We start from the raw sequence: 72089 nt of genomic DNA on the forward strand, positions 1-72089 counted from the left end.
GGCAGTGGGAAAGTTGGAGAAACTCTCTCCATTTTATAAGCAAACAATACAAGCTCAGTGTCTGTTGACTGCTCCAACACACTATATGGCTCAAATCTCAAGAAAGGCCTTTTATCAGCGTGATGGACTTCAGGCTGTTCCTTTTAAAGTCTGCGCTTAAAATTCATCTCACTATCTATAGAGTAGGTTTATGGCGCCTTAATGCATTAATATCACGATAATATGATTCGATTTTATTGGACATTAGGGTTGCTTTATGTGGATGAATTTGCTTTATACGACCTCATCAAAAATAAAGACCATTGCGGCATTTGGGTCAGAGAGTTTGAACTATATATATATATATATATATATATATATATATATATATGGCGAATTCAGGTTGATTGGGACACTTTTTGCCATTGAGATGACTGGAAAAAAGTGTCCCAATCAACCCGAATTATTTTTTATAATTAAATATATAATATAATTATTATTATTATTATTATTATTATTTAATTTTTGTCATCGGTTTACAATTGCCGCGCTTGTTTGCCCATCATACATGACAGCATGAATGTCACCTACTAAATTAGCTCCTGCCCTCCATTATTAACAAGGGTAGTAAGGCAAGGGTGACATCTTACTTCGCGACACCCAAAGGAAGTTTTAATAAATCTCCCTCTATTTAACTGCGTTTTCCCTCAGACTCCTCCGGGCGAATATAGAGGCCGTGTCAAGATTGCGTTTGTGTGCCAGTGCTTAGGACCAGCTGCTCTCAAAAACAGACAAGCCCTTGTCAATTACCCGCTGACGAGCAGGTCTGGGATCGCCCGAGGCCAGCAGTGTTTCAGTCCCGCAATTAGTGTCCATTTCTGGCCAGACCTCCTCGTAGCGCGCAGACAAATGGCAAAACATCGCAAAGAAAACTTAATGGAGCCCATGTTTATGCCAAGCACTAAGGCGACGACAAATTATGGCTAAAAATGGCATGCATGCAACAAAATGCAAGTTTTATGAAACTAAAAAAGGCATGATGTATAGTTATATAGGTGTGTTTCTCGAGCGCTTTGTGGTGTGTGTGTGTCACTGAACAGCTGGTGGCACCCGAGCCTGTCTCGGCCTGTGGCCTTTGGCCTGGTGGGGGATGGACCTTCGGACAGGGCGGTCAGCAGCTTTAACACCCCGCCGCTAGTGTGGGTCAGAGAGGCCAAGGCTCTAACAGGACAAGCACAGAGCCGAGCCAGCGGAAGCCCAGCCGAACAAAACGACTCCAGCCCGGCCGGCCCGGGGAATCATTAGCGGGCGCGTTTGTTTAACTAATTAGCAAGCTGGGCAGCCAGGGGGAGACTTGTAGGACAAGCCATTTACTCAGGGGAAGATCTAGAGTTCAAAGTACAGGAGGGGGACACGGCCTGTGTAATGCACTGAAGTTCAAGAACAGAGCAAACAGCACACGGGCAACCCGTTCAACATGGAGGCGAAGAAGAAGAAGAAGAAGAGGAGGGGTCCCGCGTTAAATATGGGAAAGTTTGGGGAACGGGTCGACGGGTCAAGAAAAGTCAACAAGAGAGCAGTGTTAATGACAGACGGAATTTAATATCAAAAATACATAAATCTTCAACTGAGGTCAGCAGCACAATGCACACAATGGGACCGAGTGTTCAAGTCAACACTGATTTGTTGTTCTAGAAAGAATGGATTGATCCGAGCTGTTAACATTTAACACACAAAAAAAGCTTGCGTTAGAATTTACAAGGTTGTTGGAGAAAAAACACACTCTAAAAAATGCTCAAAAAAACAAACAAACAAAGCAAAAACAATTTTGGGTCAAATATGGACAAACTCAAACGTGTGGTTAAAAATGTAATTTAAAATTTAACCCAGAGGCTGGGTTTGTCCATATTTGACCCAAATTTGGGTTGAAACAACCCAGAATTTCTTAGAGTGAAAGGTTGTGAATTTGAGCACCGAGGGTTTTATTCAATAACTTTCTAAACGTGCACCAACGTTATTACAATGTGACCGCAGCAGATTATGTCAGTTTAACCGGCCACAGGATTGCGTAAACAGGTGGTGCCGAAATTTTGTACGAATTTTATGAGGTGGCTAATTCGTAGGCCTACGAATTTGTATGATTTTTGTTAAATCGTACATTGGCCTATTTACATTTTTATTCGTAGGAATGACCTGGCCCTGACCCCGCCCCTAAACCTACCCATCACTGGAGTTTAGACAAATCGTACTCACTCGTACGATTGGTCGTGAGATAGCGTTGGATTCCTCACCTGAGCGTGATGTTGGGCTCGGCTTGAGTTATTCTGTGCTAGGACAAACTTCTCTGACCACACAGTGAGGTTAAAGCACAATCACTGATGGAAACTCTGCGTGACCTTGGGCTCTGCCCCCCCTCCTAACCCTTGTTAGTCCCCAGAAACGCCACATTCCATAACTCTTCATAAAAACCATTATTAGGGAAATCCGTTCTTTTTGACAATTTAATAGTGCAAACCAATCATGTTGGTGACACCAGGCATTCATCTGGCATCAGAGACAAAGAGCTTCAGGCCTGTTCGCCATGCCGTCGGGAGTCTGCGCTATTTTCAGAACGCATCCACAATGCACGCATTGTAGCTGCATAATCGTTATGTTTAGGAAACCAATCATAAGTATATGAGAGTTTTTTTTTAATATTTTTAATTCTCGGATTGCAGCGCAGGCCAAGTTAAGCATGACTACCAGTCACGTCCTGGTTTTTATTATTTTAAGGTCACGAACAAAAGCAGTTTTAATGCAAGCTCATTAAAAAGGGCAAGGTTTTGTTCTTCGCACATTGGTTGTGATTTTTTTTTTTTTTTTTTTTTTTACTGAATCAATTTAGCAGATTCAAGGCAATTTTGCAACATTCTCCAGAGGGACTAACGAGACAGAAAAAAAAATGTTTCCTCGGAGGATTCACCTTTAGGAGCGCCTCAATAAAAGAGACACGAGCTCCAAGCACCAGCCTATAATTTTTAATATATATGCAATAAATGTTCAATTTGTTTTTTGCAATGACGGGAAATAATTTCGTCATATTTTAAAGCCATTATTACATCCGTACTCCCACTCGAGCTCCTTGTGTTTGATTAAGTCATGGCGAGATTGTAGCTGATAGTTAATAACGATACTGTTATGGTCCTCTTGACATTAAATCCTCCACGGGCCAGTTATAAAAGTGCTCTTTGTGTGCAGACCTCTGCCTCGGATTATTTGCCTCAACCTGTCAATAACTCATTTTTAATTTGATGTCTCTATTTAGCTTTGGAAAACGCCTCATAAAATACGAAGTTCATCCAAAACAGTGAACACATTAGGTTAAACGGTTCATATTCGCATGGAGAATCATTACCAATATCTGAATAATTAACACGGCTTGCTAGATCTTCTGTGAAACTGGCATCTTTGTCATGTTTTAATTTCTGCTTGTTTATTGCATTGCTGTTGAATTGTTCGGCTGTTTTGTGCAATAATTCCAGACAGTCCACAGTTTAGGGGACTTGTTTCATATGCAGGGCTTATTTCAGCAAGACATTTACTGTAAAGATTTGCCACTGGAGCCAGGTGTTATCTGTTTATTTGTGTGCTGTTATTTATGTGTGCTTTAGTGTACCTTCTGAATTTATTGTTATAGTCCGATAATTGCCATTGTAGGCTATATTAGTGTATATCTCAGTGAGATGTCCATGACAAAAACGTACGAAATTTAAAAATACCATTTCACTTGATTAAAGCGTATGATGTCATAACACACACATTTATGTAGGAGGACAAGGATTATAATAAGGAAAATGAAACACAAAAACGAGAGAATGTCTGTAGCCTAAATGCAACACGATGTCCTCGCATATCTATAGCACGAGTTCATGCTTTTATTTGCCTCTTTATACGCAGAAGTAAACGTGCGAGCACGCAAAATGTACCTGTTGGGTGTGTATATTTCGTATCATATTCATAAAAAAAGGGTGTATCGGATGTAAATAGCATGCAAAATTAAAGCATGAACTCGTGTTATAGATATGCAATACATATGGCAACTGTTCGGCAAAAAAAGAAAAGAAAAAAGAAGAAAAAAAACCTTCTCATTCATTTTCGCAAAAAAAGAAAAAAGAAAAGAAAACGTATCTCGTTTATAAATATTGTTTTGGAAATGATAACATTATTTGTCCCATTATTCCACACCCGTTTGAGCGCAACTTTAAGGACAATAGATCAGGTCATCCTGAAATATGCGAAACGCCTCGGCGATTTGCGGCGACCGTCATGATCCCTCAACTCAACGGAACAGGTCAAATCAGAGTAAAGAACGCTCTTCCAGTGTGTCTATTTACTTGTATTTCTAATACAAATGGTCAAAGATCAAATATCTTCCCTCCTAAATTAATGTAAAAAAAAAAAAAGAAAAGAAAAGAAAGAGCCTGTGTTATAGCCTGCAGAGACCGTGAACGTTTAAGAAGTTTAAAAACGCCAGAACGCTTTTAGAAATTCCAAAACACAGCCGATTATTATATTATTATTATTTTAATTTGTAATACGAATGAGAATAAAGTAGGCCTATTTAAAGACATTCCAATCTCGCGCGCTCATATTTGTGGCAGTTATGCGATGTTTCTTTTGATCAATAATTTCTTTTAGACGTCGATTTTCTGCTTCCCTTTTTTTTCTTTTGTCCTTTCTCCTCGCTTGTCCAGAATCGGGTTTGTTTGGCTCTATTTCTGATGCTGTTTGTTTAATTCCTTTATTTGGTGTTCGATACACAGCTGCGGAGAGAATACAGTCCTCTTCCCCGATAACAAGCGCATTACTTTGACGAGACTCTTTGATTTCTCTGGCTTTACACAGTCTTTGACTCGGAGCTGTCAGTCCGGCTCTTTTGTTCAGCTCGAGTTTCTATGCAGCCCATCGTCCGGTGTGATGGATCCGTTTCGAAACAGGGAAAGGTTAAGGGTGGAAAAGTGAAAGGGTTTCCCTGGTAATTTCTTCGGTTTTACGAAAATGCGTTATTTGGTCGCTTTTTTTTTTTTTTTAGAGGCAAAGCTGCAAAATTGTATGCATGCACTTATTTCTTCATTAAAACCGCGTGGACTTGAGATAAACTGGAAATATATTGTCCAAGTTCAAATGTTCTCAAAATGGGTCACTTAAAGAAATCTATATTTAATTTAAAACGATATTGCCTATAGCTACTCGGTTTATTTGTAGGCTGATAAACAGCTCGTCTAAAAACGCATTCACGTGTTGCTCTGCAGAATAACCCGAAATGTTCTGCGCACTGCATTCAGATGCAAAGTAAAGCATCCCACTATAGTCTGACTGATTTGTTTTTGCGTTTTTAATTCTTGTTCTGTTCTTCCATTTTGCGCCGCTCACCGCAAGATATCTATACAAATTCCGTATGAAAATGAGCTGCCGTTAAAGACTGCGATTCCTCTGAGAATAAGCGCTGTTTGCAGCTGCTCCGACACGTAGGATGATCTCAGAGGACAAAACACTGCAAAACCCACTAACATTCAGCATTGCACAAAATATCCAACAGATTGCACTTCACATAAAAGAGAATTTAAGAATCCGAGAGCTGAAGAAGGTATACACCTAAAACGTTACTCACAGTGCCGTAATGCGCTTTCCGTTAGGGATCCTGTCATATCCTAACAGTAGAGTTTGTCTTGTCTTTTTCTGGGAGATTCACTTTAACAAGTGGAAAGTTTGTGTCCTTCTGCGCCATTTTATACATGATGAGCCGTCAGTAATGGGATTATTAAACAAAAACGGTTTCAGGCGCTGGCGTTAACCTTTTTTAATGCCTAATTAGGTTTTGCAAAGAAATAATTAGATTTTGCATCGCTTACATTGCCTATATTTTCAACTGACGTAGAAACAATTTCATCATTATTCGACCCTCTTGTCGATCAGCTTAACAATATACATTTAGCGTGACTGTATACAAGATGATTTAAAAATATGCTGTGATCAAATATTGTACATAAATTAATTATGTTGCACATTTGCCCGCATCTCTGCCGCGCTGTAATGAAGAGAGCGCCCTCTGTGTGTCAAGAGCACGCATCGCACATTTATACTCATTCTTATCCTCAACCGTGAAAAGTAGGAACACAGAAATAAAAAATAGCCTACAGTTGACGACACAATTGCTTGTGGACAATTTACCTGCTTTTTATTTAGAAGTCATGACTGATCATGATAAACTTTAGTCAGGAAATAAAGAGCATTAGTTCAGGCCGGCTCCCGTTTACTGATCAACAGGACCATACGAACTTCTCCAGTTTCACATCAGCCCGTCAAATATTCATTAAAGTGTAAGTGGAGCTGTCAGATCCTAAGGTGATGAAGACTTTTATTTTCATCCGAGAACATTGCGTTTTTGTGTGTGGTGTTAAACCACTGGTTCCTCCAGAAGTCCTCCTCAGCTGAGGCTGCCGGGTGTATTATCTTCATGCATTCATATCATAATAAGCATAGAAGCAAACAGGGCGTGTCGGAAAATGAAAAGACGACGAGAAGGAAAGGAAGAGAGACAGCAATAAATATAATTTATCCTCCGTTATTTCTATGTTTTTGTTTGTACACATTTCTAGGATGACTGCAGTTTTACATGATAAAAGCAAGGTTTTCGCTTGACTGCAGTGTTATGGTAGGCTATGAAGAATTGCGCATGACTGTCACATACGGGTGAGTGTCGTTTAAATGAAAAAAGTATCGCCATTTTGAATGGTGAAGGGCAATGATATTTTTGAAACTAATTTGTCTTAATGAGGTGGTCGGCTACTATATAGGACATCTTTCTCAAACCTACGCGCGCGTCACGTAAAACGATAGGCTAGCCCGACTAATACTATGACGTACAATGTAGGCTAAACTAATGTACTGTACTGTAGGCTCTATTATAGGCTAGACATTATATAGGCTACTTAACACACACACACACACACACACACACACACACACACACACACACACACACACACACACACACACACACACACACACACACTGATATTTGTATTTATTGCATATTTAAGTAACACAATTTCAGTGGAAGGGTTCGTGAAAACAGCCTAAAATAAAGCAATCAGTGTGAATATTTAATTGTTTTTCCACAAACCTAATAAAATAAATAAAGATATAAATTATTTTATGATAAATAAATATATTGCCTAACAAAAGAAATCTGGGTTTTATAGTGCCCTTTGCTTTTTCCCTTTCTTCTTTTGTCATCTTTCTTCAAAGGTGGTTCATCTCCATTAGTTTATATTATAGTTCATCTCCATTAGTTTCTGCAGTATAGTTGAGCTGAATGTTGGAGAATAAAGTTGAGCTTGTCCACGCTTCAACACAGTCATTTCCAGAGGGGTGTCAGGACGTCTTTAAATGGACATTATGAAAGTGCTTTTCTTATTAATAGGTCTACCTGCGTCTTCAAAAAGTGAATTAGCATCAATGTGTAAGTCTCTTCATTCTCTTCCGTTAAGGCAGTTTCCCTGTCATCATCACATGTATTGTACATCAACTTTATTGAATAAAATATTAAACTCATTATTTTTAAAGATGAAAGTCATAGCTATTGTCACATTATCATAATTAAATCGGTTCATTTTTTAAGAAGGGGTGAATTTTATATAATCTAATTTGGTTTAAGCTCATGTTGTAATTGTTGCTCTTCTAACATGAAAACTGGCGATTCATTAAGAATCACCACATGTCTTTAATTGACACTGTTCAAACAGAATATGGCTTGATTATTTTGAGCTGTAAAGTATCAATCTAAATTGCATGATTCCACAGGAGTACCAACCGATATAAAATACAGTATTGTGGATTTATCTCATATTGTACGTTGTGTTTACAGAGAGTGTGTGAGTATCAGGACAGAGAGGAGGAACCGATCCATTACTTACACAGAGAGCTCGGAGAAAACTGATGGATCAGATGAAGTCCATCTTTTCAAATCAGAGTAAATAACCCCACTCTCCAAAGCTCAAAGACACACTATAAGAACATCTTTATTCCTGAAAACCGGTAAGTCTGAAAGCTGTAGTAAACTGTAAATGGTTTTACACATCAGTGCAAGTTCTTACAGTAAAATAATGGGTTTGATTTCCAGGGAATGCATCAACTCGTAAAATGTATACAATGCAATGAAATGGAAGTTGCTCAGGATAAAAGCATCTGCAGAATGCATAAATGTAATGCAATGCTGAATACATATAGGCTTTATATATTTTATGTCAATTTGGTTGTAATGTCAGAGCATCTGTAATGTGAGGACTGTAGCCGACAGTAAAGTTCTGTAATATTCATCATTCTGTGATCAAACATGTGTCTTATGGCGCGTTTCCACCGAGCGGTACAGTACGGTACGGTACGGGTCGGTACCCTTTTATTTGCGTTTCCACTGCCAAAAGTTGAGAATGGTACCAAAAAGCCGAACCGTACCGTACCACTTTTTGGGTACCCTTCCGTTGGGGTACCTAGCACAGTGGTACGGTACTAAAAGGTGGAGCTAGACTCACTGCAGGACGTTGATTGGTTGACAGAGAATCGTCACTTGCGCGTGCTACGAGGGGAATGACAACATAAGAAGCGCCATGTTTCAATATACAGTTTAATATAATACTACTGTTACTGTGTCACGAAATGTAATTTTAAGAGTTTTTCAGGCGAGAATGTAGTTGTTTAAAGCTCAAATCTGTGGTTTATTTATAAAGATGATTTGTTTTTTCCCGGTTGTGAGATCCATGCGATCAGCGGGCGCTCGGCGCTCATGTTTCCCGGCTGGATGAGCCTTTCCTCGGCTAAGTTAGTTCTTCTGACGTTCGCCGATGACTCCGACGGTAGTGGTTAAACATGAGATATAATTCGTCTTGTGTAGACCTAACGGGCGATCTTTGGTCTCGTGAATATATAATTCGTTCCCTGTCAATCGTTTTGGCCGAGGGCTAAGTTTAGTTTCATATTATAGGCTATTTGTATTTAACTTTACTGTTGTAATGTTAGACTAGAGCGCAGCATTTGGACATTTGACTGAATTGTTTGCTTTATTTCTTATTGTATAGCTTCTTGTACCTTTTACTTAAACTTTTATATTGGCTATTATTGATAAAACTGAAATTTTACAAAAAGAAATATGGTTTCTTGACATTTTCTTATTACAAGATTATCAGTGATGTTTATTGCAACATTTGTACAAATGCATATATTGCCTGTAATATGTGTAATTTTTTTTTATTATTTAAACGAAAAGAGGTAACGTTAGGGTTGTGTTTTAAATTTCGTTTTGTTATAACGTTAAATAGAATAACGTATAACGTGCAGTCAATATGCGTTGTGCATGAACCACATTTGTGTCCCTATAATGTTTAATTTATTTAAATGAAAACGAAAAGAGGCAGAGTAGTGTTTTATAACATATTTCGTTTTATTGTTGCTTAAAATGTACATACAGAGTAACAGAGATAACCGGAGTAGCAGAGCGAGCTGAGTGACCTTTTAAGAACGCGCTGTACCATTTGCATGTAGGAGTCGCACATGGCAAGTACAAACTTTGCGTAGCCTACTTAATATTGAGAAAAGCCTAATGTCGGCGCTTGTCTTCTTGTGACAAACATGTCGAGGAGCAAGAACAAGATCTGCTGTATATGTCATCCATTGTAGTTTACTGTTCTTCTTCGCGCGAAAATGACGTCGATCGAAACACCACGCCCATCAAGTAAGGGTACTGTTGGCAGTGGAAACGCTAGCCAGATCATGGTTAACAGACCCGAACCGTACCGTACTGTACCGTACCGTACTGTACTGCTCAGTGGAAACGAGCCATTAGTGTGTTTCCTAGAACTGTAGGTGTCTACCCTGAGAATATTTGGAAAGTCTGCTACACCCTTTATAGAAACATTCCCTTAAAATGTACATATTCATATATTTATTTAGTTTTTAAGTTACAGAGCTTAAAGATATACTGCATAGCAAGCATGACCCGTATACAGAGTTCAGTAGTGTTAATGCACAGACACACACTGTAGGCCACACACTGACTGCAGAGACTTATCGTGATGTTGCATTTATAATGATGCACATTTTGTGTAATAACATTGCAAATATAGTAATACTAGTCATTTCTGCGCTTGTGGGGACATTGTTTGGTCCCCATGAGGAAAACAGCTAATAAATCATTTTATAAATCAAGTTTTTTTGAAAATGTAAATCTACAGAACGTTTTGTATGATAGGTAGGTTTAGGGGTTGGGTTAGTGTGTGTGTGTGTGTGTGTGTGTGTGTGATGGGTGTGTCATTGAATTTTATTTTTGATAATACACACCGTTTCACGCCCATACCTTTAACAGGCTTTTTTTGATCACTAAAAATGCACATCGGTACTTCCTGCTCCTCAATTAACAGTAAATCATAAAATTGCATACAATCATAAAATCGCATTTGAGTTCAGCAGATGACTTGAGGAACCTTTAATTAAGGGAAAATACTTAATGACAGCCTTAATGTTCCTTTTCCTTTCATAAATCAGTCAGTACGCTGCCATTGGATGTTACATTTGTATTATATATTACATTCACACTTTTCACACCATTCACAGACTCCAAGGCGTAAGACAATGTTTGAAGGCACCATCTAACAGGGAACGTTCTGGCAAGGTTTTCTCAAAGTTATGAACAAACGTTATTCCAGTAACTTTAATAGAATATCCGTTCAAAGTTATCTGGTCTTTAATAATGTTCTCAAAACATTGGCACAAAAACATTATAATATTTATATATCGTTAAACTAAAATGTTTTGTTAGACAACTGTCCAACATTTTTTAAATGTTACTCTGTTTTTCTGTAGGCAGAAGTCCACTGGAAGATTCAGAATGAGATGTAAAGCTCAAATAAACGGGGATATCTGTGTGAAGGTAACAGAGAAAAAGCAGACATTGTTCATTTACATACAAAGGGCTGTTTATAGGGAAAGTTAATCGGTTTATGAGCAGTTGCGATTGAGTGTTTCTGATGTCTATTGTGGACATAAACACAATAAAATCTACATCGACACAAAATGTCTTTCATTGCAGGAGTTTGTTGAAGTTTATTGTTGATTCGTTTCTACTGTAAATTTAAAGAAGTGACCCAAAACAAAAAAGAATTGATGAGAATACACAAACCAGGAGCCATAAATATTCTTACACATTAAACAGAGGAAAGGAAACCCTTAACCCTTAATTTGATAGTTTTGTTGGTTGTTTCTGAGAAACACTGGAAGGTTTCTTCAAAGGTCTAAAACACAGGTCTGATCTTCATGCTGATGGATTTCACCAGTTCCAGGTCTACTAAATATCTCCATTAGCATAATGAGAATTATCTTCTCCCCAAATATTCCCAAATTATATAAATTTCTACGGCCAATAGAAAATCACACTGCTGTCCATTCTCCTCTGAATCTCGTGTGTCATTCTCTGTTAATGGTCTTCACCCAGACAGGAACGTCACTGCTGGAGAGATGGAGTAAATCCCACTGGCCTGCTTTTTAAAGATCAGAACAGTCAGCCATGTCTTCTTCTTCATGACTGCACCTGCTCAGCAGAACAACAGAGAGAATAACCACCAAAAACAGTATCTTCTACACGATACAGAGAGAGAAGGAGATCACACTGAAAACCCTCTCTAGACATCTAGAGTTGTTGATGAACTTACTGCCAGCTTCTCAGTTTCTCCTCAGTAATAATTAGGTCAGCCGGAACCGGGAACACTTCTCATAACACCTGATGTAATCGTTACATCGTGAGAAGATTAGTATCTACGTTAATTTTAGTCTTATTAGCCGCCTAGACACGATCACAACGCATGATGTAGTCAGCCGGATCCGGGCCGTATCCAGATCAGATGGAGGACCTGCGCCTAGACACGACCACAACACATGATGTAGTCAGCCGGATCCGGGCCGTATCCAGATCAGATGGAGGACCTGCGCCTAGACACGACCACAACGCATGATGTAGTCAGCCGGATCCGGGCCGTATCCAGATCAGATGGAGGACCTGTGCCTAGACACGACCACAACACATGATGTAGTCAGCCGGATCCGGGCCGTATCCAGATCAGATGGAGGACCTGCGCCTAGACACGACCACAACACATGATGTAGTCAGCCGGATCCGGGCCGTATCCAGATCAGATGGTGGACCTGCGCCTAGACACGACCACAACACATGATGTAGTCAGCCGGATCCGGGCCGTATCCAGATCAGATTGAGGACCTGCGCCTAGACACGACCACAACGCATGATGTAGTCAGCCGGATCCGGGCCGTATCCAGATCAGATGGAGGACCTGTGCCTAGACACGACCACAACACATGATGTAGTCAGCCGGATCCGGGCCGTATCCAGATCAGATGGAGGACCTGTGCCTAGACACGACCACAACGCATGATGTAGTCAGCCGGATCCGGGCCGTATCCAGATCAGATTGAGGACCTGCGCCTAGACACGACCACAACACATGATGTAGTCAGCCGGATCCGGGCCGTATCCAGATCAGATGGAGGACCTGTGCCTAGACACGACCACAACACATGATGTAGTCAGCCGGATCCGGGCCGTATCCAGATCAGATGGAGGACCTGCGCCTAGACACGACCACAACACATGATGTAGTCAGCCGGATCCGGGCCGTATCCAGATCAGCTGGAGGACCTGCGCCTAGACACGACCACAACACATGATGTAGTCAGCCGGATCCGGGCCGTATCCAGATCAGATGGAGGACCTGCGCCTAGACACGACCACAACGCATGATGTAGTCAGCCGGATCCGGGCCGTATCCAGATCAGATGGAGGACCTGCGCCTAGACACGCCCACAACGCGTGATGTAGTCAGCCGGATCCGGGCCGTCTCCAGATCAGATGGAGGACCTGCGCCTATAGACACGACCACAACGCATGATGTAGTCAGCCGGATCCGGGCCGTCTCCAGATCAGATGGAGGAACTGTGCCTAGACACGACCACAACACATGATGTAGTCAGCCGGATCCGGGCCGTATCCAGATCAGATGGAGGAACTGTGCCTAGACACGACCACAACACATGATGTAGTCAGCCGGATCCGGGCCGTATCCAGATCAGATGGAGGAACTGTGCCTAGACACGACCACAACACATGATGTAGTCAGCCGGATCCGGGCCGTCTCCAGATCAGATGGAGGAACTGTGCCTAGACACGACCACAACACATGATGTAGTCAGCCGGATCCGGGCCGTATCTAGATCAGATGGTGGACCTGCGCCTAGACACGACCACAACACATGATGTAGTCAGCCGGATCCGGGCCGTATCTAGATCAGATGGAAGACCTGCGCCTAGACACAACCACAACACATGATGTAGTCAGCCGGATCCGGGCCGTATCCAGATCAGATGGAGGACCTGCGCCTAGACACGACCACAACACATGATGTAGTCAGCCGGATCCGGGCCGTATCCAGATCAGATGGAGGAACTGTGCCTAGACACGACCACAACACATGATGTAGTCAGCCGGATCCGGGCCGTCTCCAGATCAGATGGAGGAACTGTGCCTAGACACGACCACAACACATGATGTAATCAGCCGGATCCGAGCCGTATCTAGATCAGATGGTGGACCTGCGCCTAGACACGACCACAACACATGATGTAGTCAGCCGGATCCGGGCCGTATCTAGATCAGATGGTGGACCTGCGCCTAGACACGACCACAACGCATGATGTTGTCAGCCGGATCCGGGCCGTATCCAGATCAGATGGTCGACCTGCGCCTAGACACGACCACAACACATGATGTAGTCATCCGGATCCGGCCGGATCCAGATCAGATGGAGGACCTGCGCCTAGACACGACCACAACACATGATGTAGTCAGCCGGATCCGGGCCGTATCCAGATCAGATGGAAGACCTGCGCCTAGACACGACCACAACACATGATGTAGTCAGCCGGATCCGGGCCGTATCCAGATCAGATGGAGGACCTGCGCCTAGACACGACCACAACACATGATGTAGTCAGCCGAATCCGGGCCGTATCCAGATCAGATGGAGGAACTGTGCCTAGACACGACCACAACACATGATGTAGTCAGCCGGATCCGGGCCGTATCCAGATCAGATGGAGGAACTGTGCCTAGACACGACCACAACACATGATGTAGTCAGCCGGATCCGGGCCGTCTCCAGATCAGATGGAGGAACTGTGCCTAGACACGACCACAACACATGATGTAGTCAGCCGGATCCGGGCCGTCTCCAGATCAGATGGTGGACCTGCGCCTAGACACGACCACAACACATGATGTAGTCAGCCGGATCCGGGCCGTATCTAGATCAGATGGTGGACCTGCGCCTAGACACGACCAGAACGCATGATGTTGTCAGCCGGATCCGGGCCGTATCCAGATCAGATGGTCGACCTGCGCCTAGACACGACCACAACACATGATGTAGTCATCCGGATCCGGCCGGATCCAGATCAGATGGAGGACCTGCGCCTAGACACGACCACAACACATGATGTAGTCAGCCGGATCCGGGCCGTATCCAGATCAGATGGAAGACCTGCGCCTAGACACGACCACAACACATGATGTAGTCAGCCGGATCCGGGCCGTATCCAGATCAGATGGAGGACCTGCCCCTAGACACGACCACAACACATGATGTAGTCAGCCGAATCCGGGCCGTATCCAGATCAGATGGTGGACCTGCGCCTAGACACGACCACAACACATGATGTAGTTAGCCGGATCCGGGCCGTATCCAGATCAGATGGTGGACCTGCGCCTAGACACGACCACAACACATGATGTAGTCAGCCGGATCCGAGCCGTATCCAGATCAGATGGAGGACCTGCGCCTAGACACGACCACAACACATGATGTAGTCAGCCGGATCCGAGCCGTATCCAGATCAGATGGTGGACCTGCATCTAGACACGACCACAACACATGATGTAGTCAGCCGGATCCGGGCCGTATCCAGATCAGATGGAGGACCTGCATCTAGACACGACCACAACACATGATGTAGTCAGCTGGATCCGGGCCGTATCCAGATCAGATGGTGGACCTGCGCCTAGACACGACCACAACACATGATGTAGTCAGCCGGATCCGGGCCGTATCCAGATCAGATGGAGGATCTGCGCCTGAAGACGACCACAACGCATCCCTGAAGTGTCAGCAGAGACTGTGTCAACTAGACTCTCCCTTTGTGAAGGCCTCATCGACACAGCAAAAGTTTCTTTCTTTTTTTTAATGACTTTTAAAAAAAATATATACAGATAAAAACTTTCACAAAATGATTACTGTTCACATGGATTCACTGAAACGACTTAAAATGCTGTATTATGCAGGCCAGACAAGTAATTGGCGATGTCACTTTGTAAAGAAGGACTACGCGCCCGCGCACATACAGTACGCACTCAAACACACATGCCTATAGACTAAACACGTAATACGCATGTGTACCAAGGGGCAACATTCTGATCTGAAAAATGAAGCCTACCCGGAAGTGCGAAAAACTACAATACATCGAAAATCCGCTAGGGGAAGGTCCCAAAAGGGAGCAAATGTCCATAGCCCCCATGTTAAAATGTCCGTTTTCACAGCATAAAATCATGTTTTTACAGGTTGGTCCCATGGACTTTTATTGGATTTTTCGATAGGTTCCGAGTGCCTGACAACGGCGAGGGTAGTGAATTTTTTTCTAACTCGTTAGTTTAGATAGTATTTAGATATAAAATGTATGACAATAAGGGCGTGGTTAACTTTGATTGACAGCTTGATTGACAGCTGAAAGGCAGCGCCACGGAGAATGACAACATAAGAAGCGCCATTTTTTAATACAGTTGACATATAATACTACTGTTTCTGTATCATGAAATGTAGTTTTAAGAGTTTTTCAGGCGAGAATGTAGTTGTTTAAAGCTCAAATCTGTGGTTTATTTATAAAGATTTATGAAAATTGTATCCAGTTGTGAGATCCAGCGATGACCGGGCGCTCGGCGCGATGTACCCCGCCTGGAGCAGCCTTTCATCGGCTAGACGTTTTGAGGTTTGCCGCTGACTCTGGCGTCTCTGTAGTGGTTAAACATGAGATATAATTCGTCTTGTCTATATCTAACGGGCGATTTTTGGTCTCGTGGGCAATCGTTTTGGCTGAGGGGAAGTTTCATAACTTTATAAGCTATATTTAACTTGTACCGTTGTATTAGAGATCGAGCGCATGACTTTTTATGTTTGACTGAATTGTTTGCTTTATTTGTATAGCTTCTTGTAACTTTACCTTTTACTTATACTTTTATAATAGCTAATATTGATAAAACTGAAATTTAACAAAAAGAGACTGGGTTGAGTTTTGTCATTTTAAATTTTAATACAAAGAAGATGATCTGTAATGTTGTTTACTGCAACATCTGTTGTTTAGTACAAATGCACATATTGCCTGGACCATATTCAAATGTTTAATATTTGTATATTATATTTAAAACGAAAAGAGGCAGGTTTGTGTTTTATATTTCGTTTTGTTATAAATAGGCAAACGTTATGTGCAGTGAATATAATCAATACGCGTTGCCTGAACCACATTTGTGTGGCTATAATGTTTAAGATTTCTTTAAATGAAAACGAAAAGAGTTAGTATGGTGTTTTATAACATATTTCGTTGCCTAAAATATACACAGAGATAACCGGAGTAGCAGAGCGAGCTGAGTGACGCGCGCTGCGTCAGAAGGTGGGCGGGGTTAGGGTTTCCCAAGATTTTCCAAGATGGCGCCGCCCATACCCCCCATAAACGGCTTCAAACCCGTTCTTCAGAAAGTCTATGGGTGATGTCACAGACGCTTTGTCCATATTTTTTACAGTCTATGATGTGTACGCGTCACCGTTTTCACAGATTCACATTTTTGAAGTTTAAATTGAGATGATAACGGTATCGTTTTCAAAATACCTATTTCAAAGTTTGTGTTCTCAGGCCACCAAAACACAGCTGTTGTGCAAATGAACGCATTAAAAGTTTTTGAATAAGCGGCCCCTAAGTTGATAACTAATGAGTTTTACAACAGAATTGAATCAATCAAAAAGTTACTTGAGGTGGACAATGACTTTCTTCTAGATCTGCTGTACAGCAAAACTATCTTTGTTGCATTCATTTCTTTTTATCACTGTAAAGCTGGACTGAAAGAATCTCTATTGTAAAAAGCGTTATAGTAATGAAGGTGAATTGACTTGACTTGATCACAGCAGAGATCTGTTTTATTTAGACGAAAATAGTAAAAACATTTTCATGCTATTTTTATTTTGACATTTTGTTTATTTTCTGAAAGTGAACTAAATGATGAAGAATAAAACAGTAACTCAGGGTTTGTGAATTTCAGTCTGACTCAAACACTCTTTATATCTGTCAGATTCTCAGGCTCCTCCTCTGTGTTACAGTAGACATTTACATTACGAAGACCTACGTTTTGGATGCAAATAAAACAGGCATCTGTCATCCCTGATGCAAGTTAAACATGCAGTGACAGACACAAGTTTTTTTTTTTTTTTTTTTTCTAGTCAGTAAATTGACAAAATTGTAGTTTGTGGTTTGGATTAATTCCATCATAGTTAGGATAATTATCATTTTGGATGTAAATATGTTCTCTCTCATAATGTACGTCAGATTTCATGAATGTTCCCTGTGTTTTTTGTTGTGCTTGCTGTATTTGCTATGCTTTGGCCCCAAATTGCTGTTTGCCGATATATTCTTCTTATTATAATTTTTTTTGAATCTGTGGCAGCCCATGGAACCATTTGATCAAAAGTTATGAAAATTGGCACATTGATAGAGGAGAGTCTGAATAATAGTACATTTGGAGTCTCTATTTATGTGTCAATAATGCACTGATGTTAACATTAGATGTAGAAACAAAATTCCAGAGCTCATGTACTGTAGAGTCCAATGCATACCAAGAGATATAAACTGTCTGACCAAATATTACAAATTTGACTATTTAGATTCTGTGTGACATAATGAATTGAGTTATACCAAATTTTCACCACAGTCATTTTTGGAACTGGGCTTTTTTTTATGTAAAATGCTATATTTTATGAATGCTTTAGTTTTTATGTGTCATCTGGACAGTGCCATTAAGGTGACTGAGAAGTTTGTGGCTGGCACCACCTAGTGGAAAATATGTAAACATATACAAAAATTTGTTCTTTGATTGACTGAAACTTGTCTCCTTACATTTCTCAAGACATGTCAAGTCCAACAATAACAAACTTGTCATGGTTTGCCCTACAGCCTGTCTACCATTTTGATTTATCACCTTTAAAAAAATGTATAATAAAAAAAATTAAACCTTCTAGGCTGTTCACCCATTTGGAATGAAACCACTGAATTAATAACATGTGTAAGGTATGGGTGCACAAATAGAGGGGTTCCAAAAACGTTGCTCCAAATAACTTCAAAATTGGCATTGCCATCCGAGATGCCATCATTATTAAAAACATGTCCGCCATCCGGCAATCAGAATCCAGAAGTTATTAGACAAAAGTTAACAAAAGCCAATGGGAATAAAACATTTGACTCTTGGGTTGAAGACCTCTGGTCTATAGTGATCAAACTGGATTTATCAAGAATAGACAATTGTTCTTTTGATATACGCCGGCTCTTAAATATATTCTTTATGATCCCACTCCATCTGATGTTCCTGAGGTACTACTATCACTCGATGCGGAGAAAGCTTTTGAAAGTGAAAGTGATGTGAGCTTATGGTGTCCCATACTCAGAATCTGTGCTCTGCATTTCACTCATCCAAGTGCAAACACACACACACACACACACACACACACACACACACACACACACACACACACACACACACACACACACACACACACACACACACACACACACACACACACACACAGTGAACAGCCTTTTCTTTTGTTCTTTTTTGGCTGCACTAACAAGTGCATCAGTATTTATCTTGTTTATACATACATATACATATATATATATGTTTTTTTATTTTTTTATTTATTTTTTTACATCTCTCAATTCTCTTCAATCAGTTTTGCCTCATGGTTCTTACCCCTTTATCATTTAACAGTCTTGGAGTTAACAAGAACAATCACTGAAGGAAAGAGCAACAAGAACAGAAAAAAAAGACAAACAGAAACATAACAACTAAGTGTTAATGTGAGTCTCAATTTGCGTACTAATGCATTATTCTATGTAGTTTTGGGTAACACTTTAGAATACTCTTCCTTCATTAATGAATAACTACACAGGAACAATGAGCAACACACTATTGACATTCTAGTAACTACTATTAACTAACAAGAAATCCTGATTAACAAACGAGTATATAATAGCGCTCAGCTGAATGAGGTAGTTCGTTATTAGCTAATCAGTAACTTTTTTTCATATCTCCCAGAGAACTAAAGATATATACTATATACAGGTTCATAATTAATGTGAATAATGCGTAATGTATAATTCATTCTAAAGTGACTTACAATGACTTAGAATTACTAGTGAGTTATCATGTTTTTCACTTTAGAATACTGATCCAAATAATTAGTCATTCCTTTAGAAGGATGTAGTAAGTCAACACTTGAGTCATTACTAGTGGGATACCATGACCTTCACTTTAGAATTAATTATACAATATTCATGACTCTGTAGTAGTTCTCTGGGAGGTAGGAAAAATAGTAGTTATTGATTAGCTAATAGTGAACTAACACATTCAACTGAGCACTATTACTTACTAATTCATTAATCAGAGTTTCTTGTTAGTTAATAGTCGTTACCAGAATGTTAATAGTATGTTACTCATTTGTTCCTGTGTAATTATTCATTAATTATGGAACGGTATTCTAAAGTGTTTCCCTGTTTTGTAGTTTGTGTGAGTAGTGTGTTCACATGGAGAATTCCAAAAAGAAAAAGTGCACTTTAAATAACCGGAGGATGCACTAACTGGAGCATTGGGCACTTCATGCGCTCAACTGTGGCAGCTTTAAAATAACCTTATACAATTCATACACTACATGGTTGAGTACATTGTGCATAAGGACTTTGTACAATATGTAATTTTGGACAGAACTTGAGTTTTCGCCTGACCTTTGTAACAGTGTAAAAAAATACATGTTATTTGTTGCAAAGGAAGACAAAATCAGGTGATGTGTCTTATTTATTGATGTTGACATCATCATCTTCATCATAAAGCAGCTTGATTCACTGATCTCATACCGAGTTTAATCGCGGAATAAAAATGTGTTGTGTCGTTTTACATTTTTCACTGTGATCGTACGTCATGAGATCCAACAGTGTTGTGGCCATCAGATAATCTGAAGGATTTTTAAACACATTGTGCACCAAATAAATAAATAAATAAAAACTGTAATTTAGATACACACAAATCAACAATCAGCATATGAAACTCAACAATGATGGTAATCAACAAAATATTCAGATAAACAGATTAACTCTGGACACCACAAAACAAGCAACTAAAAAGACAGCAACACAAGCAACAAAACCCCAGAAAATACTTAGTTCAGTTGCATAATTTATTTAATGCATCATCCATATGATCATACATTACATGCCAAATATGATCAGTGAAACAGGCCACAATGATAATTATGTCGCCATCAATATGTGGCCAAAATCACCTGGTCAAATTCTCTCTTGGCTTTTTTTGCCATAACAAATGCACCTTACAAACACTCAGTTACAACAGCCAGAGAAAAACTAACATTAAAAAGTCAAGGGCCAAGAGCCTGACTAAAGCAAACACTGATCACCATAAAGGTGTCAGGGGAACACTCTGCGGAAACGGTAAGTAAACTCAGTAGAAAGGGGTAAGTTGCACCACACACGCATTACATTGCAGATGAATGGAATGATGATACAGGTAATCTCAGAAGGAACCGGAAGATAATGAACCCACGAGCTGGAGATCTCAGGAGTAGAAGATAGTAGATAAACACGGAGGTAAGTATCCACAGATAAGTAGCAGAAGAGTGTTCTCAGTCGAGAAAATAAGAAGACTCAGCGAGGGTTCTCTGAGTGTTGGTGTGACGGTGCGATTCAGCGGTGGTCAGCAAGACCCAAACCAATTGCTGCTTTCAAAGCATCTAAGAGTGTCAGTGCGGTTTGAATGTGCACAGTAGGCTACACTACATTCCCTGCTTGTGCGCCACGGCCATCCCTGAGTGCTTCAGCACTATAAACAGAGAGTTTATTTCCCTAAAAGAGCTTCACAGAGTGTGACACTGCATCCTTTTCAGGATGTCATTCCACCCGTGCGTTTCTGGGTGCGGTCGTTCCCTGGCGTCAGCTGATGGTTACAATCGTTGCATCACGTGTTTGGGCATTCAGAATAGTGGATAACTCCTGTTCTCACTGCGGGAACATGACTATCGCTGTGCTAAGGTCGAGACTCGATTACCTCAAGGGATGTGCAGTCCCCTCGCCTATGCCCCGATCTAGTGCCTATTCTGGTCCCCCCTGGTACTTCGGCGCTTAGCCAGAGTGACCTGAGGATCACCATGAGGGCTTCCCTGCTGAGCAAAACTCTGTGGGCCCCTCACACCTCTGCAACACCGCAAGCCGTGGAGCTTCCGTTGGAGCACACTGGTCCTTCTCATGGATGACCAGCCATTTCCTTCGGGGCTCCCGCTGACGATCAGATGTCGATCGCAGCACTGGAGGGGGAGCTTTAGTCTTCTGGGGTTGAAGACTCGGCTGCGTTGCCTCCTTCTGGGAGAGTGGTGTTGCCCGAGACTGACCCAGAGTTGACGGCTATGTTATCCCGGGCTGCTGAGAGGGTCAGGCTCACGTGGAACCCTCCATAGTGACCCAAACCTTCTAGGCTGGATGATTGGTTTCTTGGGGTGGCTCAGCATCCCGCCCCGGTGCCTTTCTTCCCGGAGGTACATGAAGAAGTCACTAGAAGATGGACGGCACCTTTTTTTTGCCCGAAGTCGCTCTTGTGGCTCTTCCCTCCTCACCACCCTTGATGGCGGAGCAGCTAAGGGGTACGTGGAGATCCCTCTGGTGAAGCGGGCCATCACAATGCAATTGTGTCCGGCGTCCGCTGCCTCCTGGCGCAGTAATCTACGTCTCCCATTCATGGCCAGCAAGTTCTTGTCCGCTCTTACGGACAAGGCTTACAGAGCTTGTGGACAGGTTGCTTCTGCCCTCCATGCCATGTCTCTTCTGCAGGTCCATTAGGCCCAGGCGCTCATGGACATGCACAAGGGTGGTTCCGACCCTGCAAGATCCTGAAGGAGTTCTGTGGCAGACATCGGTCTACTACCTACTATTTTTCTTAAAAAATGATTCAGAAATCATAAAAGTGGTTAATTGTATTAAAGAGTTTTTCTCAGTATCAGGCCTTAAAATGAATATAAATAAATCAGTGCTGTTTCCACTTAAAGCATGTAATTTAACAGAATTACATGGTATTCCTGTTAAACATACAGTTACATATATTTAGGAGTTATGATACATAAAGATGAAAATGAAGGCAGTGTGATCAATTGCAAGCCTACAAGATTTAATATCTGGCTTTAAAGAGATTTATCCCTGAATGGTAGGGTTTAACTATCCAAAGCAGAAGGGATATAAGATCTGTTTATGTCTTTAGCTTTATGCCATCTAATGTGTACAAAGAATTTTATGGAGGAATAGATATTATTATTTGGACATTTTATGTAAACAAAACAATAAAGGTAGATTATCTATTTATTACATCTACTTTGATGTACATTTGTCACAGTCACGTGGTGTCGGCGCTGTCTCAAGTCGGACACAATTTCTAACCGGCATGCACTGCTTCAAGTCAGCCGCCGATCTGTCTGTGCAGCGCTGCATGAAGTCCAACAAGCTTGTGATGTCCAGCTCCACCTCTCTGGACGTCTAATGGGGTGGAGGGATAGGGTTGTGGGTGTGGTTGGATATTGTAGCTCCACCCATTCGGCCCACATTACATTCGCTCCTCCTTGTTGGACGTAAGCTCTACCCATTTGTTCTGCAGTGAGCAGCCTCTCTTAAAATCACAGATAGGAACAACATTCAAGTGGAACCAGGCACACGTATCGGCTTACAAATTATACCAGTTACCAGTGGTAAACAATTTTTTTTAATGATTATTTTTTAATTATAATAAGTTTACTGTGACATAAAATGTACTATATGTGTGCCGAATTGACCTTCCATTTAAAAGAGTAAGTTTATCTGTCAGTGTAGGATAAATGTGAACATATCAACACATCATGTTCTGTAGAGAGTTTCTGATAAATAACTATACATCAAACTCAAAACTTTACTAGAATAAAAAACAAACCTGCCAAACTTGTATTATGCACTATATAATATAACACATTATTATGCACATAGGCATACATTAAATAATACCAGTGCTTATTAACAGTTTGTAACACCATTTGTTTTTAAATAGTAAGTCAGACCAGACGTTTTGGAGGAAGCGTCTGCGAGTATCACAGTAACACAGGTGGTTATTTAGATAGATTGACCAGAGAGACTTTAACCAGCAGTATACAGGCTGTCTTAGCCAAATTACATCATCAGTTCTCAGCTATTTATTTCAATGGAGCCTCTTGATCCTTTGCATTCATTTTCCCCCTTCATTCCAAAATAAAGGACCGCAAAACCCTAATTTACTCATCGAGGTCAAGCTCATGAATCTTTGTCTATATCCTCAGTCTCATCACTGTAATTCTCAGGGTTTTATTGGTAGGCAGTTACCGGTTTAAAAGCTCTCTGCCTTAAAGGATCCCGGATGATCCGAGTTCTGGCTCCTGGTCGGACGGGGGCCAGCGCTTCTCAAACTTGCTGAAGAACAGCGGGTCGGTGAAGGGCCCTCCGTACACGATACTCTGCATCAGGTAAACCAGGACCACCACCAGGCCGGAGATCAGGAAGAAGGGAATGAAGGGACGGAGATGCGTCCACACAACTCCCACTCCATAACCAAGACCTCCATGGTCACGGTAGTGCGTGGTCTTGCGAGACGTCGATGACGCTGGCATGGACGAAGCGTTGTTGTCTGAGTCCATGTAATTGGAGGATTCTTGATCGAAGGAATCCATGGCCAAATTATATCGATGATTGAGTGTTCCCAATCCTCGCAGGAAATCCAAATGACTAATGATTAAAGCATCCAAAAAAGGCAGATTTTCGGCTTGCCAGCATATCCTGATTGCATGATCCTTTGAGTCTTGAGGTGATCAATCGATATTGCCAGATGAACACAAAACACTCCAGAACTTTTACCTCAGAACTGAGTGACTCTCTCTGTGTGTGTTTGCGTGCTCTGAAAGAGCCGGCGTCTGCTGGGACCTCATCAGGTCACCAGCACTTTCATACCAGAGAAATACGATACTCTGAGAGAGATACTCGGAGTGCAAACGATATATATAGCACCAAATGACTGGAACATGTGGACGAAACAGAGACACTGAGTCATTTAATTCACTGTGTCAACAGCCCTAAATTCATCAGGGTTCAGCAGCACATGCACCGTGTGTAATCATTATCCTCTCTTCATTCATTACCTTCCTCTCGCTCACTCCAGCCTAAACGCACATCGAGTAGCTTTCCTGCTTCAGCGTGGAGCCGTCGCGGCGGATGGGTTTCATGTTCTAAAGCCATCAAGACAAAAACTGCTGACAGAGTTTGGCGGGACTTCAGCTGACCGAGAGATTAAACAGTCTGTTCTTTAGGGTTATTGTGGACGATTAGATGAATTAGACTCGTTCGACCTTTCCGAATCAGTTCACACATGCCACATATTATTTACTGGTTTCATTCCAACTTTATCTCAATTCCAGCAGCCATTTTCAAAAATGGCTTTTTCGTCAGCACCTGACCAATTAATACTAGCACTTACCTTTTCTAATCTATACTATTCTATTTGTTTTGTTTTTCTGATTTTAAAACAAACCTTGCGTTAGACTAACTGAGACGTGTTACAGCACTACTGTTGCCCTCTTGCTGGTCTGACTGCTTCTGTGGTTCTCCTCATTTGTAAAAATTACAAAATTAATAACTAGGCCTTAAAAAGAGGTCAACAAAAAATAACTGAATATAGGCTCAAATACATAAACTCATAACACAAGGTTAACTGAACAAAAACTGACCTGCCACAAAGACACAAAAGGGAGCTTATATAACAGCTTGACAAAACCAAATAACATAGAAGGGGTAAACAAACTAACACATGAAAACTCAAGAGCTAACTAAGGACAAAATCCCCCCCGGCACATGGTGAGACATGGTATGGCCTAATGAGCTGGCTCCCGGATATAGGTCTCCTCAGCCCTTAGCCACTCCTTTCGCCCAAACAGGAAGGGACCGCCCCAATAGTCCAGGTAACTCAACACAAAGAAACATGTGATTAGTGCACTCCCTGTAAATCAATGTAAAGGTAAAGCAAAATAAACTAAATCAAAAAACTGTTGTGTTCATTATTTAGACATCATAGTTTAGATGACTGTAAATGATAAGTGCAACAAACTAAAGAGGTGAAATAATAAAACTGTAATCAAATGTTTAAAACTGAGGTGATGTTACCCTGTGTGGTCGTAGCCATCACACTATCATTATTCTATACTCTATATTCTATAGACTATACTCACTAGTACTACATTTCCCATAATTCACTGCCCGGACTCATCATCCCTGATTATCACATTCACCTGTGTCTCATTATATTGTTTAGTTCACCCCATATAAGCCTGGTTCACCTTATCATTCCCTGTGAAGTCTTGTACGTTTCCACTGCATTTCCTTTGTTGTTGTTGTTGTTCCTGGTTCCTGATCTTTGCCCGTGTCCTGGTTTTCCTGTTTTCTGCCTCACCCTCTGGATTTGTCTGTTTGTTGGATTGCCTGCCTGTGTATGACCTTTGCCTGGATTTTGACTACGACTCTGTATAACCCTTTAAATAAAACTGCATTTGGATCCTTAACCTTCGTGTCTCGGAGCAGTACGTAACAAAGAGAGAGGAAGGAAAAAATCTGACTGAGGGACAAGCCTATAGACAAATCCTTGCAAATTTAGCCTTAATGCACTCAAACTATTAAACATCAAATAAATTTAGATCCGCTCTTTAAAACTAGCATGAAATCTTTAACATTTCACTTAAAGGTTTGCCTATAAAAATCAACCTTATACACAAAATTTGATTAAAATGCAAAATAAATATGTTTATTTTGTTAATAACGACAGTGAATTTAACAAAGCAGAGTTATTATTTTAAGGAAGAATAATCGTGGATGATGTCTGTTCAGTTCCAGCAGGTCCGGTGACTGATGCTGTAATTGTAGCCGAGTGATAGTCAGGTCTATATATGTGTAAGTGTCTTATACAAGAACATGGAAAGATGCTTTAGAAGCACATAGTTTTATTATTGTGATGTACTTTATTAAAGTAGTTTATTAAAAAAATTAAGTGTGGAGAACTTCAAGCTTGTGTTGCCTACTCTCTTAAACTAGTTTACTTCACTTAAAGAAATGTTGGAAACCGACTGCATGTAGTTTTTTAAGCCTCTTTTTTAAGCTTAAAATGAAAGATTAAATTCATGTTGAGAATAATAGTATTTAGGAAGTATATTAAGTGAAATTGTTTAGTAGTTAATTTACTCAGGAAGAGTTATCTTTCTTTACTCTTAGCTGATTGCTTATTTAACTTCAATTTTCCCTTTAAGTTTACTCTGCAAAAATAAGGCAATCGGTTTCCAATCTTTTTTTAAGTAAACTGAACTTGTTATAATGTACAGTGTTTACCATAAAAACATAAAACGTCATATTTCTGACATGAGTTAGAAGGCGGAAGTCAAACGAAATAAAATGTACATTTTTAAAACAGCCCAAAACAGTAAAATCCATGGGTTCAAAATGAAACCCATACAAACCCAAAACATTTAAACAGAGAATAACACACTGATCATCCACATTAGACACTATTCATTCTCAAAAGCAGATTACGACAACAATAAATTATGCTTAGGCTCTCTTTTCTTTTTTCATTCATTCATTAATTCACTGAGTTTCTCATCCACAACATCTATAACATTTTCACTGGGATCTGTCTCTTGTTCTGTCTTCATGCCAGAATCTGATGTGTTTTCCTCTGTCTCCTCGTTTTGTCGACTCTCATCCCCCTCTCCGTCTCCTTTTTCGTTGGCTTCAGAAACCCCTCGATCTTCTCCTGTGTTTGTGTCCTTCTCCGTGCTCTCTTTCTCCCTCCTCTCCTTCTCTATCTTTGAGAGGTGATGGCAGAGAGCCTGCACATAGGTGAAAACACACAGCGGGTCTGGCTTGTTGCCCATTAGTAACATATCCGACACTTCCAGAAGGGGGCAGCAGTCAGCAAGAGATCTGCAGATATGAGAGAGAGACAGAGTTGTGCATTTACAGACTGTCAGATGTTTGACATCCACATATGAAAACAAAAATGCACATAAAGTCACTCTTTCTTCCTCACACACTAATGCGTCTTTGTGTAATAGCGCTTGCATATGTCTGTCCCACACTGTGAACACTACTTACTCTGCTGTACTGAAGGCCAGAGTGAAGTTCTTCTCTCGTTCACTGGCTTTGAGGGAGGAGAAGTCAAAAGCAGAGGGAAAGAAGCGATGGACGAGAGCACAGAAAGCCAGGCCGTCACTCCAAGAGGAAGAGAAGTTTTCTATGCAGACACCCTTTGAGATATGATATAGCAGACATTGTATTATTGAAACGGCCATTTTCTGGAAAGCTGCTTTGAAACATCTGTATGGTGAAAAGCGCTATGCACATAAACTTGAACTGAAATTGAACAGCACAAGAGAAATACACAATGTCATTGATTATGAAAATAACCCGATCTTACCGGATAATGAAGCTATTTCATTGATTTCGTATGAAATTGTACGATGTGAATCACACAAAAACATGTGATGTTTTAGAAAGAAAAGGTCCATCTCTAAAAATAACCATCACTGTAGACTAAGCGAATTGTACGACAAATAGTTGTAAATGTAAAATTGTTAGGGATTTCCATTAGATTGTGTTGAAATGATGGTGGATCCCAAACAAGTGTCTGAACATGTAAAGTAATTTGAGCGAGATATGACGACCTCACCAGAAGTACAGTGTTGGACTGTACTGTTGTTTAACAATATGCCAATTGTTCAGCTAATGAAACATCTAAGCAAAAACTGAAAGTTGTGAGTTGTGAAAATTACAAGTGGTCCAGGACCTGGCTATAAGATCTATAGGGTGGATCTATACTTAGAGATATTTTAAATAGTTAAATCTAAATATTAAATCTAAATCTAAATCTAAATGTTAAATCTAAATGTTTCGGGTGAAACTAAATATTTAACTAATATGCAAATTTAGATTTGATAAATGATAAACATTTAGATTCAACATTTAGATTTAGATTTAACATTTAGATTTCGATTTAATATTTCGATTTAACATTTAGATTTCGATTTAATATTTCGATTTAACATTTAGATTTAGATTTAGCATTTAGATTTAACATTTAACATTTAGGTGTAACATTAAATATTTAGATTTAACTATTTAAAATATCTCTAAGTTGACAAATATTGTTGTAAATGTGCTAAAAAGTGACCATCAAAAATCCATACCAGTTTTTTAAACATTGTTTGAAGCTAAATGTGACAAAATGTTGCTGTTATTTTCAGTGTGAGCCGCTTGACAAACGGCGCCACTTATGGTTTCTTTATATGACAGACTGGTTTTAAGAGTGAATGTTTACAAAGTTTCTTGTTTCTGAATACGTTTGAGCTTTAGCTTACCTCATATTTCTGTGTTTTGTTCCTGCACCAATTGAGAATTTTCTGTTTGATTGATGCTCCACCTGCCATGCCTATAGATGTCCGTTGAACTTTAAAGTTTCTGACACCCGGAGTCCTACAACAAGCCAACATATACTATTCAGATTAAAGACAGAGAGATATACTGAACAACACTGAGCTGACTTCAGCTGAACAATGACTTCTTTCTAGAGCTGCTTTACAACCGAACTGAACTCTGTTTGCATCATTGATTCGGTTATGTTCCTGTTTATCCCTATAAAGCTGCTTTGAAACAATCTGTATTGTATAACGTGTTATAAAAATAAAGGTGACTGACTGACTTACTGAACAAATGCACCTGTTCAACAAACCCAATTCATTGCTAATAATGGAAGTTTCCTTTCGAGGGAACATCGACACCGCGTCATGCTGTTGACGCAAATGTGAACGGCTTCAGTGTGAGCCAGTGTCTGAGTCACGTGTAGAACACGCCAAGCTATCGGCTTATGACGAAGTCAAGTGACGTGCGCAATCACATCTATAAATAACACCTGCGCAAGAGCATCACCAGCTTGTCTTCAGAAGCGGTTTGTCTGTCACCCTCAGTGTATATTTGTTGTCTATTTTAGAACAGGAGTGAAAAAAAGTCTAAGTTTAGGAGATGTGATTTGCCGTGCCCCCACTTTATCACTGGACATGAGCTATGTGTTCTCGGTCTCGGAGCACAGCACACTCGATCAGCTTTTGAGGGAGCTGATTGCCCGAAATGTGAGCGTTTCACAGTGAGGAAGCTTCACTCCGCCTCGTCCTCTTTGACGATGAAGGGAATTTTATATCTGCACCTCGTGGTTCTGGTCCCTCGTATTGGGGCTCGGAGATGGAGCTTTTAGAGGAGCATGAGACGTGTGCTGCCCTTTCTCTCGCTTTATCTACAGACTCCAAGGGTCCCGTTCAGGAGTTGGAAGCTCACTCTGGGATTTCTTCCGCTCTGGACAAGGATCTGCTCTCAGGGGGGTCTAGTTTCAAGGAACTAGACATTGAGGATGATACGAATCGAGTGTGACCAGCGGGCAGTTACCATCTTCCTCTTAGACATACTGTATGAGGAGCTTCTAGAGGTCGTCACTCGTGTGATGGTTAAACACCAATTGGCCCAGCCACCCAAACGTAAGCTTCCTTTCTTTTTTCCCCGCTCTCCCCAGTGAGATCTTAAAGTCATGAAAAGCCACTTATTTCTCCCGTGTTCATAACCCAATGACGTTGGATTATTCGACTATTGTTCGGCTTAATGAACATGGGTATAAGTCGATGCCTTGGGTGGAAGAGAAGCTTGTGAGTTGTCTCCTGCATCAACTACATCACTAAAGAGGCCAGCCTTGCCCTCAAACCCTGTAGAATTACATCCATTAAAACGTACCAAGCCAAGGCACTCAAGAGTTTAAATAAATGTATATAAAAAGCCTTTACAAGCCTATAGCAAACACAATGTCCTGTAGAACTACACCTTCGTTAGTGGGCCAGGCTTAAGCCCAATTTATACTTCTGCGTCGAACTCCTGCTGTAGCTACGTCGTAGGCTGTGTGTAGCGCGCTTACCCTTCGGCGTACCCTGACGCGCACCTCTCCAAAAATGTAACAACATGTCAATTCTACACGGACGCGATTGGTCTGCTAAGACTCCTCCCTCGGGTTTCACATGCTCCCTCTGCATGTGTAATTGCGCGTCAACACGGACAACGACGCAGAAGTATATATGCAAACCAACGCGTAGCCTACAGCGGAGAGGCTCCGGCGTAGGTCCGACGCAGAAGTATAAATCAGCCTTTATGAGGCAGCTGGTCAGGCTGGTGGGGCTCTGCACACCATGGCCTTGTTACTGGTTACCAGGCTGACCTGCTCAGAGAACTGGACACCGGCGAGGGCCTAGGCCTCGAGGCAGTTAAAGAACTCCAAAAGGCATCTCTCCGTGCCATTAAGCAGACGGCCCATGCTATCGGACGATCTATGGCTGCATCTGTGGTTCAACCTCTCGGGAATTAAGGACAAAGTAAGATCTTTTCTGCTGGACGCCCCGGTCTCGCTGTCTGGCCTGTTAGACAACGCTGTCAGTATAGTCGTTGAAAGGTTTCAGGCGGCGAAGAAACAATCTGAGGTGTTCCGGCAATTTTGCAGTCCCAGCCTGCAGTGGGCAGACCTGACCTCACGACTGTCATAGCAGCAAAGCGTGTAGAGAAGAAGAAGAGAGTGGTTCCTATACATCTAAAAGCAACTTCTCTCCCTCATTCCCTTCCAGGAACTGTTCAGCCACCCCTGCCACTTCCGGTGATTACGGGAGTACCGGTTGCTGGGTTTCTGCCCCGACTCACAACCTGTACTACAGTGCTTGTGCAACTTTCCACAGCCTGTGTGCAGGAGTCCTCTCAGTGTGGCAACATAGGTTTTGTCATGCCCATTTGCCTCAACACCATGTCGCGGTGTTGATGTTCCCTCTTAACCTATAACCTATATAACCTGGTTCCCTGAGAATGGAAACGAGGCACCGCGTCACGTTGCCATACTTCAATTATGCCTGCGCGGTTTCTTCAGACAATTTGCCGATCTCGCACAGATATTATTATGACCGCCGCTAGCGTAGCTAGCCGGTCATATAGGGATTGTCAAAGTTTTTTTTTTTTTTTTTTTTTGTCACCTTACTGAATTTTTCGTCAACGATACCAGGGACACCGAAGCACCGGGGAACATGAAATTTGGTGGGCATGTAGCCCCACTAGACTTCTAAGGGGGTGGTAGTGGCGCAATGGATAAGACACATGCCTTTGGTGTGAGAGACCCGGGTTCGAATCCACTGTGAGACACCAATGTGTCCCTGAGCAAGACACTTAACCCCTAGTTGCTCCAGAGGCGTGCGACCTCTGACATATATAGCAATTGTAAGTCGCTTTGGATAGAAGCGTCAGCTAAATGAATAAATGTAAATGTAAATGTAAGGAAAAATTTCGTTTGGTCCCCGGGGGCCACTCCCCCCCCGCGCTGGGCCCCCCCAAACCCCCAAAAATTCAGTTTTTCCTAAATAACTACCTGAACCGTGGCACAGAGGATGAAGAAATTTTTATGGTATGTTGGTCTACTAGACTTTTACGGAAAAATTTCGTTTGGTCCCTGGGGGCCACTTCCCCCCCCGCGCTGGGGCCCCCTTAAATTTTTCGTCAACGATACCAGGGACACCGAAACACCGGGGAACATGAAATTTGGTGGGCATGTAGCCCCACTAGACTTCTAAGGAAAAATTTCGTTTGGTCCCCGGGGGCCACTCCCCCCCCGCGCTGGGCCCCCCCAAACCCCAAAAAATGCAGTTTTTCCTAAATAACTACCTGAACCGTGGCACCGAGGATGAAGAAATTTTTATGGTATGTTGGTCTACTAGACTTTTACGGAAAAATTTCGTTTGGTCCGCGGGGGCCACTTCCCCCCCCGCGCTGGGGCCCCCGTAAATTTTTCGTCAACGATACCAGGGACACTGAAACACCGGGGAACATGAAATTTGGTGGGCATGTAGCCCCACTAGACTTCTAAGGAAAAATTTCGTTTGGTCCTCGGGGGCCACTCCCCCCCCGCGCTGGGCCCCCCCAAACCCAAAAAAATTCAGTTTTTCCTAAATAACTACCTGAACCGTGGCACCGAGGATGAAGAAATTTTTGTGGTATGTTGGTCTACTAGACTTTTACGGAAAAATTTCATTTGGTCCCCGGGGGCCACTTCCCCCCCCAGCGCTGGGGCCCCCGTAAATTTTTCGTCAACCATACCAGGGACACCGAAACACCAGGGAACATGAAATTTGGTGGGCATGTAGACCCACTAGACTTCTAAGGAAAAATTTCGTTTGGTCCCCGGGGGCCACTCCCCCCCCGCGCTGGGCCCCCCCAAACCCAAAAAAATGCCGTTTTTCCTAAATAACTACCTGAACCGTGGCACCGAGGATGAAGACATTTTTATGGTATGTTACGGAAAAATTTCGTTTGGTCCCCGGGGCCACTTCCCCCCCCAGCGCTGGGGCCCCCGTAAATTTTTCGTCAACCATACCAGGGACACCGAAACACCAGGGAACATGAAATTTGGTGGGCATGTAGCCCCACTAGACTTCTACGGAAAAATTTCGTTTGGTCCCCGGGGGCCACTCCCCCCCCGCGCTGGGCCCCCCCAAACCCAAAAAAATGCAGTTTTTCCTAAATAAATACCTGAACCGTGGCACCGAGGATGAAGACATTTTTATGGTATGTTCGTCTACTAGACTTTTACGGAAAAATTTCGTTTGGTCCCCGGGGGCCACTCCCCCCTCCCCGCGCTGGGGCCCCCGTAAATTTTTCGTCAACGATACCAGGGACACCGAAGCACCGGGGAACATGAAATTTGGTGGGCATGTAGCCCCATTACACTTCTACGGAAAAATTTTGTTTGGTCCCCGGGGGCCACTCCCCCCCCGCGCTGGGCCCCCCCAAACCCCAAAAAATGCAGTTTTTCCTAAATAACTACCTGAACCGTGGCACCGAGGATTAAGAAATTTTTATGGCACATCAACCTAGCCCATAATCACTCATTTGTGATTTGCGCCCCTCCCATAAAAAATGAAAATGCAATATTATTCTGCTTTAATCGCCCCTATCTTCAGTGGAGATGTTCAGAACTGCACCATATTTCATGTGTATGATTAACTTGACAACCTCTGGGGGTATCCTCTGCTAAGTTTTGTAGAATTTCATCCATGGGGGGGTATAAAATAAATTCATTTATGTGCACATTTAGTGACTGTACACTCATCGGCCTGTAGATGGTGCTGTTGAGCGAAGGGTTGCTGGTTTAGGATGATACTGTCACACACACACATGCAGGAATACAAACAAACGCAAGCATGCACACACACTGACATCCACACGCACAGACACACACCCATACACACACATACAAATCCACATGCACAGACACACACACACACAAACACACACGCGCACACATGTACGCACACATACATACACGCACAGACACACACACACACACACACAGACACACACATACACAAATACACACACATACACACACACACACACACACACACACACACACACACACACACACACACACACAGACAGACATGCACATACTATTACTTTTTTTAGGTATATACATAAACACGCAATACAGCCAAATTACTCCACGTCATTTATTTTTGTGGAAAGCCAGTGCAGGCCTGAGCGGCGGTCATATTTTGTACCGCGATGCGGTACATCTAGTTTATAGATGTGATAGCACTCGTCGTTGCGTCACCTGACTTCGTCATAAGCCAATAGCTTGGCATGTCCTTCACATGACTCAGACTCTGGCTCACGCTGAAGGCGTTCCCATTTGCGTCAACAGCATGATGAGGCGTCTCGTTTACATTCTCATGGAACCGGGTTATATACAGAACCCTGAGACATTTACACACAATAAATATAACTATTGTGTGGGTGATCAAAACTTTTAGGCACATGGTATTTGTGACTGAGGACTATATGAGGTTTATCAGAATGATAATAAGGAGGATGATAATAAGATGACTCACTGGTCCTTCTGAAACTTGGCCATGGCGTCTCTTCTGGTCGAGGGTCGAGCAGATCGCGAACAGATGGAGGATTTTGTGCTTTTTCTTCCTAGATTTTCTGGTTTGATTTTGACATCATCTTTAGTCTCTTTTTTCTCTTTTGTATCTCGTTCATCTTCCTTCGTTTTAGTTTTGCCTTCAGTTTCTTTTGCCCTCTTCTCCTCTTCTTTGTGCTTTTCCTCAAGTTGTCCTTCTTTATCACAGGAATCCTTATCTTCCTCATGAGGGACATTATTGCTCTCCTTTCCTTCTTCTTCTGCCTCACTTTCTTTCTTTTTATTTACCTCTGTGTCTTTTTCTTGTTCTCCTGCTTTATGTTGTGTGATGTCCGTCTCTTTATTCTCCTTCTCCTCCACTGTGTTGACATGCTCTGTGACTCCGCCCTCGTGCTCACATGCCTCCCTCTCATTGGCTCCATCTCCTGTGTTTTCCTGGTTTTCTGTGTTGTCCTCATTAGCTCCGCCCTCTGTTGTCTCAGTCCCGCCTCCTGGCTCTGAGTCAGCTTCAACACACTGAATAACACCAAAGCACAAAATTACCACTCAGTGCATCTCTACTGTGTGTACACCAACCAATTCTATCATGTGAAAATTAATTGCATTTATGTTTTATATCTGAGAACCCCAAACACAAGTAATGCAACATTTATCAAGGTGAGTGTGAGAATTTGTGTACGTTTGGAAGTCTAAAAGTGTACAACCTTAACCTGAACCTAACTATTAAATCCTATCCCTTAACCATAAGTTTAATAGGAAAAACCTATAAAAGTGCACCTACTTCTAATTCTAATCTAACAGTAATCAAGTTACACTGAAGCATGTCATTCAGGTCTCTCCATAGAATCTAAACCCTCCTCAATGTGATTCAACTGGCAGAAAGAAGCTTTTACCGGTGATTATTGAATGGATTACTGTTTAGAAATCCTACATAATTAATTTATGCGCGGTTTGTAAATTGTTAGCCTACTAGCAACATATACAGCATATATTATAGCATAATTGCGTAATTATTAACTATTCTATGCTGTTTTGTAGTAGTGCAAGTTTATTTATTTCATCTATCCTCTTGTGAAGATCTGTAATGTGTGTGTGTGTGTGTGTGTGTGTGTGTGTGTGTGTGTGTGTGTGTGCGTAAGTCTGAGTGAGTGTGTGCGTAAGTCTGAGGGAGTGTGTGCATGTGTGTGCCTGCATGTGTGTGTGTGTGTGTGTGTGTGTGTGTGTGTGTGTGTGTTTCATAATGAAGACAGACTTTACGCCAGTTCAATTCACTGTTCACACACACACACACACACACACACACACACACACACACACACACACACACACACACACACACACATACCTGCATATTTAAAGTTATATTATGAAAAAAGACCTTAAAATAACATTTTGTATGTCATTTTTGTTTCTTCAAAATGACCAGAAACACTAGTCCCCTCTTGGCCAGTGTAGAGCGATAGTCCCGTTAGTAATATAGACGTGTGTGTGTGTGTGTGTGTGTGTGTGTGTGTGTGTGTGTGTTTAGCTTAGCTGTGCCAGGTGTCACATGAGGTCATGACTCACCAGTTGTATAAAGAGCATTCCACTGAATGAGCAGGTGTGTGTGTGGTGTGTGGTGTGGGGTGTGGGGTGGGGGTGGGGGTGGGGGTGGGGGTGTGGGGTGGCTGGGGGGTGGTCAGCATGAGTAAATGTGTTCATATCGTATTACAACATGATAATAATTACATAATATTGCCATTAATAATCATCTGTGGAAACACTGAACATACACCCTCAGACTGCGAGAGAGAGCCTGTGTGTGTGTGTGTGTGTGTGTGTGTGTGTGTGTGTGTGTGTGTGTGTGTGTGTGTGTGTGTGACACACTGTATTGTGAGTTTGTATGCATTTGATTGTAACTTTGTTCTGTGCAGACTCTGACTTTATGGGTTTAATGTTTGGGGTCCCAGAGAAAAATGTATTGTAGTACATCCAAAATAACCTCTTATTATCCTTCAAATTTGTTTAATATGTTTCACTGAATTATTCCAAATTCATTTGACAGATATTATATAAGTTTTAACCCTTTGTTGCATATTCCAGAAATCTGCTTGACCTGCTCTCTTGTTTCTGTTTGTGGCCAGTTTGACCCCAGCGCAACACATTACACAAATATAGTAAAAGAAATAAAAATGAACCATATAAACACCTGGAATGTATCTGTACCAAGCTAACAAAAATATATTCTAAGAAAGTTTTGTTAACGTTCCCATGAAGTTATGAAAATGTTATTTCTGAATGTTCTCAGAATGTTCAAACATATCCAGTTTATTAAATATTAAATGCTTTTTTTCTTGGTTTTGCAAACATTAAGGGAACATACTTTTTTTTGTATTAATCTTAAAACATTATGGGAACGTTACTTTTGAACGTTCAAACTAAAACATTTCAGGTAAAAACATGAATGATGTACAGATGATGTTTTTGAGCTAATGATTTGAGGACATTATTAAAGACCAGATAACTTTGAATGAATGTTGTATTAACATTACTGGAAGAATGTTTCTTCATAACTTTGAGAGAACCTCGTGCCAGAACGTAAGCTAAAGTTTTGAGAATGTCCGGGGTATAGTCACATCTTTGCTTGTGAAAATTCATTGCATTTATCAATGTTTATATCTGGAGTCTCTGACAACCCAAACTGAATTAGCATACCGTATTATCTGTGTGATGTTAAAAGGGCGTTGGGGTCTCAGGGTTAGGACACGAGGGTTACCGTGAGCAGACAGAGAGAGAGAATACACACTGAGAGAGAGAAACACATGTTACCTGCTCCTTCATTACCTCTGTCTCGCTGGTCACGGCGATATCCTCTGAATCCTCCATTCGTCCAGAGTCTTCAGTTCAAGCCAGTCAAACTACAGGAATCGCTGAACTGACACACAACACTGTCTTCCCCCTCCTTCACCTCTCTGTCTTTCTTCTGATTTTCTTGGTCTCCTCCCTTCATCTTTTCCCTCTCTCCCCCCTCCTCTCTCTCTCCTTCTGTCTCTATCTGACCTTTTAAACAACTCGCGCTCCAGAAATAGTGTAACACTGGCTCGAACAGAACCACTGAGCAGCTGTTAGTGCTGGTGAGGAATACACAACATTACACACACACACACACACACACACACACACACACACACACACACACTCACACACACAGTAGGAATAAACAGTACTGACACACATCCAAGATTCTGAATGGTCTAAAACTTTGATGACAGAAATAGTCTTTGAAGATATAAATGTCTTTTAAGAGATTCTGCGAGTTGGATGTGAACTGGCTTGCCCTCTCTCAACCTTACTGGCTTACACTCCTACTATTTTGTGTATGCATACACACCACTCTTAGGGATTTTATGTGAGTGTGAGCCTAATAGGAGTGTGGAACTGAGTGTTTTGTCCTTTATCTCCTCGTTCACTTTGTCCACTTCTGTATCACCGCAGACTGCAGTTCATTATGGCAGTGGACCAGTGCAGCTCCTCTTATCCTGCAGAGGAGCATCTCTTCCCTCAACACAGAGCAGATGCTTTTAAATATAGCCTGCTATCTTTGCTCTCATTCACTCGCCACCCATGATTATCTGTTCTCTCCATTCCTCTGTGCGCTCCTCTCTGCCTCAGCTCAAGCCACTTCATGTGCAGAGGTATATAGAAACATGTCAATCTTTAATTTGAAGGCAAAGGTTAATATCTACGGAGCCCCTCAAAAGAAATGGTGCTGGAGGAAATATGAGATGGGAAAAAAAAATTATTTGTCAATGCTTTTACGTTCCCTCATAAAGAATGCAGAAGGTATAGGGAGCGAATGCAAAGTTCCTCAGCGGATGCAGAACATATGCCGTATGGCACACACATAGTTCATACGATCTGATTCTGTTTGAACCACTTACAGACTGCTGCGCTCAATCTTAAACACAATTTCTGCTTTTCTAATGATACTGTCATGCCTCCGCCTTCAGTTTTCATTCACCCGTCCACTTTTTACGTTGAATGTAGGCAGAAATAGATTACAGGTTTTACAAAAACTAATCCCTGTAGCTTTTAGCCAGCCTTTTGAAGCGAGAGTAGGATTTTTTTAATTAGTAGTAGTGTTTTTAATCAAACACATTATGGATGCCAGCATTTAGGTTTTGGAAAGAGTGTCATTTATACGCTGATATGTCGCCTGTGGATCACCTGTTCGAGGAAACAAGGGCGAAGCGGAAGAATGAGAAGACAGTTAAGTGACTTAATTATAACGATAATTATAGAGAATGTATGTCTCCTTGTGTCAGGAGATACATCAGTGCCCCGGCCCTGTTGCGAGTACATTTGAGGGAATTAGTATGGGTGATTCTGTCATGAAAAACCGTGCAACGGCTATGGAGCAATGTCGGCGTTCTATAGCAGACCAGTGGATGAAATGCTCCCTTGTTACGAGTTAAGACACTTAATTCGAATGGAAAATGGGATGGAGGACATTTTTTCTACATCTGTGAAAGCCGGCGGGCCATTGAGGCCACAGAGGAATACAGGAGCTGGGGTTGTTGAGGAAGACCCTCAGTTACTAAGCGATCAAACGGGTTCGGTAGCTAACGGAATGAGATCTATTGGTGCTTCGAAGGGTCTAAACATGGTCCACCTCAACGCTAGAAGTCTGCTTCCAAAGATAAGTGAACTACGGCATTTATGTCAAGAATCAAATGTGTCTCTGTTTAGTTGTAGTGAAACATGGCTGGATGAATCAATAATGGACGCAGAGATAGATATAGCCAACTATTGCTTGGTAAGGAGAGACTGGAAGTGACCTTAAATGGTTCAAATTCAATAGGTCAAGAGAAAATAATTCTGGGGGATCTTAATACTGATATGCAAAAAAAATAATACTCTAATCTTTAAACATTTTGTAAATCATATGCATTGAAACGGCTCATTGTGGACCCAACTAGGATTACTCTTAAAACCCAAACTATCATTGATATTATATTGGTCTCGGATCATTCTAAGATATGTAGAAGTGGGGTCTTGGAGGCTGGTATTGGTGATCACTGTATAGTTTATCTAATCAGAAAATTGAGGAGAGAGTCCATTATTATCATAATACAGCAAAAATAAGGTCACTCAAGAAATACAGTCCAGAATTTTTTAAAGAAGAACTTAGTAAGTTTAACTGGACTGAGGTGATGCAATGTGAAGATGTGGAATTGGCTTGGGACAGGTTTAACATAAAATACAAAATTTAATTATTGAATGAGGTGGCCCCCTATAAAGAGATAAGAATAAAGCAAAGGCCATAACCTTGGATGACAGCTAGTATTTTAAAGGTAATTAAGGACCGAAATGATTGTTTTAAGGATTTTAAAAAGGATAGAAATGATTTTAATTTTGAGAAATGTAAATCTAAAAGAAATGAGGTAAGAGATAAGATAAAAGATTTGTATGACAAGATTAGTGAACTGAAGAAGGATACTCAAAAGATTTGAGTGATTTAGGACATAGCAAAAAGACCAAGGTCAAAGGATCTAGAATAAGTCTCAAGTTAGAAGAAAGATTGATATCTGATCAGGAGAAGGTAGCAGATTATTTTAATAGCTTCTTTACTACTGTTGCTGAAAAACTGGCAAACGAGCTTCCAGCACGAGCTGGGATTTTTAATGATGAATTAGTCAAGGAGTATTATACAAAAAATTTTGTTATTCCGGCTGGTTTTTAATTTACAAAAGTAACTGAGAGTAATGTTCTTAACAAGTTAGGTGAACTCCAAAGTACAGTAGTAAAGTGACAGGGTTAGATAATATTCCAACAAAGTATATTAAGGATTCAGCTAAAGTTATTACACCTATGGTTACTCATATTATAAATCTCTCAGTTACACAAGGAAAGGTTCCTGGGGAGTTAAAAAAAAGTAAGAGTTATCCCCATATTAAAGAAAGTAGTAGGTTAGAATGTACTAATTATAGACCAGTTTCAATCCTGAGTGCTTTATCAAAAGTGATGGAAAAGATTATATATGATCAAATTGAAGACAATGGGCCCTATTTTAACGATCTGAAACGCAAGTATCAAACGCAAAACGCAAGTAACTTTGTGGGCGGGTCTCGGGCGCTGTTGCTATTATACCGGGCGGGATAAATTACTCTTGCGCCCGACGCAAATCTAAAATGTGTTGGTCTGAAGTAGCTTCATTACTCATAGGTGTGGTTTGGGCGTAACGTGAAATAAACCAATCAGAGCATCATCTCACATTCCCTTTAAGAGCAGGCGCGCTTGTTCCATGGCGGATTGCTATTATAACGGCGGATTTGCCAGACGAGCGCCGGCAGCGGTTCACAGCCGAGGAGACCGACGTTCTCGTCAGAGCCGTAAAACACAGAGAAGTGACATTGGGGATGGAGAAACACACACAAATTAGCTTCGGTTAAACAGGCGTATGATCATTTGGGTAAATGTGTAAGTTAGATTTATGCCTATTTTTCACATCTTCATGGACACCACAATGATTTCCCTCATGTGGAATATTTTTCCTTGTATGGTTTGCAAAAATTGGAACTGCTGCTTCTGTGTGTAGATGAGATAAGCAAAGTGTATGTGCGTTGTGCACACGCTACATTATGGCCAAGCATGCGCCCTTAAAGGGATAGTTCACTTTGAAATTAAATTTTGGTATGTTTTAGCTTACCTCTAGGGCATCCAAGATGTAGGTGTCTTTTTTTCCGCAGTAGTTTCAATTTTGATATTTTTAGGTCAAACCGTTTTTGTCTGTCAGTCATATAATGCAGGTCTATGGTCACTGTCTCAAAGAGCATGCACAGAGTCCAAATTAAAACAATTCCCCATCGTCCAAATTAAACAATTCTCCATCGTAAGTCATACTTGCCAACCTTGAGACCTCAGAATTAGGGAGATATTTAAAGGGGGGGGGGGGGGGGGGGGGGGGGGATTTGTCATTTGACAAATTCATTTCCTTAAAGGAGAACTCCGGTCAATTTTAACATTGAGCTCATTTTGTTGTAAATTATATGTATAAAGGTAAATAAATGTATAAAGGCAAGTTAAGCGGGATGGTGTTGCTGGATTTACAAAAGGCATTTGATACAATTGATCACAGTGTTTTGCTTCAAAAAGTAAAATCAATGGGGTTTATTGAAAAGGCCTGTGAATGGATTAAATCTTACCTTGTAAATAGGTGTCAAATAGTGGATTTAAATGGGGTGTTTTCTGATTGTTTGCCCATTTCATGTGAAGTTCCGCAGGGGAGTGTTTTAGGTCCTTTTTTTTTTTTTTTTTTTGTATGTTAATGATTTAAAAATTGTATTTTCTAGTGAACTTTTTTTATATGCAGAAGATGCAACAATAATTGTTTCGCATGAAAGGAAAGAAAATGTTGAAAATGAGTTAAGTAGAGAGATTGAAAGGGTCTCTAAATGGTTTATTGATAAGAAGCTTTTTTTACACGGTCAAACCGAATCTATATTATTTGGTTCGGCTGCTAAATTGAAAAAAGCTCCAGATTAGAGGTAAAGGTTGGTGACTTGATCATTACACCAAAACAGAAAGTAAAGTATCTGGGATGTGTATTAGATAATGAGAAAATATTTTTCAACATTCAATATTTCTTTGTTTTAGTTCATTAAAAAATATATAAAAAGATAAAAAATGTTAGCAAGACAGGCGGCTTTTCTAAATACACAAACTTTAAACATGTTAGCTGTAGCATTAGTGCAGGCACACTATGGAGAAAAATCGATCATAACTCCAGTAAACTATGGAGTGCCGCAGGGATCTGTATTAGGCCCTCTGTTATTTTCAATATATATGATGCCACTTGGAAATATTATAAGGAAACATGGAATTAGTTTCCATTGTAATGCTGATGACACTCAAATATATATTTCATCAAGGCCGGATGAAAACGCTAAATTTTCCAAATTGACAGAGTGTGTTAAAGATATAAAAGATTGGATGACGCGTAATTTTCTTTTATTAAATCCAGACAAGACAGAGGTAATACTTATTGGTTCAAAAAACCGCCCACAAAACCTCGCACAATACAACTTTAACATCATAGGATGTCCTGTTACTTTATCCTCTACAGTAAAAGACCTGGGTGTTATACTCGATTGCAACCTGTCTTTTGAAAATCATATTTCATATGTTACAAAAACAGCCTTTTTCCACCTTAGAAACATTGCTAAGCTACGTAATATGCTATCAGTTTCTGATGCAGAAAAGTTAGTTCATGCATTCCTGACCTCGAGACTGGATTACTGTAATGCTTTATTAGCTGGTTGTCCTGCATCCTCAATAAACAAGCTACAGTTAGTCCAAAATGCCGTCGCTAGAGATCAAGAAAATATGATCATATAACACCGATTTTATCATCACTGCATTGGTTACCTATAAAGTTCCGTATTAATTACAAGGTATTGCTACTGACTTATAAAGCCCTAAACGGCTTAGCTCCAGTCTATTTAACGGATCTTCTATCGCCCTATAATCCATCGCGCTCTTTAACCCTCTACTGCATGAATTTTGATGACACATGATAAAAATTATTTCACATCATTTCCTGGCTCATTTGGGAACATTTTATTGATTTATTGAAAAATGTCCCTCCCCCAACCCCCCCACCCCAAAATATTTTTTTGTTGCCTGAGGGCAACGTTATGCAACAATGGTAAAGAATCATAGAGAAAATGATCATTATACAATTCTCAGAGAGCAATACAAAAATAAAAAAAATAATAAAAAAATGTCAAGAAATCATTTAAATAAAAAGGGAAAAACACTTAAATAACTCTGACTGGCAATCCAATGGACGAGTCTGGGTTTGGCAGGAAAACGGTACTTGCCTGACTGCATTGTGCCAAGTGTAAAGTTTTGTAGAGGGGGGATTATGGCTTGGGGTTGTTTGGTGGAGGGGGGATTATGGTGTGGGGTTGTTTGGTGGAGGGGGGATTATGGTGTGGGGTTGTTTTTCAGGGGTTGGGCTTTGCCCCTTAGGTCCAGTGAAAGGAACTCCTAATGCTTTAGCATACCAAGACAATTTGGACAATTTCATGCTCCCAACTTTGTGGGAACAGTTTGTAGATGGCCCCTTTCTGTTCTAACATGACTGTGGATGCTGCACATTAGTGTCACTTTGGTGACTTTGGGTGTTCCTGTGCACCCAGGAACCCTACATCTTCCCTACTTGTAACACATTATTTGCCATTGTGAGGTATTGTCCAAGACATCCTTGAAAAGTACCCCTTATCGCATAACGTTGCCCTGAGGCAACAAAAAGAAAAACTGAATTTGTGAACATGCAAAATAAAAAGAAATTCACAAAACCTGCCAAAAGGCTTCTCTACACCTTCATACACACACACATATTTTTTATGTACAGTTCATGTCATTTTAAATATGATTACTAAAGCAAATAATCTTGCTTTCATCTCACACCATGTGCTCCTGTGACCATGTGTCAGAAAAGGACGTCCCGCCTTCAAATGGTGCTTGATAGTGACTCCCAAACCTTATTGGACTGTTCTTTGATACGTTTTCAAACATTCTAATTGGTTGCAATCATTTAAAGTAAAATGTACTGAACACAGGGCTTAAGAAAACTTTCCGTTGCCTGGGGGCAACGCTATGCAGTAGAGGGTTAAGATCACTAAATTCAAGGCTTTTGGTCATACCTAGGATATCCAGAACCACCAAAGGAGGGAGAGCATTCTCACATTTGGCTCCAAAACTCTGGAATAGTCTTCCTGATACTGTTCGTTGCTCAGACTCGCTCTCCCAGTTTAAAACTAGATTAAAGTCGCATCTCTTCAGCCAGGCATTCATATAATCCCACAGTTCAAACTACAATCCGGCCTCTAGCTCATAAATGCCAGAGGAGAACTGGCCCCCGACTGAGCCTGGGTTCTCCCAAGGTTTTTTTTTCTCGGTCAAAATTTTTTTTCTTTTTTCGAGGTCACTTGATGGAGTTTTTCGGTTCCTTGCCACTGTTGCCTTTGGCTTGCTCAGTTGGGGATATTTTGGGGATATTTAATTTAATTTTATCAATCAATAAATTCCTCTTGAAACTAACTTTGTTGTATTATTTAAATGTAATACTGTGAAGCTGCTTTGATACAATCTGTATTGTGAAAAGCGCTATACAAATAAACTTGACTTGACTTGACTTGACACTATGATTATGCTGCAACATTTTGGTTTAGTGGTAGTACGAAACGAACCAAAAATAAATAGCAGACTGCTCAAAATAAGCTATTCAGGGTAATATTGAAAGCACATCCACACTTCCATCTAAATGACGAACATTTTAGAGAGCTTGGTTTTTTAAAAGTTGAAAAAAGGGTAAAACATTTTTAATTGGTGTTGGTGTTTAAAATAATAAAGAAAAGTGTTCCAATGTACCTGATAGATTATTATGTACATGTGAAAAAAGTGCATAGTCATTCCACAAGGGGGAGTAGCACTGATATTTTTCCTTGTAGATTTAACAGTTTAATGGGGATGAATTCCTTTCTATATTCTAGTGCTATTCGGTTGTTAAGTCGTGACGTAACCACTCTCCGATAATACTCTTTCCGGGTCCAAAGTCCAGGTCCTCTCTACCTACCTACCGCTTTCGCTAGTGTTTTGGTTATTATTGAGTGTTTTTACAATGCCGCAGTGCTGTGTCCCGTGTCCCGAGCTAACTCACTTCAACCTCGTAAATCTTCTTTTTCATTGATGCCTGGACTCTACCCTTAATTATGCCACCTGAGTGATGAGCTTCACTAACCACTCTGTTGGTGTTAAAGGAATTTAAACCCTTTTTGACCGCCAAGGGTGCCTCACTAAGAAGGACGTGATCGTAAATTTACAGGTTCCACCATTGTTATTTCTGGACGAGAGGAGCGCTTGGACCCGGAAAAGGCTAAACGTGACGTGTGACGTCAGCCTTAACAATCGGATAGCATGGAATAATTGACCTTGTTGTATAAAGCAGATAAAAGTTGAAAGTGTTTTTAGAAAGGAAGTTAAAAAATTGCTTTTTTATCATTAATTTAAAAGTGGTGTAGTGTGAGATGCTGAACTTGATGGTGATTTCTCTCCATATATGATCTGTTCTTACATTTTGTAAACATAGAGAACCACAATGGAAATAAGCCTTTGGCTTTTTTGTGTATCTCCTCGACAGTTTTTGAAATGATGTATGATACCTCTTTGTACAAATGTTCTGTTTCAATATTGTCTAATAAATCAATCAATCAGGACAATGCAAGAAACATTGTTAATGCTGTCAATGAAACAAGATTTTGTCCACATATTGGAGGCTTTGCCCATAACCTTGAACTTAGCATCACAGTAAGGAATGGCAGTATCAGGTATCTCGACTGCTGGGAAAAATCAGAAGAACTGTTGGTGTTTTTTCGTCACTGTGACGTCACTACAATACTGCGCACTGAAGTAACACCATCAGTTTTCATGATTTTACCATTTAAAAAAATGATCTTGGAATAAACAAAATGACGACGACACTCCCACTGCCAGGGAAATCAAGCAAGCCATCAGAGAAAATCTGCAAACCAGATATTCTGACCCTGGTCTTGAGAACTTCCTTCACAAGTGCACACGCTTCCTCATCTGGATCCGACCAGTCATGTGAGAATCTATGAAGATATCCTCATCACAGAAGTTCTAATCACCGCAGGACAGGTATGAATTATATAATAATTTTATCCTAAGATCGATATTTACTCTCAAGCAGGGGCGTCACTAGGCCCTTTTTAGGGGGGCTTCTGCCCAGCCCCCCTAAAAAATATTTGATTAATACATTTTTGATCGCTTCAGTCCCCTTTAAAAAAACTCATATGAAACGGCGGCAAGCTGCGTCAAGTTTCGGCTCCTCCCCTTATCTGAGTCTGCTTGGATTTTCAGCGCATTTTTCAATCTGCAGTGGCGCCGAGCAGAGCGAACATCAGAGAGTACAAGGTGTGTCGTGAGTGCATTTATTGATAGATTGCTATGATATTACATCTGCATCGGTGCAGTTCTTTGTCATTTATGCATTGCAGTTTACATAATGTAATGTTACTGGAGCATTGGGAGCAACACGAGACGGTTCGGTTTCTCATCCAATACCAATACGTTTCGCTGCGTTCACCTTCAGCCCTTATCAGTGTGATAGTTGTTTTTTATTCCTACAAAAATGAAGCGATTAACACCCATGAAAACATACTTTAGAAAACGATCATGATTTATTTTAATTTACTTTTTAAACTTTAAAACATATTATTTTGTATTTCGGCATTACATTATGCTGCCATGCACAGAAATGATTTAAAGACACACATCATTGTCTGAAAGCACTAGATGGCCCAGAGAGAGAAACATCATTATTATTTTGGAGTTTTTTTGTTTTGTATTAATAAATATAGTTTTGTATTAAGTAATAATGAATCAGGAGGAGTGTACATACATATGAGTAAGAGTAGAGTAAAGGGATTTGTGATTTTCTTTTAAGTACTTGATTTATAGAAGTGGCAAATTGATAATTCATGTTGTTATTTTTAATAAATAGAAATAAATATAGAACAGATTAATCATATTGCCAATAGACAGTTACATTAATACACGTTTAGCTGGTTAGTTAAATGATTTGAAATTAAATAGATTTTCACGGGGTGACTTGATGAATAACCAACCGTATTGTTGATTACAAAGGCTAAAAAGCTTAGAAAATAAAATAATTTATATTTCATTGTAGATGGACTTAGTTACCTAGCTTTCCTGGTAGCTTTGTCTGAGAAAATGATTCATAAATCAACCTATCAGTTGACCCTATGTTTACTTTCGTTACTGACAGACAAAAATAAAAAGCCTGTATCAGTCAAAGCTCAGCTTTAGGAGGGAAAAAGACAGAGCAAGATAAAAACAAAGAGAAAAAGAGTGTGATGCTGATGAGGTGAGAAAAAAACAGCTGCCCGCACATGGTTTTAAAGCTATTGTCATCCAATTTTTTTGGCCTTCAAAACATCTTAAAATGCACATATGTAGATCAGAGAAATCAAAATTTTCTCGGGGGAGCATGCCCCCGAACACCCCTAAATACCTCACATTCGGTACCTCAGTGATTATAAAACCGTGCCATATGCATGTTATTGGATGAATGAATGAAACTAGTTAATAATGAGCATTAGACCATAAACTATCTTTTTTTTTTTTTTTTTTTACATCATACCCTCATTGGGGGCTGAGCCCCCCTAAAATGAAAATCCTAGAATCGCCCCTGCTCTCAAGTAAACTGGACATATTAACATTGTTACAATGTTCACTTAACTCACTTAGTAATTAGCTAAATAGTCATTTTATTTTTGTCAATTTACTGCAGGGTGAGACCAGACTACAGGGGCTAGTCCATCATCTGTGTCAGCAGAGTCAGCATCTTCTCCTCTGCCAAAGAGGTCAGCCTTGGCAGACATTTTTGGCCTACTCTTTAAAACTGTTAAAAAGAGCCAGGATGATTTGCAGCAGCGGTTGAAGGATGAAGTGTACACCTACATAGTAAAGGAGTGCACTTCAATTGAATCAAACTCGCTTGCCTGGTGGAAGGCTCAATAATCTGTTTATCCTAAACTAGTCAAGCTGGCAAATCATTAACTGGCAATACCTCGCTCTCGCTCTGTCCCCAGCAGGAGGGTTTTCTCGACGGCAGGTGATATAGTTCCTGCCACAAGATCTTCACTCACTACTGATAATGTGGACTAACTGATCTTTTTGAAGAAAAACCTGAAAATAGAATAAATCTTAGCTTTTAAGAGGTGGATAATGACCTTACAAGTTAATCACAAAATGTTATACATTGCTCCAAATGCACAGATTTTACATATCATTTTTTTTGTATTTTCACATTGGGAGATGTCATTCAGTTCTGTTTTGCCTTTTATTTTGCATCAGGTGTAGGACGAAATAACTGAAACATTCCTTAGTATTTATTTTGTAGTATTTTCACAAAAAGAGATTTGTTTTTGAGTTTATTGAATCGTTTTGTTTGACATCAGCCATTGCCATACCAACATAAATCTGGCCTATGGGGCTGTAACGTCACACCAGCAGAGGGAGCCCTCACCCGAGTACTGACTGTTACCACTCCCTCTGCTACCTCTGCAGTGTCCGGTCTCGCACCCGCCTCACCACGCCAAACAGAAGTTGCAAAGTATTGCCAGTTTCATCTGACTTACTGAGCGTTTCTATCTATTCTATACTGACCTTTCCGTTGCCATTATGCCATTCATATTCGAACACTAGCTGCAGAGAGTGGCTGGAATGATGTCTCGCGAAAAGCAATGTTTCAGAATAGCTTGAACATTGAACTTGCGTGTAAAGGTGAAAACTGTTCCTTTTCTGAATATGTCACCCTGGCTATAAAAGTGGGTAACCTCATGAGAAATGCTCCAAGGAGAAAGCCGTTTTCCAAAGCCACTCATGCCAGTTAAACACACACCCCAGTCAATCAGACACGTGTTACCACCTGCAATACCCTCCAGTCTCCCCACGAACCCATGCAGCTTGGTTTTGCTAAACCCACTGAGGAAGAAAAAGTATGACGTTGCATGCACAATCTTTGTTTTTACTGTGGATAACCGGGCCATCACAGCATCGGTTGTCCACACAAAGCCCGGAGGTTTACCAATTCAACCAGTCGGGTGAGTGTTGAACACTTCTCTCTCCCCCACAAAGTCATTTGTGCTTCCTCCCAGTATCGCTATTGAAGTTTTTTTATTTATTTTTTATTCCACAGCGCTGATCGACTCAGGAATCTCATCCATCGAGATCTCATCAACAAATTCAACATTCCTACCCAGCTATGCATTCCACCTATACAAATCAGCGCTGTTAACAACAAGCCCTTTGGAGATGGCATCATTCAGCAGACTGTGCCCCTACAACTTCAGATTGGTATGTTTCACTAAGAACTATGGTTTCTTCACTATGGTTTTCTCTCCATGACCCCACCATCTCCTGGTCTCATAAAGAACTGACCGATTGGTCACAATTCTACCACTCTCTGTATGAACACCCTGATTGTCAAACCATGTCTTACCACCAGCATTGAAAGCCCTAATACTGAACACTCCAAAGCTATTCCTTCTTGTTACCATAACCTTCTAGAAGTGTTCAGTAAATTAATATCCACTAAACTACCACCTCATCATTCCTGGGATTGTGCCATCGACTTGCTACCCAACGCCATGCCTCCTAAAAGTAAAGTTTATCCACTTTCACGTCCCGAAACCCAAGCCATGAAAGAGTATATAGAGTAGGCCCTGAGCTCTGGCTTCATCCGTCCCTCCACTTCTGGCTGGCTATAGAGGCTTGAACAACGTCACTGTTAAGTTCCGATACCCATTACCATTAGTACCTGCAGCCCTGGAACAACTCCAGGAAGCCAAGATCTACACCAAATTGGACCCTCAGAGTGCAAACAACTGAATCAGAATCAGAGAGGGGGATGAATGGAAAACTGAATTTCTCACCACTAGGGGGCACTACGAGTACCAGGCAATGCCGTATGGTCTGTTCAATACACCAGCAGTATTCCAGTCATTCACCAACAAGGTCTTCAGAGACCTCTTGAACTTGTGAGTGGCCGCTCGATGACATACTCATTTATTCAAAGTCTGAGAGTGAACACATTCACTATGTAAAGACTGTCTTGTCAAGGCTGCTTGATAACCAATTGTACGTGAAGGCTGAAAAATTTGATTTCCACGTCAAGAAAACCACGTTCCTTGGCTATAACATAAGTCATCAGGGGGTTGAAATGGACAAATCAAAAGTGACAGCAGTTACAGAGTGACCTTAACCAGCTACTGTCAAAGAATTAAAAAGATTAAAAAGCCAACTTTTACCGTCAATTTATACGTAACTATAGCCTCATTGATGCACCCTTGATGTCCTTGCTCAAAGGTAAGCCTTCTAAGCTTAGATGGAATGTCGAAGCCACCCATGCTTATGACAACTTAAAGAAAAGTTTCACTCCAGCGCCCATCCTCAAGCACCCTGACCCCAACCTTCCCTTTGTAGTAGAGGTGGATGCCTCCAACAATGGCATCGGAGCTGTCCTGTCGTAGCGCCATGGACAACCAGGGAAGCTTCACCCCTGTGCTTTTTTCCCCATAAACTCACAGCTGCAGAAAGAAATTATGATGTTGGCATTATATGGATTAACTTACTCTTTGATGCACACACACATGCGATCACTCAATACTGCAGCATCACGGATGAGCTGGCGTTATCATCACGTTAGGTGAATGATTTACATATATGAACATATTACATATATGAACATATTAATGACTAGCCTCAGTTTAGCACATTAACAATACCCTTATAATGCATTATAAATAACAAAAGTGTTACCTTTTTTTTTTGTAGAACTGTTTTATTGATGAAATTAACTGAATAAATAACTATGATGATTTTTACAACGGAACTTAATCAACGCTGAACTTACTTAAGCTGAACACTTCTTCTAGATCTGTACAGCCAAAATACAAAATGTCCTGTTATCACTGTAAAGCTGCTCTGAAACTATCTGTATTGTAAAAAGCTCTATAGAAATAAAGGTGACGAGTTCCGTTTTTGTTGAAAAAAAAAAAATTCTTTTTGGGATTTCCATGAATTTCTCTAAGAAGTTTGAAAAGGAATAAATCCTACATTTTGAGTTACATTGTTTAATTTCTATATTCATTTCAAGCATGGCCAACCATTGGAAATACCTGGACACCTGGATGGCAAAAGGCCAATGGAAAAAAAATAGATAAGAGAGAACAGTTGGATATCAGCAGTGACTCAATGACGACATAAAAGTCTATCAACCTGGCAGGATCATCTGATACACTACTTTCCTTTGAAACTTTAACAAGGTTTGCTTTATCAAGGTCGTTTCATGCATTAACATTTGCATACTACACTCCGAATATCCAAATTATAGCACAATAACTGTTAATCTATTAAAATTATAATGTAAAACACACTGTATTTAATGCTAATCTCTCAAAGCCCCCACTACCTGATCATCAGTCTAGGCTAGAGCTTACTTTCTTCCTTTTTTCTGCAAAGCGCCTTACCATCAGAGCTGGGTATGTTTTATAATGTTTTATTAAAATATTATATATTATTTGATACATTGTAGCCTTTGATCTTTACTTATCCTTGGTCAAAGATTTGTTACACTGATTCCATTTAAAGGAATGTTCGGTTACACTTTATTTTAAGGTGTCTGTGTTACAGTGTTATACATGTAAGTACTGAGTAATAATAATTAACTACATGTACTTTCTATAGGGTTATGGTTAGGATTAGGGTTTGGTTTAGGGTTAGTTGCATTATGGTTAGTAATTATGCCTAATTTATAGTTATTACTACAGTAACTACATGTAACGTGTAACAATGATACTGTAAAATAAAGTGTCACTGAATGTTCTACTAACATACTTTAAATAATTGTTCTAACCGAGTTTCTCTCTTAAAGGAGTGTAAAAGATGACGAGCCAGAGCACGATTAAGTTTATTCTGATCATCACTCTTCTCCAGCTGTGCCTCTCTGATGTGCCGCCATTTAAAACAAACCGAGTAAATTATTTGTTCACCCCTAGAGACATTTTTAATAATCACACATTTAATTTGATCAGTATTATTAATGAACACCCATTACTTACCACTGATTTGTTTTGTTTTTTCAACTATACAGCCTGAGTTTGGAGATATACTTGAATTTCCCAGAAGAGGTCCATGTAGAATAAAAGTTGCCAGTCACTATGCTATATTTGTTGGTGACGAGAAAATACCTGGAAAAAAGGAGGAGGACAACATCTTTGACATGCTAAGTATGACACAATAAATTTCAAAGATAATACGAATATTAAGATAGTTATACTCACCATTCTTGCATAATTCTTCCACAGAATATGAAGATGGTACATCTGGCTGTGCTTTCAGACACCTGGACATAAAAAAAGATGTTACTGTAAACAATTACCAAGATGATAAAGTAAGACCAGCAAAGGCAGACGTTATAGCTGCCCTTATACAGATGAATAAAGGCTGTGGAGAATGGAGCTTGGCAAACACTTGTGAACATATTGCCACTTCTATTCGTTATGGAGAAGCCAATGCAAAGTGCAAACAGGTGTGTGCTGGAAATAAACATTTCATATTAAATATTGCCAAAACGATTATAACATTTTACATTGTGAAAAATATTGTTGTAATATTACTATGTCCAATTTCGTTCTCAGAAAGGTTCATTGGCAGCAGCGATATGCCCATTCATCAATTTCTTCTCAGAAGTGAAGAAATCTCTAAATGCAAGCAGATCCGGGCGTGCAGCGGCAGAAGCAGCCTGAGAATATACATCGCTGTACTCATTTGACCAGTAAAGATCTTAATAAACCTGAGAATATGCAATACATGTGAACTTTGTCTTGTTCAGGTGTTATAGATTGAATTGCTGTGTGTGTGTGTGTGTGTGTGTGTGTGTGTGTGTGTGTGTGTAACAGGCTGTTCCCTTTCAAGGGAACTCGCGTTGCGTCGAAATTGACGCTATGGGAACGCTTTGCGTGATGACGTCTTGAAGCACATGTAAAATCAGTCCAATGGTGTGGCGGAACGTCAGAGGCGGGTGACGTCACATACCAGGAAGCTATAAAAGCCGGCCCGAAACAGAAAACGAAAGCTTTCTGAGTCTTCAGTTGCGCTCTGTGTTGAATCTGTCCTTGTTATTTGGTGTTGTCTGTCTATATTATATATATATATTCAGTATGGCGAGCAAGCAGCAGTTTAGAGTGTGTGTCCATCCCTGCCCGCGTTATTTAACGGGAGGTGATACTCACACTCTTTGTGTTGTTTGTTTGGGTGAGGAGCATGCCCAGTCAGCACTCGAGGGTGGTGACTGTGTGCATTGCGAGGCGCTTCCATTGCGTACGCTCCGATCCCGCTTGGCTCGGTTCAATCCCGACCACGTTCCCCAGGGCTTGGGTCCCGCCGCTGCCGAGGCACGGCGTCGATCTCAGACCTGGGGTTCACAAATGGATTTATCAGTGGATGTTGAGACGGGCTCTGCCTTATCTCAACATCCTTCTGATAGATCCAGTGCCTCTCATCGGGGTGTGGAAGCACGCGCTGCGGTTTCTTCCCCCCCGATGGAGGCACCAATACTGCAATTGTCCAGCTCTGAGGAGTTGGACGTTGTTAGTATTGAAGCTGAGTCTGAGGATTCGCCACCTCAGTCTCACGCTTTTGAGGAATTGCTCGATGTTGTCACGAGAGCAGTTAAAAAATTATCAATTGAGTGGCCAGAGGATAGGCAGGACGTTCGTTCGAAAAGTAAGCTCGACGAACGCTTCCTGCCATCTCGTGCACAGCCTCAGCGAAGAAGCCTTCCGTTTTTCCCCGATCTCCACACCGAGGTGTCGAGATCGTGGGAAAAACCAGTGTCATACAGAGTTTATACACCACAAACATCCCACTATTCTTCCATTCATAAATATAAAGAATATGGTTATGGGGAGATGCCGAAGGTGGAGGAGACGCTTGCGAGCTATCTCTCTCCAGCAACGGCATCTTCCTTGAAGGCTCCTTCACTTCCCTCCAAGCCAGTGAAATTCACATCAGCACTGGTTCATAAGTCGTATGCAGCCGCTGGTCAAGCTGCAGCGTGTCTGCATACGATGTCTATTATGCAAGCCTATCAGACAGAATTATTGGGGGATTTAGAGGAGGGCGGGGGAATTGGTCCTGACACGGTGGCCGAACTACGCAGAGCCACAGATCTGTCTCTCAGGGCCACCAAGGAGACCGCTAAATCAATCGGGCGGTCTATGGCAGCCCTGGTGGCCACTGGGAGGCATCTGTGACTCAATCTGAGCGATATAAAAGAGAAAGAAAAACACGTTCTCTTAGATGCTCCGGTCTCCACTGTTGGATTATTTGGTGATGCAGTTAACAGTGCGGTAGCTAAATCTCAGGAAGCTGCTAAACAGGCAGCTGCATTGCAAAAACTTCTTCCCCGCCGTTCTTTCATTGAGGCTGCTGAGCGGGAGCAGCCTCACTCCTCTAAAAAGAGCGCTGAACATCGTGCCACTCAAAAACAGAGTGTGTCCTCCCGTGCTCCCCCACAAAAATCTCGGGGACACGGAGGGCACTCTCAAACCCAGCAGTCTTCGAGGGGTAAAACGGATCTGCGGACCGTTATTACCGCCAAGAAGGCTGCTGGGAAAAGGTCCTGACGTCTGAGGGCTCAGGACAAATGAGGGTAGTTCCCCCCGAAGCAGAGCGGTTAACACCTCTTTTCACGGTGCCCGTCTCTCTTCGGTGCCCTCAGGGGACCGTTCTGCCAACCCTGCCGCCTCCGGTGTTACAGGGCGCAGCGGTCTCCGGCGAGCACATATCTCAAGGTCCACCCGGAAACGTAGTGGCCTCGGGATGCCCGCCCCCTCTGAGGAGGGTGCTAGAGCAGTCTGTTCGGTTGTTCCCTGCCGGTGCGCCGTTACAGGGCGACGAACCGACTACTCAACAGCAACAAAATCCAGAAACCAGTCTCGAGAGGCTGGTACCTCTAGTAGAATCTTTGACAGCGTGGAAGCTACTGTCAAATGTTTCTCGTTGGGTCCTGCAGACCATGGAAAAAGGGTATCAGATACAATTCAAGAAACGCCCACCTCGGTTTATGGGGGTCCTGCCCACAGTGGTGGGCCCCGAGCAGGTTCTGGTTATGGAACAGGAAGTAAACACTCTGTTAGAGAAAGGGGCCATAGAATATGTACCTCCCTCCAACAGGGAAACCGGGTTTTACAGCCGGTACTTCATAGTTCCAAAAAAGGACGGGGGATTGCGTCCCATTTTAGATCTTCGAGTTCTGAACGAGTCTGTCATGCAGCTCAAGTTCAAAATGTTAACTTTGAGACAAATCGTGCCACAGATCAGGTCCGAGGACTGGTTTGTCACGATAGATCTCAAGGACGCATATTTCCATATTTCCATCCGTCCGTGTGATTGGAAGTTCCTGAGGTTTGCTTTCGGGGGCAAAGCATACCAATATCGAGTTCTTCCATTCGGCCTGGCTTTATCACCCCGCACTTTCACCAAATGCGTGGATGCAGCTCTGGCGCCTCTGCGCCTCCAGGGTATTCGCGTCATGAACTACATCGACGATTGGTTGATTTTAGCTCAGTCGCATCAGTTGGCGGTTCAACATCGAGATGTTGTTCTCGCCCACATGAAAGAGCTGGGGTTACGGCTGAACGCCAAGAAGAGTGTGCTTTCTCCACTTCAGAGGACCACTTTTTTAGGCGTGGTTTGGGATTCAGTGTCGATGCAGGCGCACCTGTCACCGCCACGTGTAGATTCCATCCTTGCAGCTGTGAAAAGTGTAAAGCTAGGCCAGCTACTCACTGTCAAACAGTTCCAGAGACTGTTGGGTCTCATGGCAGCAGCTTCCAACGTGATACCTTTTGGACTACTGCACATGAGGCCCCTGCAGTGGTGGCTCAGGACCAGAGGGTTTTCCCCGAGGGGCAACCCATTTCGCACAATCAAGGTCACGCGGCGATGCCTACGTGCCTTGGTTATGTGGAAGAAACCCTGGTTCCTGTCCCAGGGCCCAGTGCTGGGAGCTCCTTGTCGTCGCAAACTGCTAACGATGGATGCTTCCCTCACGGGCTGGGGAGCGATCCTAGAGGGTCGCTCATCTCAAGGTCTGTGGGAAGACCATCATCGTTCCTGGCATATCAATCGCCTAGAGATGTTAGCTGTCTTCCGGGCTCTGAGGAGCTTTATCACAGATCTCAGGGGACACCATGTGTTAGTACATACGGACAACACGTTGGTAGTCGCCTATATCAACCACCAAGGGGGTTTGCGCTCGCGCCCATTGTCCAATCTGGCACGCCATATCCTCTTGTGGTCCCAGGGGAAGTTGCTGTCACTCAGGGCAGCCTACATCCCCGGGGTACAGAATATAGGAGCAGACACTCTGTCGAGACAGGGGCCGAGGCCCGGGGAATGGAGGCTCCACCCCGAGGTGGTGGAGCTGATATGGAGGGAGTTTGGCCAAGCACAAGTGGATCTGTTTGCGTCTCGAGAGACGTCTCACTGTCCACTTTGGTTCTCCCTCAGGCATCCAGCTCCTCTGGGACTGGATGCTATGGTACAGACGTGGCCGAGGCTACGTCTGTACGCTTTTCCCCCAGTGGCTCTGCTCCCGGGAGTTCTGGAAAGAGTTCGCAGGGACCGGGTTTGCCTGCTTCTTATAGCCCCGCGCTGGCCGGGCAGAGTATGGTTTCCCGATCTTGTGTCCCTCCTCGACGGGCCTCCTCTGGAGCTACCCGTCAGGAGGGACCTTCTGTCCCAAGCAGGGGGCTCGATTTTTCACCCCCGACCAGAACTGTGGAACCTGTGGGCTTGGCCTCTGAGGGGGCCCAGCTCATAGAGTCAGGTCTCTCAACTGAGGTTGTTGAGACCATTCTACAGTCCAGAGCTCCCTCCACGAGGAAACTTTATGCCCTGAACTGGAGAGTATTCACCTCTTTGTGTAGTGGCCGTCGGTTGGATCCAGTCAACTGCCCAATTGGTACAGTTCTGGAGTTCCTGCAGGACCGGTTCACTGCAGGTCTGACCCCGTCCACTTTAAAGGTTTATGTGGCGGCCATAGGTGCTTACCACATTCCTTTGGGTGGAATGTCTGTGGGAAAGACCCTTTGGTATCTCGTTTCCCTCGTGGCACTTGGAGGTCCTCCTCCCTTTCGAAATCGGACCAGGAGGCGAATAATTTGCTTTGCCCTGTTCGGGCGTTAGACGCATATGTCCACAGAGCTGCCCTGTGGCGTAAAAGTGATCAATTATTTGTGTGCTTTGGGTCTCCTAACAAGGGAGGTCCGGTGTCTAAGCAAAGGATGAGCAAGTGGGTGGTTGAGGCTATCTCACTTGCTTATGAGGCGGCTGGACAGCCTTCTCCTTTGGCTGTCCGGTCGCACTCTACTAGGAGTATGGCGGCCTCTAAGGCCCTTATATCAGGAGTATCGTTACAGGACGTCTGTGATGCGGCAGGCTGGTCCTCACCGCACACCTTCGTCAGGTTCTACTCTCTGGATTTAGACTCTGCTCCAGGGTCTCATGTTTTGTCTTCTTAGTGCTGCTCACATGATTACACACAGGACAGACATTTGTAGCTATGGAGGCGTTGGTATAGACGTTCCCATAGCGTCAATTTCGACGCAACGCGAGTTCCCTTGAAAGGGAACGCCTCGGTTACGACTGTAACGTCGGTTCCCTGAAGAGGGAACGAGCGTTGCGTCGCCTTGCCATATCTCCTTCATGCCTGTCAGCGCGACTTCAGACTTTACGAAGCTTTCGTTTTCTGTTTCGGGCCGGCTTTTATAGCTTCCTGGTACGTGACGTCACCCGCCTCTGACGTTCCGCCACACCATTGGACTGATTTTACATGTGCTTCAAGACGTCATCACGCAAAGCGTTCCCATAGCGTCAATTTCGACGCAACGCTCGTTCCCTCTTCAGGGAACCGAGGTTACAGTCGTAACCGAGTCGTTTGCATGCAATCATTTTACTAATATATAAAATAATTTAGACACAACAGCATGGTTTCAAATTTCAAAACCCCTTTGCTGCTTTACATCTGGACATCATAACTTCACTATTGTGATTTGTGAAAGGTTTCACAGTACAGTTTTGGTTAAGTGTCTTAACAAAACAAATGTCAAAATTAATCAATATATTGACACATATAGAGACCTCTATTTCTTAAACACTTTACCCATTAATACTATAGTAATTTCTTCTATTCTATTTGGTTTCTCTATTTATTTATTTATTTATTTATTTATTTTTTAAATTTATATCTTAGTGTTTTTTCTAAAAAAGCACTAAAATGGGCAGGTGTTACGGGTCTGGTTGCAGCAACGAGGAAACAGGATCTATATGCAGCAGTCTTTATTAATCATAAACTCATACTTACAGAAATACTCAAGATACTAAGAAATATCTCACACGGGACTGAACAACCAGGCCAACACCAATGATGACAGACAACTGAACAGGACAGAACACAGGGCTTAAATACACAGAGACCTAATCAAAGAAACAAGACACCGCTGACATGACTAAGGAGACAGTGACTGATTATGGTGTCCATGGCAACTAAGGAGGGCGGGAAAAGAACCTAGAACAGCAATAGTATGAAGTTCCTTTTGAAGCAACTCAATCTCTAGTGCCAGATTCTTCTTTAAGGTGTCAAGTTTTTTCAGGTCAAAATACTCAATTTTCTGTTTTAGACTCCGTTTATATAGGGTACAGATATCTCCCTGTGCCATTTTTGGATAAAAAAATAAATAAATCAACACAAGCCTCATGCAACAGAAATAAAAAGGAAAAGCACTAAACTGCCCACCTCTGTATCACTTTGAGCTGTAGGCCTTTCCTCCTGCAACTCATACTGCAGTCAGAAATAATATGTGCACAACTATAAATTAAGTAAAGTTATTTATGCACTTACAAGTACTTCCTCCAGAGGACAGTCTTCGGAGAGGGTTTCTTCACTGTCCTGTGCAAAAGAAACAAATGGGCATTACAAAGTGTTGCACTTTCTTCCCTTTTGATGTAAAGTTAGAGAAGTCCACTTACTGCACGTGCTTCAGCCACTCTCCTGGGAACAGGTAAAAGTCAAGTCAAGTCAAGTTTATTTGTATAGCGCTTTTCACAATACAGATTGTATCAAAGCAGCTTCACAGTATTAAATTAAAATAATACAACAAAGTTTGTTTCAAGAGGAATTTATTGATTGATAAAATTAAATTAAATATCCCCATAATATCCCCAACTGAGCAAGACAAAGGCAACAGTGGCAAGGAACCGAAAAACTCCATCAAGTGACCTAATGGTGTCCTAAAACTCCATCAGGTGACCTAATGGAGAAAAAAAAACCTTGGGAGAACCCAGGCTCAGTCGGGGGCCAGTTCTCCTCTGGCATTTATGAGCTAGAGGCCGGATTGTAGTTTGAACTGTAGGATTATATGAATGCCTGGCTGAAGAGAAGCGACTTTAATCTAGTTTTAAACTGGGAGAGCGAGTCTGAGCAACGAACAGTATCAGGAAGACTATTCCAGAGTTTTGGAGCCAAATGTGAAAATGCTCTCCCTCCTTTGGTGGTTCTGGATATCCTAGGTATGACCAAAAGCCTTGAATTTAGTGATCTTAAAGAGCGTGATGGATTATAGGGCGATAGAAGATCCGTTAAATAGACTGGAGCTAAGCCGTTTAGGGCTTTATAAGTCAGTAGCAATACCTTGTAATTAATACGGAACTTTATAGGTAACCAATGCAGTGATGATAAAATCGGTGTTATATGATCATATTTTCTTGATCTCGTAAGAACTCTAGCGGCGGCATTTTGGACTAACTGTAGCTTGTTAATTGAGGATGCAGGACAACCAGCTAATAAAGCATTACAGTAATCTAGTCTCGAGGTCATGAATGCATGAACTAACATTTCTGCATCAGAAACTGATAGCATATTACGTAGCTTAGCAATGTTTCTAAGGTGGAAAAAGGCTGTTTTTGTAACATATGAAATATGATTTTCAAAAGACAGGTTGCAATCGAGTATAACACCCAGGTCTTTTACTGTAGAGGATAAAGTAACAGGACATCCTATGATGTTAAAGTTGTATTGTGCGAGGTTTTGTGGGCGGTTTTTTGAACCGATAAGTATTACCTCTGTCTTGTCTGGATTTAATAAAAGAAAATTACGCGTCATCCAATCTTTTATATCTTTAACACACTCTGTCAATTTGGAAAATTTAGCGTTTTCATCCGGCCGTGATGAAATATATATTTGAGTGTCATCAGCATAACAATGGAAACTAATTCCATGTTTCCTTATAATATTTCCAAGTGGCATCATATATATTGAGAATAACAGAGGGCCTAATACAGATCCCTGCGGCACTCCATAGTTTACTGGAGTTATGATCGATTTTTCTCCATTTAAATAGACAAAATGGTAGCGGTCAGATAGGTATGATTTGAACCAGCTTAATGCTTGTCCTTGAACACCAGTATAATTTTGTAGTCGATCTAAGAGTAATGTGTGATCTATAGTATCGAACGCAGCACTAAGATCAAGTAAAACTAGTATTGAGATACAGCCTTGGTCAGAAGCTAAAAGTAAATCATTTGTGATTTTAACGAGCGCAGTTTCAGTGCTATGATGCGGTCTGAATCCAGACTGAAACTTTTCATAGATATCATTTTGTTGCAAGAAAGAGCCCAGTTGAGCGGACACCACTTTTTCTAATATTTTAGACATAAATGGAAGATTTGAAATGGGTCTATAATTTGCTAGATTATTATGATCTAATTGTGGTTTCTTAATGAGAGGTTTTATAACTGCCAGTTTAAATGTTCTTGGAACATGACCTAAAGATAAAGACGAGTTAATAATATTGAGGAGAGGCTCTTCCACTACAGGTAACACTTCTTTCAGTAGTTTAGTTGGTATAGGATCTAATAAACATGTTGTTGTTTTAGATGAAGTGATAAGTTTATTTAACTCTTTTTGTTCTATAGTTGTAAAGCACTGTAATTGTTCTTGCGGGGTGATAATTGAAGCTGAATTATAAGGCGCGATTGAAGATTGAACGTTTACAATTGTGGTTCTGATGCTTTCTGTTTTCTCAGTGAAGAAGTTCATGAAATCATTACTACTGAACTGTAACGGGATATTTTGTTCGGGTGACGTCTGTTTATTTGTTAGTCTAGCCACGGTGTTAAATAAAAACCTTGGATTGTTTTGGTTGTTTTCTATTAGTTTGCGGAGGTGCTCAGCCCTGGCCGCTTTTAGGGCCTTTTTATAACGTGACATAAGCCGCGTTTCCACCGCAGGAACTTTCCCCATGCAGGAACTAGGAACTTTGGGCTGGTACTCGATGTGTTTACACCGCAGGAACCAGGGTCTAAATGAAGTTCCAGGTAAATATTTCCCCCTCCGATAGTCCCTGCTCATGAGGTAGTACTTTTTCAAAGTTCAGGAACTTTCAGGGGTGGGACTTGTGCGCTGCACAAGCTGATTGGTTGTGTTCACGCCGCATTTTGGTTGGATGACTCCACGCAGCATTTATTTATTTTTAACCTCCCTTTTTTAAAAATCTATTGCGGTTCGTGTCGTGGCTTCATGCAGTAAGAGTTGTCTGTCTGCAAATATGGAATTTAATAAAAAAAACTGGTGGACTGGCGACGAGTTTCAGGCTTTATTAAGGGTATTTGTGGAAGAGGAAACTTTCTGCGCCTTCGTCCCAGCCATCTCACGGTCAATGTCCGCAATAGCTGATAACATACAAATTTTATATCTAACGTTAGCATTACGAGCTTACTGAACACGCTTTATCAGTGCTCGTCTCTTTTCTGCCACAGCTTTTATTATTAAGTCATTATGTTTAACTTACACATTGTCATCTATTGCAAGGCACTCCAAACCATGTTACAAATTTACTATAACAGGATTGAAATAGCGCTTTGAGGTTAGTAACAAACAACTATTTACAAGACTGTCACTATTTATGATTGATAGACGGGGTTCAGGCTTTTTTTTAAGCGTATTTGCGAAAGAGGAAATTTTTTGCGCGTTCGTCCCAGGCATCTCACAATAACTGATAACATACGTTGTCTAATTTTATACGCATACGAGCTTTCTGAACACGCTTTAGTATCAGTGCTCGTCTATTTTGTTTTGTTAATGACCTCGTTAGTAAACCAATACATAACTGCAGCACAGTTTGAATCTCCTCCATACTTATTATAAACGTGGCGCTCAAAACTGATTACTGTCTGTCGCAGACTGGGAGGAGCAGTTGCGCGCAGTTTACCTTCCCGGTACTTTAGACCGCGGTGTAAACGCAGAAAGCAACCGGTCTGGGGCAAAAAAAGTTCCTGGTAAAAAAGTTCCTGGGACAAATTGTTCCGGGTAATTTCGGTGGAAACGCGGCTATACTGTCTTTCCACGCGATTCTAAAGACCTCTAAATTAGTTTGTATCCATTTACGCTCTAAAATACGGGTTTCTCTCTTTAAAACATGCGTAGTATTGTTATACCATGGTGCTTTATTTTTCTCTCTGACCTTTTTTAATTTAATAGGTGCAACCACATCCAATGTTCTAGAGAGAATGGTGCTCATAGTGCTAGTTAGTTCTTCTAGTTCATCTGTTTGTTTGGGTTCAGGCAGCAGCTGAGACAGATTAGATAAGCAATTTGAGAAATGATCTATGGTGGATGGGAGGATTGTTCTGCCTGGTTGATAACGCGACGCCGCATGACATATTACAGCAGTACGTAATATGCAAGTTACCATGTAGTGATCAGTGACTTCATCACTTTGTGGAATGATATCTATATCGGTTTGGATCGGTTCCATGTGATATAATTAAATCGAGTGTATGATTAAGACGATGTGTTGGTCCGGTGACGTTTTGCTTGACCAGAAATGAATTTAATAAATCTGTAAACGCAGCTCCTAACGCATCATTTGGATTATCTACGTGTATGTTAAAATCTCCAACAATTAATGCTTTATCGACATTGACTAATAGGTCTGAGAGAAAATCTGCAAACTCTTTTAGGAAATCAGCGTAAGGCCCTGGCGGTCTATATACGGTAGCCAAGGCTAGAGATAATAGGGATGTTTTTCTAACATCTAAGAGCGTAACATTTAGTACAAGTACTTCAAATGAAATAAACTTATAACCCGTTTTCTGAGTAACATTTAGAATATCTCTATAGATGGTTGCAACACCTCCGCCACGACCAATCAGACGGGGCTTATGCTTATAACAGTATCCAGGAGGAGTAGACTCATTAATACCGAAATAATCATTTGGTTTAAGCCAGGTTTCAGTAAGGCAAAGTACATCAAAGCTATTATCTGTGACTATTTCATTTACAATAACTGCCTTAGGTGTGAGTGATCTAATGTTTAGAAGACCTAGCTTTAGAAATAGTTTTTGTTTACTAATAGCAACATTTTCTGTTTTAATAACAATTAGATTTTTCCTAGATCCTGCAGTAGATTTATTATTTGATCTCACTAAACGAGGAATAGACACGGTTTCTATGCAATGTTCTACACTAGTATTTATATCAGTTAAATTGGTGCAGCAGAGACTATGATTTGGACTTTTGGTTACTAGTCAAAGGGTATTTAACATTTTGGAGATGTTATCTGACAGAAGATCGGCTCCGAATCTGCTTGGGTGTAAGCCATCAGCACGGAAAAGCCTAGGACGCTCCCAAAACAGATTCCAATTATTTACAAAGAGCAGTTTCTGCTCATTGCACCATGACATTAACCATTCATTTAGCGCAAATAATCTGCTGAACTTTTCATGCCCTAATCGGTACGTGGGAAGCGGTCCTGACACAATGATCGTTGTTTCAGGCGATGTGCTGCGTACCGTATCGATTAGATTCCTGAAGTCTTTCTTCAGAATCTCCGTCTGGCGCAGCCTGATGTCGTTCACTCCCGCGTGCAGGACCACAGTTCCGACGCGCTCGTCACCGTTCAGGATCTCGGGAACGCGAGCAGCGATTTCAGAAACACGAGCACCAGGAAAGCAGTGACTTTGCACCTTACTTTTACCTAACGTAGCGTGTACGTGCCAAACGATGGAATCGCCGATGATCACAGCATCGCGTTCTGTTTCGCGTAGAGGGGAGAAGCGGTTTTGTGTGGATAACTCGAAAACCGGGAGGGTCGGAGAAAGTCTTGGTCTAAACCTGACTCGCGTCTTCCGCTGCGGAACCACCCAGGCTTCGTGGTGGCGTGTTGGAGCCGGAGTGAACGAGACCATGGCTGATTTCGACCGATGCTGAGGAACGCACGGAGTAGATGCGGTCGGAGTCAGCGGGTTAGTAACGTTAAACACTGATTTGTGTGCATCGGCGCGTGATGTTTCAAGAGCCAAACACCGGTCTCTCAGCTCGGCCTGTCTCAATAAAAGGTCGTGGATCTGTTTCTCAACAGCTTCCAGCTCAGACTGCAGTGCGTGCAGCTCAAATGTGTCCTCACCTGCACCAAAAGGTAGACTACTTACATCTGATATATTCGCCATTTTAACAGATGGACAGTGAGTTAGCAACGAAGCTACCAGTGATGCTATCAATATTAATACTAATTTATGACTGAAGTCTTGGATATAATCCGTTTATTTTATGTTATTTTATGTTATTTTTATTTTTTTTTAGTGGTAGGGGTGTAGAGTAGACGCACGAGAGGCGACATTTTTTTTTTTTTTGTAAGTGAGTGTGGAGAAGACGCGTTCAGCCGTGATCCACGGACGTACCTTTAAGAGTATGCAGCGTTGGATCACTAATAGGCTTGAGACGCGTCTGCTCAACAGTCCGCGTTGTAACAATGAGGTTTGAGCAGTAGTGCTTCTCAGTGAGGAAAAGTAGAAAATGTTCGTTGTAAGCGAGTTTAAAGAGTTTAAATCAAATCGATAGAGCTCCAAAAACAACAACGCATTCAGACGCGACGCATGATAATAACAGGACAAGACATTACTCACCGTGTTTGTTGAGTGTTTCTTACTCACCTGAGCTTTTATGAACTCAAAGGCGCGAGCGAAAATAAATAAATAAAAATAGCTGAGCGCACGGGTGGCGCGTTAACAGGCTAGCGAATTACTAGCGTGTTGTGCTAGTAGTAACGGAAGCTAGCGATGTTGGGTAAGCTGTATTTAGTAGTAGTATAAACAACTAGAAATTGTAGTAAATGATGGTTCAAAACAAGGAAATACGAGGCTAAGACGGAGCTTACAGCACCGAAGCAAACACACTCACAGCAGCCAGCAGGCAGCCACAATAAAAGTGTTGGTGTATTGTGTAAAACTGCACAAAAGAGGAACACACAATGGCATTACAATGAACTACACTACGGCAAAATATTTTTGCATTAAGTTCAGCAGTTTTCACCTTCACAAGTCAAAGCAATTGATCACTACTCAATATTTATCAGTTGAAATTACTGTACCAGCCATCTGGATTATAGACATACTTAATTTAATGCTGCCACAAATTATTTTACAGTGTAGCAAGATAATCTAAAGCTCATTTACCAGTAATGAAGGAGTTGCTGCTACTGGTCCCTGGCTGTGGGTCTGAGGAAGAGCCTAACACAGGGATGATCTCCACAATGGGTCGGTTCACATTTAACCCCAGGGCCAGCTCTTCTGCTGGGGTTAATGTGGGGGAGCAGGACCACCACCTGTTTCTTTCTGCTCCGCCTTTTTCTTGGTTGCTGTTATAAACAGACAAACACATCATTTAACTGTGTTTTTTGTAAAAGAGACTAAGAACAGTACAAGTAGAAAATATTATCATCTTGTACTTCACTTTTACTTGTTCCCATGTTCTAGTGGGTCCTGAGGTGGCTCTGTCATTAAGCAATTATGAAAGTATTAAAATACAAGAATATACAGTATACTGTAATAAGTGATAGAACCATAACATGGTGAGCACTTACGCATTTCATTTGTCTGCTACTTTTTGTCAGTCCTCTCTCCTGGCTTTTGCAGACTTTGAGGTGTTCCCTGGCGTTTTAATTAAACTTTCAAATTCAGCACAACCTTCAAGCAATAACTCTTGCTCTGCTGCGGAGAAACACTGTGCGCGCTCTTTGGCCATGATGATCAGCCAATAGCAGCGTTGCTGATCAATGTTTCTACTATTAATACATATCCGGGTCAATATCACCATAGAGTGCCTTTCAACCCTCACAATACTCACACATTTTGATTTTAATTTACCATCGCTTTATGTCATGTCATAATTGTAGACACTCAAATACTATAATATATTATCTGAGCTCCCACAATTTTTTTTTTTTAATTATGGGCCATTTTTTTAGAGCATAAAGCATAGATATGTCCACCCTGTTGTGGACATATAAATTACTGTTAAATATGTTTTCATTGCACTATTAAGATACAAATGATACTTTCTGAAAGGTATGATGTCCCTTTCCTAAACAGGGTTATTTGTTTGCTTTCAAATTATAAATACATAAAAGATTTTATGTAAACCATGAGTTTTTAAAGAAACATTTATTTTTTCTTATTTGGAGAAATATTTGATTATTTGGACGCAGTTGTTTGTTTGCATGTTATTGCCCCCACACCTAGCACAATGGATTATATAGGTATGATTAAATTATTATTTTAAATATTATTTAAAAATACCAAGATGACAGGGTGGACGAGCACACGACAGGGTGGACAAGCACACGACGGAGTGGACACATAAAGCAGAACACAAAAAGCATGACAAAATATGACAATGAAACATTTATTCAACTTAAAAAAATAAATATATAATTACATTCTCAATCACATTGATATAACCGAGAATTTAGAATGGCCTCTCTGGTTGAGATGAAACAGGCAGGGAGTTCAAAAACCTGCCCGTCTTTTCAGCAAAATGTAAACATAAGGAAAATTATAATAACAAAACATGAAAAAGCAAGTACATTCAATTAGTTTTTTATTTGTGGCCAAGAAATATTGTAGTAAATAAATTCTGTCAATTTGTAACATTTACAATACGTGGAACAACTTGCCCCAAACTGATATTTAAAAAAAAAAATTCTACATTTGTGTTCAGAACACGATTCAGTTGACCCTTGCCTGAATGTATTCCAGTGTGGTTCTATTGGGTTTTACATTAACTAAAAACCTAATGTAAACACCACATAACAGAGAAACACACTTCTGAAAAGAAATCTGGATATACATTAACAAACAATAACACGAGCAATAAGTCATTTTAAAGAACAGATTCCTGTTCATCTAAACTCCGCTCATCTAAACTGCTCTTCGATATACCTCCATGAAGCCTTGTCTATCTGTCCAGAGCGTTTATTGAGAGCTTGTGGCTCTGTAATCAGACAGAGAATCTGTTGGTCTGCATACCAGGTAATATCTTCTCTGGGACTAGGCCAGAAGAATTTATTTATCCCATTCCGGTGCATGCACTTAACCATAATGTTGTGCTCCTCCACTTTAATGATAATGCCAGGATAGGCTTCATCTTCATAATTCACCACACACCATTCTCCAATGTGTTTCGCCTCAATGAATTGTGGACGCCATGTGGTTTCAGTTGTGCCATCAAATGCAGGGGCATGGTTATGTTCTTTACTTATAGTTGCCTCCATTAACTGGTAACAGGGACAATCCAACATACCTGCCTCTCTCCTGCAGAGACATGTGATGTCCCGGTATTTCAGTTTGCCTGGTGAAACACTTAGCACCTGATGCACCCTCATTGTTCCTTTTATTGGAGCAATGGCAGGTATCTGATGTGTGATGAGAAGAAAGATGGTATGAACTTGAGAATTCAATGACATAATACTTTTAACAATAATGTTGTATGTATGATATACCCATCTAAGCTGTTCTACAACCAATACTTTGAATCCTGTTCATTTTATCCACTATTAATTTTGTATGTATACATAATCTGAATTTTCTTTCAGCAGATACGTATGAATAAGTACATGTATATATACGTTGGTAATTGTAAAAAAAGTAAGGTGTACATTTAGGTTATTTTCTTACCTCTGGCTTTGATTCAACATCATCTTCACTGATGTAAAATAACTCCACTGAAGAGTTGTTTGATTTCAGTCTTTCATAAAGGATTAAGGCATTTGGGATGTCCTCTCCATGTTTGATGGCTCTGTCTGCTGGTCTCTTCAGTGCTCCACCAACACCATCTGGTGCCCCCTTGCCGTGTCCTGCCTCAAAGTAATTCCAGTTGATATTTTCAAACCCTAGTTTATATGGTTCTGTGGAAAGTAGGTAGAAATTCCCTTTCTGCCGATATTGATTGGCTGGCCCGTCACTGAAGAAGTGACGTTTTTTAACTTCAGGGAACCTTTGCCTTATCATACCAAGTACTGGGTCAAGGTGGGCCCAAATAGCTGTAGGGTCATGTCGTCGACTTGGCGATATGGAGCAGAAGGCGAGAGGTGACTGGTCTTCAGCAGTGTAAAGTACCCCTGTATGGAGAGTTGCCTGTTGGTGCGATCCTCCAAAGTGGACTGCTTGAATTTCTTGGCTGTATTTGCACAAGTAATTTTCACTAAAATCAATGTGCAGCATGCACTCATCTGTTTTTAGGGTCTCCCTGATTTGCCTGTATTGCCATCTGATGTTGAAGATGTGTTGCTTAAATCTGCTGAGCCTTTCTTGAAATTGGCTAACCAGGTCAGACTCGGTTGTTACGAGATCTCTTTTGACTGTAATCATGGAGGATTTGTCTTCTCTATGGATCCTTTCTGTAGTCCATTGGGCTACACAAACCTCTGCTTCCCCAGGTTGTTTAAGGGTTTGATATGTATTGAGGAGGCACTCCCTACACTCACTGTAAGCACATGCCTTTCTCTTTGAAGCACACACAATTGAATCTGCCATATCTTCTATACTTTTGGTAGACAATATACCACGACTGTGGAGGACATTTGCCATGAGTTGTGTGTTCTCATGTGTTTTGCACAAACACATGTTGCGGTCAGCCTCTGTGGGTGTAACAACCCAAAATGGCCTAAACCGGCAAAACGTGCTGTATGACAGTTGGCCATGCTCCTCAGACAAACATTTTCTGTGTAGATTTTTCAATGTGTCTGTGAGTAATCTTTTTTGCATTTTTTTCTTTTGTCGTGTGATTGTTTGTTTGCAGCCTGACACATACAGCTAACATCGTCACGGAGATAAAAAGACCTCACTTTCCTCTTGATCTCCAGAGCTGCACCACTTTCTTTTCTCTTCACGGTTGCACAAAGATCCACACTGAGGGTTGCCTTTCTTTTTTTGGAGTAGCCAAATGCCATGTTTGTGTACTTCTGGAGGTTGTACTTTTTTTAAATACTTCCAGAAGTCACCCTGGCAATCAGTTGTCTTTCTCTTTCAGTTTTTGCGTTTCTGTATTTTTGCCTGATGTTTTCAACCAGGGTGGTGTGAAATAGCAGGGCTCTCTTAATGGGTGACCTAACTTTTTGGACTCTTACCAATTCCCTGACTTTTGAGTGAGGAGACACTGAGGGTTCTTGTCTCTTCATCCTCTGGTACCTCTTTTTGTATTTGTCTCCTTTTCTCTTCTCCTTTGCCAGTTTTGCTTTCAACTCTTTCATAATTTTCTTCTTTCTTCTTTCTCGAATCCTTTTTCCTTGAATGTGTTGCCTAGAATACATAAATTACTGTTAGGTTTTTCGGCCAATCACTGTTGATTTAACTAAATTATTGAACTATAACCAGGGAAGCTATATAATAGGTATTAGGTGACTATAATTAATACATTATTTGGCTAAGAGTTATGTTTCCTTTATATTATTTCCATACTACATTTACTGTATACTAACCTTGAGGGACCTAGCTGTGGTGGACAGTCCAGCTCCAGTGGTTCTGGAGTTGGAGTCTGCAACTCCTCTATTGTCCTGGCTTTAGCTCTGGCAGCTTTCTTTGCCTCCCTCCATTTTTTCCTTTGTAAACGTTTTCCTCTCTCGGTGAGGTCATTAATAACTTTCTTCTTCCCTGTATCTCTATCTTTCCTCCATCTATCCCTTTCTTTCTTAAGGTACGCATCTCTTTGTTCAGGGTTTGCATCCCGGCGTTTTCTGTATTGCCGTGCACTTTCTGCCGCACTCAGAGGCATGTCCTGAGAACAGCAATGATTTTATGTTTTTTTTATATAACAAAATATTATCTTGTTATATTATATTATATGTTTCCATAAAATGTAATATAACATTTCTATAAATTGCAATATTAACTACAAATGAATGCTATGTCCACCCTGTCATGTGTATGTCCACCCTATCGAGTCTAAGTGGCCGACAGGGTGGACATTTTGGAACAACGACAGGGTGGACATTTTGAGCTTCAATTAGCATATTAGCTTACAACAAACTGTGACTAGGTAAATAGTTAGTCTGGTTGTTGAAAAGAATTTGGTATATTTAAACATACATATTTTGAAATTATTGTATTTGAATTACTTCCAGTATATTTTATGCCGACAGGGTGGACATGTTAAGCTTTGGCAAAACAAGTAAGCAAACTCATATGAAGAAAATTTGTTAGTTGTAAAATCAGCAGCTACTCACCTCAGCAGTTGAATTTCCCGCCACTGAAGAGATACAAAAATCTGTTGTCCTGATGTCACTAATGGGGGTGGCCTATTCTTAAAGGTGCAGATTCCGCAATACGACAGGGTGGCCAACCATTTAAGGGACATGGACAAACTCTTCTTTTTTATTAAATAAAAATATTGTTTTTATTATAAACTGATCAATACACTCAATTTGAGTAATATCTTATTAAACCAAATATTAATAGGAAAAAATAAATAAAAAATAAATATGATTTGACTATTTTACTCTCATTCAAATTTGATGAGCAGTGCCTGGGACATAGCAAAATAACATACATCCTCTTATACAAAACTATAGAAAATCTTGAAAATGTATCTAAAGAGCCAAATAATGCTTCTGCTATGAATAAAAAAACGTAGCCTTATATAACACACCCTTTCATAGTCATTTGTATGTTAAGTTATAATGGAAAATTTGTTTATGTTCAGGACACCAAAAGGCACCCTACAGTGATATTGACCCATCATCTTTTAAACCAGCGCATGAACGCGCAGTTATCTCAGATAACTCAATCCAGCTACACTAATCATAACCGTGTGTTCGAAGAACCTAATTAGCCAGATCATGATTAGCACAATGATATTATCTTGGATGTCTCATTTGATCTCGGATGTTTTAAGCAGCGTACGAAGAACGGACCCCAGAGGGCACTCTGACTCCACACCGGATTGTTATTCTTGCACGGACTACATTTCCCATAACTCCCTGCCTGGACTCATCACCCCTGCCCTGATTGCATCCACCTGTGTCTCATTAACCATGTTAGCTCACCCTATAAAAGCCTGGTCACTTCTGTCACTCATTGCTGAGTGTTGTGTGAGTTAGTACTGCACTGCTGAGCATTAGTGTCCTGGTTCTCCTGTGTCTGGGTTTCTCTGTTGGCCTCAGCCCTATACTGTACCTTGTTGTGGTTTGGACTGTTAGCTTATGTATGATCTTTGCCTGTTAGTGGACTTCGATTGTGGATTTACCTTTCAATAAACTGCGTTTGGATCATGAATGAATGAGAGTAAAGCCAGAGTCAGCACACAATATATTAGCTTATCTTCTAATCTTCTCTTCCAGAGTGGTCTGGCGATCTGCCAGAGAGAGAGAGAGAGAGAGAGAGAGAGAGTGTGTGTGTGTGTGTGTGTGTGTGTGTGTGTGTGTGTGTGTGTGTGTGTGTGAGTGTGTGACTGCAGTGTTTCCTCAGTCTTCTCTTCACTCATGACCGGTGAGTTCTTAATTCTTCGCTTTAACATCACATCATAAACACCGCACTGCACGAGGAAGAGGAAAGATCGGAGTGTGTGTGTGTGTGTGTGTG

General features: G+C 41.2%; 1 protein-coding gene and 1 long non-coding RNA gene across 3 annotated transcripts; one reads left to right on the forward strand and one right to left on the reverse strand.

The window, feature by feature from the left end:
* Window positions 1–26269: 26269 nt before the first annotated feature.
* Window positions 26270–37587, reverse strand: smtnl1 (smoothelin-like 1). 2 transcript variants are annotated; one of them, XM_082177662.1, is made up of 5 exons: window positions 37344–37587; window positions 34486–35036; window positions 28891–29005; window positions 27629–27780; window positions 26270–27457 (listed from the first exon to the last, which is right to left on the reverse strand). In XM_082177662.1, exons 1-5 carry the CDS (start codon window positions 37383–37385, stop codon window positions 27103–27105), a joined length of 1215 nt encoding a protein of 404 aa, XP_082033788.1. In that variant the 5' UTR covers window positions 37386–37587; the 3' UTR covers window positions 26270–27102. The 2 variants fall into 2 exon arrangements, with proteins under 2 accessions (XP_082033788.1, XP_082033787.1); XM_082177661.1 differs by having other exon boundaries at window positions 37329–37587.
* Window positions 37588–51555: 13968 nt separating this feature from the next.
* Window positions 51556–52972, forward strand: LOC309504827. The gene is made up of 5 exons (XR_014208188.1): window positions 51556–51652; window positions 52045–52145; window positions 52264–52399; window positions 52478–52701; window positions 52811–52972. It is a non-coding gene; the product is annotated as an uncharacterized lncRNA (long non-coding RNA).
* Window positions 52973–72089: the final 19117 nt, after the last annotated feature.

This window comes from Leuciscus leuciscus (genome assembly GCF_965113295.1).
Source record: "Leuciscus leuciscus genome assembly, chromosome: 8".
Lineage (NCBI taxonomy): Eukaryota > Metazoa > Chordata > Actinopteri > Cypriniformes > Leuciscidae > Leuciscus > Leuciscus leuciscus.

Bases quoted from the DNA above. Each gene is read 5' to 3' on its own strand.
- smtnl1 (XM_082177661.1), bottom strand. From the start codon at position 37,385: ATGGAGGATTCAGAGGATATCGCCGTGACCAGCGAGACAGAGGTAATG. The intron at 29,006-34,485 runs GTGAGTCATCTT...GGCTTGTTGTAG, and splicing joins GCCAAGTTTCAGAAGGACCA to GACTCCGGGTGTCAGAAACT. The intron at 27,458-27,628 runs GTAAGTAGTGTT...TCATATCTGCAG, and splicing joins CTGGCCTTCAGTACAGCAGA to ATCTCTTGCTGACTGCTGCC.